Consider the following 70,137-nt stretch of genomic DNA (forward strand, 5'->3'; position numbering starts at 1 on the left):
CTCCTGTTTTAATGCCTGCTGTTTTTCATAAAATGCTTCGGCATCTGCAGCTTTTTTTTCAGTCCTCTGGAGGTACTCTTCGGTTACATGCTCTGTTGTCGCAATCTTTTTTTCAAGGCATTTTATTTGTTGTCTCTCTGCTGCCATGGCCCTGTCCAGCTTCATAATCTTTGAATTGGTCATCTCCACATGTATGTCATGCACTGCTTTCTCTTTTGCCAAGAAGAGCAAGTGCCTTTTTGGAGGATGTTCAATTTTGTCTTGTTCATTCGCAGACATCTTCAGATCAGGACTGATTCTCATTAATACACAGACTACACTAAGAATTTAAGCAACTCCTCTTTAAGTCAAACGTTGGACTTAAAACTGGGCTGTTTTGACGTTTAGTGTTTATGTATAGTGTTTTTATGCTGTGACATCATCACATTCCAGTGCCTTTGATCTTGGCCTATTCCCTATATGACATCACTTCCAGGTGTTTAGCATTTATGTATTCAATGTTTTTATGCTGTGACATCATCACATTCCAGTGCCTCCTGGGCCTATTGCCCGTCTGACATTGGTTGTTTTGTTTTTTTTCACATTAGTTTTCTTCACATTAGTCTGGCTCTCCCAGACGTAGCTCTGGGAGTGGGAGTCTCTGCAGGAGAGACTGTGGGTACCACAGCAGGTGACATGGGAACCCCCTCAGGAGTTGGCCCTCGTGTTTGTTGCTGTGGCGGAGACCTCTGTCTCGTGCAGATGTGTGTAGAGGTATCAGGTGCTGACGGTTGTGTCTCACCACCCCCCGAGGTACATCCACCAAGTAAGACCTCGGAGTGGAGTGGTTTTGGAGAACAGTCCCAGTTATCTTTTCAACCACCACCTATAGCTGTTCTCCTGGTGACAGGGCAGATTTTTGGCACGGTGACACCTGTCATAGTTTGCAGCATCTGACATCCCTTTCTCATTTTCCTTTAAAGTGAAAGCAATGCTGTTTAGCAGGGCAGGAGCCAGCTGAGAGGGAAAAGTTGGCACCGTGGTGCAGAGACGTTGGCCCATATGAAGTTGAGCTGGGCTGTGTCTACACTGGAGAGGTGTGGCTCTGTAGGCGAGTAGAGTCAGGTAGGGGTCTCCTGCCTTGTTCAGGAGGTTTTTCACAGTCTGAACTGCACATTCTGCTTCTCCATTACTTTGTGGAAACCTTGTCCTTGTCACCATACCTTGGTGTCCTTCGTGGAGTTTTGCTAACACGTCTACCGCATCACTGAAGGTATTACGAGCCGTGTGCCTTTCACCAGTAAGCCATCTTTCACTGTGAGAGTAGCTCGCTCTGGCCAGTAGCTTTTTGTCTGCTTCGTCGTCCAAACAGTACATTAAAGTATTCACCTGATTCTCCTCAGAGCTTAAGGTTAAGTTGCTCGGTTGGCAGAATCTGTGTATCCATTATGTCCACTTATGCGGCTTGAAAAAATCAAAGGGTCCTGGTGGCTGAATGCTAAATGTAGCGCTGGGTGTGTTAGACCCCCTGCGCTCATCCTCACTGTTACTTATTTGACTTGCTCACCGATCTCCTTCTTCTTCATCTCGGTAGACGTATCGTCCTGACGTGGGCTCACTGAATTTCTGACACAATGTCATGTTTTAATAAACATAAGTTCAAGAGACTCACAGGTAACTTCCCATGTTCCCCTTTGATGAACCTGAACCGTTCTATGATCGCCTCGTGTTGCCCGTAAATATAGAGCGGGGCCTCCATTTTAATCCAGTGGAGCCAGAAAGATTAATGTGCGACATTAAAGCACATTTATCTAAAAAAAAACAACAAAAAAAACAGCAGCAGTGAAATAGTCTGACTTATGTTTAGCCACACTTAACCATAAAGGCCTGGTTGATGTAGAGCTGCTGAGATGGTCACTCTTCCTTTGTGTCACAATACTTTGTGAGGCCACTGTTATGTGATCTGTAACTTTGCTGCATTTAATACCAGCACTGTGGACTGGACTGGATCATGGACTGCCACTTACCAGCAATATTAATATAAAATGGGACTTTGATTGTTGGCAGTTGAGTAATTTGGCATCTCTGGGTAAGTCTCTCCACAGCACTGACTGTTCTTATCCAAACTTTTTCTGACATCTAGTGGAGACAGAGAGAAGAGCTTTTAGGGATTAGTGTGTGTGTGTGTGTGTGTGTGTGTGTGTGTGTGTGTGTGTGTGTGAGAAATGATTGACAGTGCTCATATATTTCTTTTTTTGCTACACATGATAGTGTATTTCTTGCAATCAAACAGACATCAAACTCATATTACAATAGATAAATTTCAACTTTATTAATTCACAAAAGGCTCATCCAGTGGTTATAAAATAGAGCATAGTCAATATTTTAACATTTTAACTTTTCAACAAAGACCACAAAGGAGACCAAATCAAAGTGTAGAAACAATGAAGTGCACAACGTAAACAATTAACACTGGTAATTGAAGAAGTGTTAATTTACAAATAATAATAAAATAATTATAAATCAGAATATTTGTATTTTGTGCGGTAGCCTGGCTGCGTAATGCAAGGATAAATTGATTAGTTCAAAGAGCAGATGCATGGTAAACAAAGTTTTACATTCACACAGAGCTTCACAGGGGACAATCCTTGGTAAACCACTTTCCCATTCACTTGAATGGGGGAGTGGTCTCTCACTTTTGGACCCCACTGTAGAAAGACGAAGAGGAAGGAGGATCTGTATCTACAAGTACTGACACATCTGTCTCTTGCTCAAACTTCCTCAAACTGCATCTTGTGCCCAAATCAGACAAATGTCAAACAATCAGGTGACCATCATGTCTCCTCTCCTTTCTTGAATCTTGTTATGTGATGTGAAACACAGACTTTCTTTGCAAACCATAAACTTAAAACTAAAAAAAAAAAGTAGTCAACATCAACAATAAATAACATTCTTTCAGTGCAAAACTACACAAAAAATTGGAAAATACTAAATTTGCAAACATTGCCAAAGAAAACCTTAAAATGAATTGTGAATTTCTGACTCCTGAACACGAACACTCACTCAACTTCAAATCGTTTTCACCACAAACCAGTTTAAATGTCTTGTTGTCCAGTTCAATAGCAAGACATAAAATGCATCCACCTGAATTATTTAAAAATATAATTAATCAGTGTTTCCATATAGGGAATGAATTGATGGATCCAATGATTAATAATGTATCACTGCATTATCACATTACTTCATAAGGGAACTAACAAGCTAGTGTTTGTGTGACATTGAGTAAGAACAGACAGAGAGACGTGTGCTGATGCTTTTATGAACAAAACAAAGGAAAAGATTTTCTGTTTTCCAGTTAACACAGATCAAACTGACTTTTCTCACCTGGGTTCCTCAAATGTATCATTATTACCATTCATTTTTATTATTTATTATTATGGTTCATTTTATTTTTATCGATTCAATTCATTTTACCCCATTCATAAAATGTCTTGAATGAGGTCTATGAAAACATATGAAACTCCAATCATTTTTCTAACAGTCCTGTGCTAAACTGTCATTTGATGCCTCAGCACAGCAGCCGCCAAAAAGAAACTGATACTAATAACGGAGGTCTTGGATAAAACCAGCGCTCAGATCCTGTGACTGTAAATCATTTTTACACCAGGAGCAGTTAAGACATTTAAATGTGACTTTTTCTTAATATCCCAGGCTTGTAAATGGGGAGGGGGTTGCCGTGTGTTGTCTTGGTGACCATTTTGGCATCAAAAAATAAAAGTGATCTCTTCGCCCTCAATAGTATCCTTTTGGGCTGCATAGCTGGTGGTCAACAGCTTTATGAGGCATCAGGTGGTCACAGTTCATATGTGTGTGTGTGTGTGTGTGTGTGTGTGTGTGTGTGTGTGTGTGTGTGTGTGTACTATGTCTGGGCCAGCTGAAGTTCCTCCAGTCCATGTTTGCCCAGGTGATATCTGGCCAAGTCTTTCCTGGTCACCAGTCCAACCACCTGCAGAGGGTCACAAACCAAAAGTGTAACGTCAGAACTACCGTTGTCGTCGTCGTTATCGTCTTGTCAAACATAAAGAAGAGGACACACAGGAAAATAAAACAAGACATATAGGGATAGACGGGAACACACTCTTACCCTGTTCTCATCATCCGCTACCACCAGGTGTCTGAGTCCCAGAGCTCTGAATAGCTTAAACACACGAGGAAGAGATGTTTCCTGCAAACAAACAGCCTCATCTAAGTTCAACTTCATTTATACTTTACCACACTTTACTTTTAAACTTTACCACAAACAAGCTTAAGAGGGTTTTCAAAGAGAGAGAAAAAAAACTACAAGGGACAAGGAAACTGAGAAAGAGAAAAACCAAACTAGACTTCATGAGCCCAACAATTACAGTAGTGAAAAAAATAAACAACAACAACAACAACAGAGCAGTGTAGACATTACAAGCCTGAAACTTTGCATTTAACAATTTACACCGAGAAAAAAGATTCTGATTAACAAGAATTACTTGCGGTTGTATGGCTCTGTCAATCAGTCAAGTTGCAGTTTACATCCATGTCTGTCCAGACTCATTTAATATATGTAATGAAGACTTTTGAAGGAATTTAATATGATGTTGTAGTGAAGTTGACCTTTGATTTTTTGGATATAAAATGTCGTCACTCCATTATTTTACCCTATTTGTGTTATATTGTGTCATAATTAGCATATGAATTTGTGAGGGTCCATAAACATGTTTTGTGAGGTCACAGTGACCTTTGACCAGTAATTTCTAATCACTTCATCCTCGAGTCCGAGTAAATGTTTGTTCCAAATTTGAAGAAATTCCTGCAAGGCTTTACAGAGATATTGGGTTCACGAGAATGAAACAGACGGACGACATGAAAACATAATGGAGGCATAACAGTCCACCAGCACAATCTCCACTTTGCACAGTTCTCAAAACAAACACATGGACTTCTGAGAATTTCCAGATTTCCTAGACTACTTTGAAAATAAGCTACAAAACCTTGCTTTCAAAGCAACTCACGATAAGTGAAATCCCACTGAGATATTGCGTTTTCATTAGTGACAGTCATGGCTGCATTGTGTTTTCAGGTTGTTCCCGTTGTAATAAAATTGTGGCCTTCGATAGGGACCATATATTTAAACATTTTATGACTTGGCATCACTGTAACCAGTTTCAAATTATAATCCTCATAGAAAGGAAATCTGCACTATTGGAGTGCACTATGTCTGTGTGTGTGTGTGTGTGTGTGTGTGTGTGTGTATTACCTGTGGTACTGTGTAAGGTGTTGCGTTCATGAACTCAGTGAGGTCCATCATACACTCCCTCTCATCCTGGGAGACGTGGATGCTCTGGATTGGGGGGAAGCGGGGATAGGCGTCCCTGAAGTCTTTCAACTGCAGCTTCCTGTGGGTCAGCCGGGACCGGGCCAACTCCACAAAAACCTGCCAGGACAGAGCAGGAGCAAAAAGTGAGTGATTAAAATGTCACAATGATTTATCTAAGAATATTGTCAACATCTTCCTTCTGTTGATGATGTTACCTTGTGCTTGAGAAGAACAATGAGTTGAGAGCGGAGGATGAGCCCACAGAGTTTTGCTGGCTGAACAGGAGAGAAGAACAAATGAAGGTGTGATTAATGAAAGAAACAGTTTCTGTTTGCACTGAGGCTCATTTATAAAATTAAACTCCTTTGTTAAACAGTATTATTAGTCTAGGATGCCAGGAATTGTCTTTGAGTTATTGTGATTATGTGCTTCATGTTAATTTTCTTATCATCAATTTACTTTGTTGTACTTCCAAATGTATTAATTTCCTACAGAATGGGAACTCAAAAGTGTATTCCTTATGAGGAGGAAGTGAGCAGTAGCCGCGGTCATAACGGTTTCAAACACATCTCTAAATAAATACTGATCATTAGTAAATAAATAAATAAAGGCATCTTAAGAGGGACCAATTATGTCAATATAGAAAGTACTGTGTGGGAGATATTAAATATTTATATTAATGACTATGCGTAATAAACATAACAAAATTTCAATAACAGCACACAAGAGATCATACAGTACCTCATCACTCCCAGAAACCTGCACGACGACAGGAAAGCCGTTGTGATTGGTGGATGTGTTGCTAAGGGTGTCCACAATGGTTCCCACCTTCTCTATCCTGTTTAAACAGGTGACTGGAGAACTCATCACCTCTCTGGATGGGGGATATAGGGGGAGGAGATGCAAAGAGGAAGAGTAACAGCGAGGATGATGATGGTGACATGACAAAGAAATATTAGCAAATCTAATGACAGAATAAGAAAACGCAAACTGGCAAAAAACTCACACCCCCGGATGTTTTAAATATAAGAGTCATCCAATCAAAATGTCTCTCACACAAATCAGACAGGACCTTACCTGGCAGTCAGCCAGTGGGAGGTGGCAGGAGCCTCCCAGTGTAGGAAGGGAACACTCTGCAGCTTAATGTGGATGTCATACAGACCCTAAAGCAGAGGAGACGGGTTACAGACACGGCCTTTATCCCAATTCATACTGCACACTGTCTGTACAGAGTGTGCTCTATATACTGCACCTAACTTTGGAATTAAACCAGACATTATTTTCATTATTGATTTATGTGATGATTATTTCTTTTGATTAATGCAGGAAATTGTCACATTTGAAGCTGTAATCAGAGAATATTTGCCTTTTTTTTCTTGAAAAATGACTGAAACAACTTATCACAGTTACCACAATAGATACCAATTAATTTTCTGTTCAATTGTTGCAGCTGTACTTATTGTTTGTTGTTTTTGCAGATATTATACAAGAAATAAACACACTTGACTGTTTTATACCAACAGGAAAAGTCACCATAAATATGCACTGTTGAACGCCTGGGAATTTAGAATGACAATGGCAACTAAACTTCATGAAGAGGAGGAAAAATATCTTTTGTCAGATTTATTTTTCTATTCCTCTGGAGCCAGTCCACCACCAGCTACAAGTGTAACTGTAAGTAGCTCCTCCACTTCATTCGACAGTGTGTGTGTGTGTGTGTGTGTGTGTGTGTGTGTGTGTGTGTGTGTGTGTGTTCTGTACATGAAAAACTGTGGGACCTTTTGTTGGTTCCTCCTTTCTGTGTTGAATTCTGTGGTGAATAAAATGGGACATACAGGGAGGTGGGAACAAAGTGTGTCTCTGCCTCTTTACTCACTTCTACAAAGTAGTCTCCTACTATCTTGGCAGTGATGAGGACGAGCATGATGGGAAAGCCGTATGTGACATTTCCTGTAGCCTCCACCATGATGACAGTCAGACTGAGAGTCATCCTCACAATGCCACCTGAGGAAAGCATTGCATTATTACTAGTACTAAACTTTTTATCTTAGATTGATATCAAAAGTTTTACAAAGCATTTAACAGAATAGATTCTTTAAAAAATTAGTTATTATGGATTATTTAAAAAAAAAAAGAGTTTGAAGTGGAAAGACAATGTAGTATTCACAGCTCATTGTGATTGGTTTTTTCATTTCTTATTTCCTGCTACACACTCCAAGCTAAACAAGAACTATATATATGTATATATATATAGATAAATAAGGTTTACAGTCACTCACCTAACTGAGCTGCAGCTCCAATCAAGGCATATTTACCAGGGTCAGCCCAAATCTAACAAAACACACACAGCAAGAGTAAAAACAGCATTCCCTATTTGATCATGTATGTTATTAGCTAAATGTATATATTTTTTATTCATTTGTTATTTTTCTTCTTTTGTAAAGGCAACATTCAGCTGTGAAAACCAGTGTGAATGCCAGCTAACAGCTGAAACAGTGAAATGAGCTGAGCACTGCTCTCAAGTTTAAGCAAAAGGTAAAAAAAAAAAAATTAAAATTAAAAAGCAGGATAATTACAATATGGAAAACACTGCACATTTGTACAAAAGTGAGCTTTGGCAGTAAGTAGCACAGAGGTTTTATAGTTACGTAGCCAAATAACACAGATCAGGTTCAATAAGGTTGTTACAGCCTCCCTAAACACACAGGCTCAACTGGAGAGCAGAACAATATAAAGGATGCCAAGAAAAGAGAACCAGTTTTATTTTAAACATAATAAACGAAGACACCAACTTGAACTCGATCCTACAGATCAAAGCATACCACACTAACCGAGAAAGAGGTGATGGAGGCTAGCAGTATACCACACAATCTCCCCCAGGCTGCTCCAATTAGCAAAGACGGGATGAAAACTCCAGCAGACACCGCCAGGCCGTAGGTCCAACACGCCAAGAAGAAATAGGTCAGAGTGAACAAGCCCAGGGTCAGAGGATTGTAGCTTCCTAAAAATAAATAAATAAATCAAGAGGTGACTAAGAGAATGATTCCATATGCTTCCCTGCACATAGATCCATATACAAAGTGAGCAATGTTTATTTCAGCAAGCTTCCTCTACTTTAGCACAGCGTTACCTGGCTGGTTGTGGAAGAGACTGCGGACACTTCTCTCAGGAGTGTTGAAGAAGGCTGTTGCCATGGAGTTATACTCTCCATCTGCACAGAACAACTAGAAAAAGAAAGAAAATGATGAAAGAGACAAAACAAGAGAAAGAAGGAGAGACACTAAGAGTCCATCTCTCACTGTGCTCTTGTGTCTTTGATGAAGTTTTTAAGTGCCATCTACCAGCTGACATGATTCTAAAACACAGGGCTTTAGCACAGATATGGATCAGTGAAAGATTACAAATCATATTTGGTGTTGTCGTGGATCAGTAGTCAAAAGTGCATTAAATGTAAACATGTCCTAGATTTCAATCTTTCCTTTTTCAAGTTATTTCTGTCTCTGCTCAATATTTCATCTGTCCCATAATGTATCTAATAAAATATGAGAAAAACTAATTCACCAAGATGTAATATTTGCTATTTATTTATGTAGCACTGCCTCTAGTATTTGGACAAGGCAAAGAGTCCACAGCCATGCAAGCAGCTCTGTAAAGCTATGATTTAGCATGCTAATATGCTCACAATGATAAAGCTAACACACTAATGTTAAGGACATATAATGTAGGATGTTAGCATGCTAACATTTGCCAATTAGGTCCAAAAACAAGTTGTTAGTTTTGGACAAATGAAAATGTTGCCCTGATGATATTAACACTCATCCTAAAGAGGGACATGAATGTGACCAAATTGCAATCCATCCAGTAGCTCTCAAAACATTTCACTCAGAACCGTAAATGGTGAAAGAAAAGTGTCATACTATCAGCATTGTTCTCATGACATTTACTGCTGGTAAAGCTTATTGAGCTGAAACTGTACCATCTGATTGAAAATAGAAAGCACTTACGCACTGTGAGAGGGATACATCTTATCTGAATCTGCACGCGTATAATTTGCTAAACCATGCACATCGAACACATAGTCCACTTTAAATATGATGCATGACTGGGCTTGTGACACCAGCTAACTAATTATTGCCCAGTTTTAGCTTTATTACACATCATCATCCAAATCAAGAGAAGCTGACAGGAGATTGTTTTCAGACTGCTGAAAAAAGGTGACACATGTCAGAGGTGTGGGTGTGTGCACCTGCAGTGGATACTCCTCAGTGTGCTCTGGCCCCAGAGGCTGACAGTCATTGGAGAAGTAGATCATGGTGAATGACACCGTTGCCGTCACTGCAGCAACCAACATGGCCTCCATGACTTGCAAACAAGGGCGATGGACGTACCTAACACACACACACACACACACACACACACACACACACACACACACACACACACACACACACACTCAGATGTTTTCCCTCCCACTGTTTTTTTTTTCTCCAATTGCTCCCTTTTTATTTTCTTTTTTTATTATATAGTCCTTTGTTGATCTTTGTTGATCTCAACAATTATTAAAATATATACTTTTATATTTTTATTAATACATTTTTTTGTCTGTCTCCTCAGTTGCTGCACCATAATTATAGATTATTGGTCATTTATTGGAAACACCATACATCACGATGTTAATGGTCTATCAGTCTGCAAGCTTTAGTTACACATATTTATTTACAGTTATTAATTACAGTTATTTAGTTATAACTAATGTAGCTTTTAAGATTGTTTCAAAATCACTATTGTAATTTAATGTTACACAAACATAGACATAATCAAGAGCAACCTCAAATTTGCTTAAATTAAATCTAAAATCAGAAAATGACTGAACATCTTCAGAAAAGAGATGGACTATTTCTTGGTGTTTAAATTAAAAATCAAACCTGATAACAAAAATAATATTAAATCTTCCATTTATTCTTTATTGTTCTATCTATTCTAATTAACAATGAACTCATTGACTGTCAAACTTTTGAAAAAGACATGTTATTCTTAATAACTATGGACATATGCACCACCCAGGGAACCACAAGTGTCAAGTCCGTCTCCCAGTGCTCGTATCTGTTATTGCACCTTGACTATTTTTAATTTTTCAATCACAAGATGTTGATATTCTGAGAAACAGTTTTAATTGCTCACTTGAAAACGTCCTCATTTTCACTTCACTCTGTCTTTGAAAGACAACAACAAAGCTTTCATGCTACCATGTGTTGTTTTTGTTGGCACACGGCACCCACAAGACAATTATCTCATATCTCACCTGACACTTTCTTGAAACATTTCCCTCAAGTTGATAACGATGTTTTTTGTACTTATAAGCATTTGATTCCTTTCTAAACCTTACCTGATCCTGAAGATGGTCAGCCAGTAGTTAAGAACATTGAACAGAGCTCCCAGCAATCCACCTGCACAGGAAAGGGATGAAGAGCAAGAAAATAAAGACACAGAGGTTTCCAAAAAAAAAAAAAAAAAAACACAAGTTAGCTGTTAGGGAAAAGTCGAAATTCTCCTTAATTATACAACTATGAAGTAACAGAATCAAATATGCTGTTAGAAATATGTGAAAGTAACATTACTCATGAAAACAAAAAGGTGTTTTTACCTATAGCTCCCATAGCAATGAACAAGGGAATCTCGTAGAGGTTATAGGCCACACTCTGAGAAAGATCAAAAATACATGTCATGTTTTACTTTCACTAGGGGCATAAAGCTGGAAAAATACATGATCTATAATATAAGTTTCTCACATCACTCTGAAAGCGTCCAAAGTTGATGAGACCTGGGTTTGAAAGGTCTCCGGGATTATTGTGATAGATACTGAGGAAGAAGTTCAGGGTGAAAGTGGAGATCATGGAGGCAAAGAACTGCAGATAAGAACAGAAAAGGGAGGAAAAAACAGAAAAGCTAAAAATCAAAAAGGACAGGTGCGGAACAACAACATTCACAATCTTCATCTATCTACCCACCACTTCATTCTTAATCCAATACAAACCACTTGCTTAGATTTACTCAACAACATTATGCAATTATTAATCATGAGTTTATAATATGGGCACGCGCAGGACGACGTCACTTACTATCCTCCACGTCAGCATCTGGTTCCAGAAAGAAGCTCCCTCCTCCAGAGAGAACAGAACGCCACCTATTGACCAAAGAAACAAAATCACAAAATCCAGTCTTTTCACATAATAGTAACAAACAACAGTGTGAAGCATGTCCACACTAATAGTGGTAATATCTACAGGAATAAATCCTCCATATGTACCAAATGTATAATGCAGCTTTTGCCTACAGCTTTTCTGTCACAAAAACCAGCCATCAGATTTCTTTCCAGATTAAATTTAAGACTTTTAAAGACTTTTTTGATACAACATAGAACATACTTTAGCACCTGTGTTACAATCATACCATCCAAAGTATGTTTTTTTCAGTACTTCCCAGCAGCATATATCCCAGCAATCATTTCTAATGATAAAATGAACGTGACCTGGATCAAGATCTGCAGCATAAAATGGATGAATAATAAATTCTTTTAAAGTTGTTGCTAAAATTGACATTGCCCATTATGAGCTTCCTAGCTGCTGTAGCCAGCAGTGTTTGCTACAGGTCTGATGGTGCTAGTTTCTAGATGTACAACAGCTCACAATCAGAAACATGTTAGAACTAACTTTACTGCTACATTTTAAAACCTGCTGATGATGGTGAGTTAGGCCAGACCAATACAACTGTGCACTTTCAACAGTGTGTTTGTTTGTTTGTAGCTGTATCCAATTAGCAACAGAAGTTCAATTTCTTTCTCAAACCTTAGCTTTGATTTATCCCACAGTTCTCACAATTTTCCAACATTATCATTATCAGTCACATCACGATACACAGCCTGCACCAATCACTGTTTTTCCTTGGAGAACAAGAACTTCAGAGGGAGTTTCCTAACAAGTTTCTAGTTCAGGAATGCAGCCACACTGATATACTGTTGGCTTCCTAGCTAAGCTAAACTGCCCACACAACTAAGGCAGATTAATAACAAAGAACATGTTTATACAGTGCTCCAGCAAGGCAGCTGTGTTTTTACCGACTGGCGCTCCAAAAGCAGCTGAAACTCCGGCAGCAGCTCCGGCAGAAACAAAGTCCCTTTTCTCTGTGTCTCTCCGGAAGTATTCAAAGATCTACAAACACACACACACCAACAATTAGCAGTAGTTATAAATCCTTCTGACCATGGACATTTTTAAAACATGACCAATTAACAGTAATATTTCAAATGGAGGAAATCTCAAATGACTGTTTGTAAGAAGGTAACGCCAATTAAAAGTAGAAATATAATTCGAATTATATATTATACTTCCTATGGCTGAGTAGCCTAAGAGACATACACAGAGCACAGAAAATTGCCACGCATACTGACCTTGAAATCTCTCTTTAAAGAGGTACTCCTGCCCTGGGAGACACCTGCAGCTACAACAGCACCAGAGTGAATCATGGGCCCTTCCTGATGGATTGTGGGTAAACAAAGGACAGGTGTGAAAAGAAATTCTTGGCAGGAATTCAAACATCAAAAAACTTGCACTTACATATCGGGTGAAGTATTAAAGTGGGCCTAAAACACAGCTTGTATCATGTCACTTCATCCTTAATCTGAACAATACAGATCTGACATCTAAGTTATGCATGTTGTATTTTCACTGATGATGGTTTTTACCTTTCCGACAGCAAGACCGCCGACCACTGAACAGATAACGCCACACACTTTCACCATTAGTGTCTGTGGAGGACAAACACACAAAATGTAAGGATAACGAAACAGTGGCTCAAGTACATCTATTAATATGTGCATTTTATGTATGTGTGTGTTTGTGTGTGTGTGTGTGTGTGTGTGTGTGTGTGTGTGTGTGTGTACCTTGAGTCGTACCACCCTGGGAACCTTGACACCATTCAGGTAACATTTTATCTGAGGGATACCACTTCCTGCCGCTATGGGCTGGATGAGACATACGAGGTAGAGGAGGATGAGGGGAAGAGGGGGTGAGAGAAAAAGAGGAGAGTTATATCATAGGTGGTAAAGTTAGTGACTTACAATGTATGTGTATAGGAGTTATGTCTGAGCGTGTGAATATGATCATAGAGTGGTTTATATATTGTATAATGAAACATCACATGATTGTATTAAAAGCTGACATAGCAAACTTGTGGAAATAAAAACCACGACTGAACTTCCTCTTTAATGTGGTTGCAGGAGGAAACATAATGTTCCCAAACAAACAAGTGTGGCTTACTGGACTGGCAGGAATAGAGAAGCACGTGGATTTTTACATATTTTCAGTATTACACACTGTTGAAGGCAATCTGTGCAGACATGCTACTCCATGATTAGTTTTCATTTCCACATCAGTTTGAATGGCTTGTAAATGAGACGCATAACTAGCCTAACTTCTTCAAAATTCATTCTGACACTCGAGGAATGTTGTCAATCACACAAAAGAGGAAGACAACTGTAACATGAAAGTAGTTGTGTTTCCAAAGTTGATATAATTACAGAAAGGTCAAACTATTTCTCCTTTCAGTCTTACCTCAAAAAATGCAACTATGATGGCGCCCCCCATGACAATGGCAGAGTTGAGAACAGCCCAAAGGAGGAGAGAGATAGACAGGCCGCCCACCTCTGTAAACTTCTCTATGTCTGTGTGGTCAGAGGTCAAGGAAAGGTCTCGGGATCCTGATAGCACGTGGCTGGGATTAGCCAAAAATGTCCAAGCTGTTTAGTGGCCAATTATAACACCAGTTAAATGACAGTTAACACTGGGAGGATGAATAACCATCCACCTTGGCAGATAAGAACAGATGCTATTCTATTCTATCAAAATATATGATGACTTGGTGAGCCCTGTCATCTGGTCCTAACATGTTGGCCTGACTAGGTGTGTCATGTACAAATCTTCAGGATACTCTCTTTGACCACTTGGTATTTGAACCCGGCCAGCTCCTCCACTGCGATGTCTATGAAACAGGCGATGAGGCCGGTCAGAAAGCCGATTAGACCACAGACCACCCAGCGACTGATCTCCAGACAGCGGAAGCCCTGAGGACACATGAGCGTGGAGAGACGGAATAAACAGCAGAGAAGAGATGATGAAATTAGAGCAGATAAAAAAAGAATAAAAAACCGTAAAATATTAAGGTGGTATATCATGTTTCCAGGTGATTCCCAGCCCACTTACCATGTAACTCATCCTCCTCTCCTCCTCAAGAAACAGCTGATTTTCAATGTTATCATAGTCCAGACTCTGGAATAAGACACATAGAGTGATGTTTACTGACTGCGCATGTATACACTATATTGGGTCAATGTCAGCAAGCTTATTGCAAATCAAAAATATGATAATACAAAGCTGATTTCATTAACTGCTGCCAGTTTCCAACCTGCTTAAGAAGATTATTGCCCTTTGTGTTGCCACATGTGGTTTGGGTTTCATGGTCTGAAGGGTATTTTTTATACTAGTGTTACTGACTGATTTGACTGTTTTCATCGTTTCCATAATTGTGGAACATAAGGACTCACAAAAAGTAGCGACATTTCAAATCCTAAACATGGAGGCTTTAGTTAATTGTTGAATGTGATCCAGGGTTTCCAGAATCATCTAATAATCAGCATTCTGCTCTGCGAGTGGGCAGACTTACCTCATATTTAAGTGACAGTAGCTTCTCATTGTGAGGGATCTCTTTGGGCCGCCCTCTTAGGGAGTCCTGAAGGGGGAAAAAATGCAGAAAAAAAAAACAGAGGTGACTACACCAACACTGACCTTTGACCTCTGACCTGTTGAATCATGTGAGGGATGGCAAGGAGCTGGGAACTAAGTTTTTAGAGGGAATCAGACATTTTTGACGGAACAGGAGTGAGCACAGCAGAATTTCACAAGCATTTGAAACAACATCAGAAAGGTATTTTTACACTAAAAAGACACTTCCAAAGACAAAGAGAGGACACGTTTGACAGACTTAAACTTGACTTAACTTGTGCATGAATAATGAAGCAGATAGGAGATGCAGTGACAAACTGCTCCAGTGTTTCCTCCAGAACTTTTAGATTAGAAATCTCAGATATAGAACTCAGGTCTACAGCTAAGAAAGGAAGAGTTCTTGTTAATGCAGACTGTTTAGTGTTGAAGGAAATACTGGTGCAAATGAGTGTATCCCGACATGCATACAAGCCAGCTACAGGCAATTTAAAAGTACTTCAATTCACATATACATGCAATGTTAAGTGGGCTTCTGCCACACAGCTGTGGCCCATCTCTACAGCCACACAATACGCAGCGACTAAAGAAACTAAACAAAGTAACCGACATTCACAAACACACTGGAAACAAACTTCTGTTTGCAGCAAACAAGAATCAAGCAGATCACATGCACAGCGTGACATTCCCATCAGCCAGTGAAAACAGAATTGAATCTGATGGTTTCTGTCACAGAGGGAAACGGGCGCGACGTATTAAACGACCTATAAACTTGGTGACGCCCAAATAGCCTCAAGCATTACTCATATGGTCCTGTACAGTGTTGTCTTGATGATAGCCTAAAGCAGAACAAATTAATTTAAATAACTTGAAGTCATTCTTTGTCCTTATGAGTTTTTTATATTGCCTGATTGATCTTACTATAACTGTGTTAAGAGCCGTACAAATAAACTTGATTAAATCCGACTCTGTTGTAGGCTCAAGCAAACATATTTATGCGTCTTCGGCTTCACATTTACAGCACAATTTCAGAGTGTTTTGATAAAGTGTTGGCTAAGCTGCCTGTTACTCTGAACAGTATCTGTTTTTTTCATCAGTGACCAGTGTGGGGAATCAGTTTTCTGAAAACAAAATACTAAATACCATAAATTCATCATTTGCAATGTTTCAGTGGAAACCATCAGACAGTTTCCAAACACGTGCCTTTTCTCATGCACGCTGGATGAGTCAAGCGTTGCTGTGTCGATTTGGCCAGTTATGAGACCATTTCTGTGTCAGCTTTCCCACCTTAGGCTTTAGCTGTATTCAGCAAGAAGATGCTGAGCTTAAATTAAATAAATTACGGTGTGATTCCTAAACTTTATCTCAGAGTGTACCTCATAAATCGGGCCTTAAAGCTCCATGAGGATACAAAGTCGGTCAGACTAGATTTCCTGTGCCAGACACACATAACAAAACACACATGATGAGCGTGAGGCTAAATAACACTTTATCAACTGTAAATGCCCCATTCAAGGCACTTGATACCTTATGTGTAATTTCAAGATACAAGCAAATTGCTTCTCATTGATTTGGATGACATGAGGTTTTATTATTACGGTAGATGAACTAACTATGTTTCAGGAGTCTAAGAAGTGCTGCTAAGAGTCTTGATGGAGTGATGATCAACAGGAGTGACAGACACAGAGAGACAAGACTGCGATAACGTTTCAAGCTCAGACTTTACCTCATCTGATGTTATCTCCTCTTCCAAATCCACCGTGCTGAGTCTGCCTATCTGAAATATACTGCCTCCTTCAGATGGCTACAGACATCAAAGACAGCAACAGAAATATATATATATGGCTCTGTATAGCAGTTTCTAAGCTGATGTTCATTTAAAATATAAAGTCTTGGGTGGGATCTTTGTGATTTCTAAAAGTGACAGAGAGAAAAGGGCTAAAAACAAATCGTTTTAAGTTGCAAAGTTGGAAATTATAACCATAAAGTCCACAAATAAAGTAATAAAAATTACTCTTGCTGTTATAAAACAATAGGTTCCACTTTCTGATGCTTACAAAACACAGATAACATCTGTATTCTGTAATAGATGTGATTTCAGGTCCAGAGAGGCAAAATAATTAAGTAAAAACTTAATTACAGTCTCTTAAAAGCACTTCAAGTATGGAAACATATAGTAAAAAGGTATGTGATTACATTAACAAAAGAAATGTAGTGCAGTTAGTTTATTTCCATCTTTGGTCCTGATGGTGCAGGAAGGAACTGACTAGTCATGGTGGCTACATTAGAGGAATAAAGGAAGTTGGATTTTCCCATGTTTTCCTATATTAGCTCAACAGCTGCATTTAGTCTAAAGACAACAGGTCTAATTGTTCATGAAATTATCAAAAGGTAGAAATTTTCCTTTTTTAATACTATTCTGCCCTCAAACATCCTGACAGCAACCTTCCAGGATTTAAAATGTGCCAATAACAGGCACAGATGACCTGTGACAGATATTATTAATGTCACCATCAGATCAAGCGAGCTATGATAAACTAGACTCGTTTTTCCAAACTTTCTAAAATATTATCTTTCTAGATAACTGAAGCTAAGTACATGCATCATGTAAGTAATTTAATTAACACTAACTTAATAACTTTCAGCCAGTTACATTCCGCCCCAAACAAAGCTTCTTGTTGCATCCACTACCCGACTGCAAACATGAAAAAAAACACCCAAAAATGAACGTCGCGTATGCGGCAATGCATTAACTTGTAATTCAAGCTGATGACCCATGCGGTATTTAAAAACATGACCCAACATAACCTTAGAATTGTTAATAAAAAATGACACAGCATCTTCGTACTGCTGCTGGAGTCACAGCTGTTAGCTTATCCGTTAGCCAACATGCTAGCTGTACCTGTCTGGAGAGTCTAGGCTGCTCGGAGCCGTTGAGCAGCGGTGTCCCCTCCCCGGCTGGCCCGGACTCGTCGGCTCGGCTGGACCACGACACTTTCTTGGTGATATTGGCCATGGTGGCGTCCGGTAGCTTGCCTTTCTAACTGTCACTAAATTATTTAATTAACAGCAGTTTTTGCTGGCTAACTATTATTTCCCATCTCCCCATGATCATCTGTGTAACTCGTGACGCTTTGTAAGGATCGCATGCAGGGCCAAAAATAATTGTTTGGCGCGTTGCATGTTGGGATTTGTAGTTTTGCTGTTTACGGGCTAAAACTGAAGCGTGTACAAAGACATCAGTGCCTTTCTTCACCAGTGGTGGAAGAAGTATTCAAATCCTTTATTCATGTAAGAGTATTATTAGAAAAATAATTTGTAGTAGTAAAAACAAAAGGTAGGCCTACTCATATTTAGGAAAAATGCTTCCTATAGTGTTATTTTTCTATACTGTATGATATGATAATGTGTAAGTGCCACTTTTGTGCTCCAGAGTATTTTTTAATTTGTGCAAATAAAAAATAACCTGATTAATTAAAACAACCCAAATCCAAACAATTAAATCATTCATCATTCATTTGGTGGAGTTTTACTGAGTTTAAGTTTATTCATATAAACATGAGCTTTTACTAACAATCCAAAAGACAACAAACAGGCGCTGTATCTCTGTCTGTAGTCATACAGTGACTATCAAAAGTTCAAATTCAAGAACAGGCAAGAAACAAAGTGCAGCATCGTTTTCACATGAAAGTAATGGACTTACACATCACAGTTACAAGCACAATTTTATCTTACTAATAGGTATCATTCTAGGATCCGTTGTAATGTTTATCAGTTGGCCTGTGAATTAAATTAAGCTTATTATTGCACATAAATCAATGTGAACTTAAGCGTTGCCCAGTTGCTCCAATCCCAGTTTTTACCCCATAAAGTATCCCTGAGCAAGACACTGCCCTGTTAATAATTCTTTATTGTGAATTGCTGGTGTTATGAATACAAGCTTATAGCATGCTGGAGTTTTTTGTCCAGGTGAGTAAAGATGTTTTTGCTCTGTCTTTAAGTCCAATGAGAGTGCACTTGTGGTGCATGCTCATCCGAGGACTCAAATATAAAAAATAGAATAAAATCTAAAATAAAAGTTATTTTTATTTTGCCTCTTCATTTGAATCCTCCTCCAAAACTTTATCAGACACAGTGCTCCAAACATTCACATGCCACCTGCTGCACCTCCCCATGAACCTCCTTTATATCCTCCATGTCGAGCACCACCCCTCTGGGCACACCTCTCCCATCTGCCACCCCTTCAACCTCCGGTGGGCTCAGCACCCGGTTCCATACCCTGAACCCTGCTACCTGCCCTGCAAAACCCTCTGAGGCGTCAAACCCTCCACCAACAGAGTCCTGCTCCTGCCCCAGCACCACAGATCCACCTCCTGGAATCTCCCAGCCCTTCCTGAAGTTGGAGCCTGATGAGGTGAGACGACGGTCACTGTAGTGCCAGAAACGACCCTGGATGGAGGACCAGAGGACGCAGAGGTGGTGCCAGCGAGAGTCCAGAAGTAATGATGTGGGGAGACGGCGATATACAGGGTCTCCAATGACAAAGTCCAGAGAGGGCGAAAAAGCAGAACGGTAGGAATCCGGTGCGAATGGAGAAGAGGAGTAGGAGGGGTGGGAAGATGAAGAAGAAGCAGAGAAGGACGTAGATGAGGCAGAGGAGTTACGCCCATACAAAACTAACTGGTTGTCATTGTCATCTGTGGCATAGGAGAGCAGTGTGCCAACATGTGAGGCCTCCACACGGAGCCACAGACACACAGAAAGTTCAGGAAGGTCAGGGAGAGTCAGAGCAAAGGTGACATAGTTCTCCGCTGATGCAGAGGGGAAAAACAGCATGGAGTCCACGTTACAGACTGCAGACAGAGGGAGAGAGAAGATATAACATCAAACCTAGCAAACCAATGAAACTACATAATGCACCCACCCAGACAACACATAATAAAAAGGAATGAAGCGTAAAACAGTTTAGGAAGTATGTGCTCAGACTGTGAAAGCCTCTACTACGTCTAAAAGGGGTTACAGATGTTATTCAGTGTGAATGTAGAAAAAGTAAATGGATTTTTCAGATGAGAGCAGAACTCCACATTCAACTCCCAGCTGACGAACCCTCAGTGAACCACTCAACACCTCTTTCTCTGTGTGTCTCTGTCTGTCTTCAGTGATGTATAAGTGAGTGGGTGTTATAATGTGGGCTATGAGACAACTTGCAAATATATGAAGAGGAGCTTTTGGGTCTGCTGTTGTATGCAAGATAACCCTTGATTCAAGTTATCTGACATGTAGGAACTAGAAACCTGATACAGCTTGTTTCTCACCATTATATAGTAAATGTAATCCTTTTCTGATCAGATTCAATATCTCGCTCTATTTTGGTCGAACACATTAGCGTACTGACTTTTACTTACTGGTTGCATCCTTTTTAGGAACTGGCCTTGCTGGGATCTTGTGCCTCACAGGAAGCTGGAGGAAGTTATGGATCACTGAAGTCTCTACCTTGGTGTCGCTTACGTCCTCATCTTGGCTTTTCAACCTGCTAGCCCTGGGCTGATAAGACTCAGACTGGGGATGAGGGAGAACATCTGAGGCCTGGGGCTCAGGAGCCCCTAGTCTGGTCCTGCTCTGCCTGTCTTTGGTGGGTCCAGGATGAGTTTGAGCCTGGGACGGGGGCTGGGGCCAAGAGGAATAATTGGGGTTGTCTAACTGGGGGTGTCTCTGAGGTTGTAACTGAGGCTTGAGTGGTTGTTGGTCCTGGGGCTGGATCTGGGCATGACGAGAAGACACAGACTGGTGAGACTGGAGCTGTTCCTGCTGGATCGGGTGAGGCCACGTCTGGGCCCGCATCTGGATCTGTGACTGAGAGCGGTACGCATCAGGCTGGGGCAGGTAATCTGTGGACTGGGGTTTAGGGTTTGGATATTGGTCTTGTATCTGTGGAGGAGAGTCCGGCCGAGGTCTTGACCTCTGGGCCTTTGAATGTTTCGGCCGGTTTGTTGCGTGGTATTGATCCAGTCTTGGTTGATCAGTCTTGGCTTGACTGCTTCCTTCTGGTCTGGGTTGTGTATGTCCACCCAGAATCCTTCCAGGCCTCCCTCCTCTGTGGGTCTGGGCTCTCCTGCGTGTTTCATAGTACTCTTGTGGTGTGATGTTGGAGCTGAGAGGTTCTCCCACCCTCACAGAACTCCTGATGTTCCCTGCTCCATTCCACTGCAGGACCTCACCGAGCTGTCCCTCGAGTCGGGTTACACGCAGCACCTGGTTTTTCAGGGATTCCTGCAACCCCTTCAGCCCCATTAACAGCTCATCACGCTGGGCTTGAAGGGCAGCCAGCCTTTCCTCCTGGCTCTGGAGCTCCAGGGTAAGGTTGGAGAAGTCCTGACCAAGATCAAGCTTCTCTCTCTGACGGCGGTTCTCCCTCAGGTTCCTCTCCATCAAAGCCAGACGACCCTCCATCCGCTTACTCTTTTTCTCAAGCTTCCTACTCCACTCCCTGGGATGATGAACAACATAAGAATGTTTTCCTTTAATTCATGTGTTACTCGTAATACTTTTTTTTTGTTTTGCCATGCACATTATGAGTAAAGTTTGTCAGTCGTAATGATGTTTATGGAACTAACATAATGTATATGCCGTATATTGACATATCTGGAAAATATGATGTTGGATGCATCATGTTGGATGGATGCATTTTAAACATATCGCCACAGAGTAGATTTTTTAAATATGGAAAATACTGAATTACTTTAGTTGTATAAGGAGGAATGTTGTCCAAAAGCTGCTCTGTTAATCATTACTCTCATCCCCCAACAAGAACAGATGCTAAAAGGAAGAGCCACCCACTCAACATTTCAGATATCCCAACATAAGATGTTTTTGAAGTAATGTCGCGACCCACGTCACAGCGCAAGTAGCAATTTTGTCAGATTTAACATGCCGAGGATATAATCCCTGTCTTTTTATGAACTGGACTACAGTAAACTGGACAGTACTCAAATTGCCCTCTCTCTGCTCTTAACTCTCTGCTTTCCAGAAAACCTTTACTTGCCAAATAAAACCAGTATGCAGGAGTTCGTCACATCTGTAGTGAGTGATTTTCCTCCAGCTCTAACCTGAGACCCTCTATCTCCTGCGTTGTGCTCTGCTTTAGGTGCTCAAGGTCCTGTGACATGTGGTGGTAATGGTCATTCAGATCTTGAACGCGGCTCTCCAGCCCCGGTGAGGAGTTCCTGTTCTGGTTCAGGGCCAACATGTCCAAACGGGCCTGGGTCAGCGCCTGGAACTGCTGGAACTGATCAAAGAAGAAATGGATTTCTGCAGCTGTTTGGTAACTGATTTGAAGGTCAGGAAAATATTCAAAATCTTCAGAAGAAAAAAAACATACATGTGTGTGATGACTTTATACCTTGAACGATCAGTACTTTTAAATGACTAACTTGTCTGGGAGCAGTACAAAAACAGAGAGGGGCAGGGCAGACATGACTAAATGTTTTGTTAGTTTCATAAATCCAAAATTAAGTCCAATACCTCAGTGTTTTGGAGATTTAATTAATAAGAGTTCCCAATGTGAGGTAATAAAGTCTTTGGATCTGTAGCTCCTATCTATCATTCTATCATTTTATCATAAAATTTCATCTTTCTACATTTATTGTTTTGCTGTTTTTTGTTTTACTAAAATACCATTTTTTAAAATTGAAAGTGTCCTTAGAGTTAAGACATTAATCCCAAGGAGTGCACAGGTTTGGTTTTATTATGAAATTGGAGTGCATTTTAATTTCCACTTCTATTATAATGGGATATAAACACATATAGTAATTCATTGGAAAAACTTGAAATAAACCCAGCAATTGCAGAGAGCCACCTTTTTGCAGAGGGGTCAGATAATCAGCTATGACACACTTAAACTGATGTAGCACCAACTGTTCGGTCAATATCACAACTGCTACTGTAATAACTTGGCATCACTGAAAAAAGTAACAGTATGATAATAGCATAGCATAGTCTTGTTAATCTAATAAAAAATCCCATTACACTGATGAAGGTTAACTATTGTAAACACACACATACACAGTCTGATTCAAGCCGACCTGTTCGTTGAGCCGTCGTAGTTTCTGGGACACAAGATCAATTCCCTGCACCTTTCCGCACTGAAGCTGCGGCAGAAGCATGTGAACCAGGATCAGGGGCCAGTGGCCGGTCTTGAGGCTGCCCATGGTGCAGTAGAGCTGGGATAAAAAACAGCCGGGAGCTTGGGTTCCTGTGTGGAAGTGTGGAGGTGAAGCAACAAATAGAGGAGAGAAAGAAGTACACACACACACTATAAACTCCCACAGACTGGGACAAAAACACACTTTCCATTTTCCACAACATCATTGGGGAGCTGAGAGGACATGCAGATGGATTTAACAGATACTCACCCTCGCCGTCTCATTCTCCTACACAAATTTACACAAAGAAAAGAGAAGTAAACTGTTCAAATCACTCCAGCAATTAATGTTCACCATTTTATTCTAATGCAGAATAATAAAAGCACATTCCTAAATCCTTCTTTAAGGATGTCCATGTTTTCTATGTTATGTTATTTCTCTACTGCATCACCACCTGGATTTGTTTTCCTTGAATTTTTTATTGATACTTATACTTATACTTTTATAAAGTATAAGACTTTCATGACCTTTCATGACCTTCCAAATGATTGCTCCATATTGGTCAGTAAAAGTGGGAAAAGGGAAGTTCTGTCACAGATCATAACTTTAACAAACTAAAATAGCTGACAACATGGTGTCACTAAATACTGTAACATGCTCTCAGTTTCCCTCAACTCAATAAATGCGTAGGCTTTTATTTGTGTGGTGCTGTAAGATTTCGGTACATCTCATGATGAGTGGGCTGAGGGGGGAAGCAGCCTGTACTTTCCTCTCCCCTGACTCCACTGACAGGGGATCTGACTGTCGTCTTCTTCTGCTTTCCCTCTGTATGGCTCAATCCAAGAATCATGTTGTTACCTCTCTTCTGCTTTCTGCTCATGACATTGTACAACACCGTGGCTTCATCTACACTGGACTTTGAAAGTGAACTATTGAGGGCAGAAAGTAACATGTATCTGTAAGCTGTTTCAATGAGAATCTGACCAATCTTTTTTTGCAAAGCCAATGTAGATTCATTTGAACATCCACGAACAGCTGATATTTTGGGTACAGTTTTTATTTTGTGCAATCATTCATCATTTCTCTAGAAAAGCAACTAAAACTCTACCCAAAAATTTACTGAACATACTATACTAAATCATCAGTTTTTCATTGATTTATCATTAATGAAAAGAAAGAAAAGAAAAATGTAAGAGCAATTGTGAGAGCAATGTATTTAAGATGTTCAATAATTCAAACCATGAATGTTTCACTTGTGAAAGTCCAGTGTAAACACAGTTTCCAGTTTCGTTTTCATTATGACAGTTTTTTATCTGTCAGCCTGGAAAATCCACAAGTGCACATTGCCCACAGGAAGATAAAGCTTAATACTTGAGCAGGGTGGATACGACTGCTCTTAAGCAAAAAAGTCTTTGGATTGAAACAGCCTGCTTCCTTTTTTCTTGCCTGCCTGTAAACAAGACTCACCTGTGCTGCAAGCTTCATTATGGTCAAGATTCATTGGAACAGGATGGACATTGATTTCTTTTCATCTCGAAGTGTTTTTTAGCGAATAACATTTTGTTTAATTTTAGAAATATTTCATTTTTCTTGAGGACGAGGAACAAATAGTAAATACGTTAAACAGATTATATAAATCGGACACTTTGATAAAGGCTGCTGTCATCATGTCAGGACACATGAATGAAGAGACTCCACTGCTGAACAGAAGACTAACATCATCTGAATCCCAGGTTGGAAACATTTCACTAATTGTAATTCACCTAAAAGTCCTAACAATAGCTCGTTGATTCAGTTTGTCATTGTTTAATTTAAGACATTATGAACAAAAAAGACAAATTCCTCATCTCTTGTTTATATGTTAGGATTAGAACCTAACATATTGTTTTGTGGTGTGAAGTTTTATGCTCAGTAGCCATGTTTCTTTTTTTTTTGTTTTGTTTGAATTGATGGCAAATTAGTTCTAAGATAGTCAAGCCAGCTTTGTGCAACAGATGAATTTAGACATCTGTGTGAGGACTGCCAGTTAGATTTAAGCCATAATTAAAATCTGTCTTTATGAAATTGGCCCTTGATTGTCAAAAACCCAAATAGTTGATTTATTTACACAGTGCAACACACATGTAATCCAAAAGTGAAAAGAAAACAACAGACTTGCAAACTTGGCTTGACTGAGGAACAACTGCATGAACTAAAGGCATGATCATGTGCACACAGCTGCGCAGACTTCCTTCCCTCCCCCATGACAAACAATAGTTCTCTTAATCAAGCCCTAAAATCTTCAGCACACGTCCCGACACCTAAAGCAGGTAAATGACAAATGTTTCTTGCATTAGTTTAAATCATTTGTACAAAAAGACTTTCAACGTTATTCACCATTTGGCAGGAAAAGCTCTATAATCAGTAGAAAACAAATTCTAATTAACATGACATTAAAACAAGACTGCACAATTCAACATGACTTTTGTTTAGAATAGTGTAATTTATAGTTCTCCCCTTTTCTTTATCTCACTTAAGTGCTGCACAGAGTAATACTTGCTGTGAAGTTTTTCATTTCCCTGAGACCTCTTGTCACTCATGCAGACAATACTGTGTGTAAACCCAAAACACACATCACCTCCTCTCTCTACAGGATGAGCTCACTGGACAACACTTCCAAAAGCCAAGTGCACATATTTATGAATTTATTTCATTTATTTCTGTGAAAAGAACTTCAGTATTTACTCTTATCTTAAAGAAAGGATTTTTGCCCTATGCTCAATATTTGTGCAGGTTATCTTCTTATTTCTAAATCATCCATATCCGTTTTTCCCAGATCAAAAACTCCAAACTGTTCCTGGCCGTTTTCTCGGCCGTCCTGGGGAACTTCAGCTTCGGTTACTCCCTGGTCTTCTCGTCCCCCGTGCTGCCACAGCTCAAGAGTCCTGATGCTGACCCTCGGCTCAGGATGGACACAGAGAAGGCCGCGTGGTTCGGCTCAATCTATTCACTGGGTGCAGCGGCCGGAGGGCTGGGGGCAATGCTGCTCAACGACATGGTTGGGCGCAAGCTGAGCATCATGATGTCAGCAGTGCCGTCGACTATTGGGTGGGTCAAAGAAACAGCATACAGGCATCATTATCTGCTATACTTCTACTGCATTACATTTCATGTTATACTTTTTATTCCACTACATTTGTTTGACAGCTGTAGCTACCAGTTACTTTCCAAATTGTTTTCAATTACCACATATAGATCTCTAGTGAGGTGAATGTTTTGTGTGGCTATTCTGGGAATAACATGTCACCAAACTCTATTAAGTAATAAAAATGATAACACAGTAAGTAGTCCCGCCCTAACAGGTACAATTAGAATGGCACTCAGAGGAGCATATACCTCCGCCAAGGCCAAGCAATCCTACACATGCCTGTGAGATTATTATTCAGATCTACACTAAACTGAACCAATTTGCACAGAACATGTTGGTGCAGATGTGGTTACTGCACTACATGATTAAAGCAAAGAGTTTTGCAGAGGGAGGCATTCATTAATGGTATCTATTTAACTGTACCCTGCGGTGCAAAAACCACAGAATGCTATAATTTATTCAAAAGTGCACACACAGCAGTAAAAACATCATGCCTTTGAAATCATTGAGCCTGCATGTACTATTTTTTTCTTGTCATCTGTATATGTGTCTTAGATACATGCTGATGGGAGGGGCTGTGGACTTGTGGATGCTCCTTGTTGGTCGCTTCCTTACAGGTGTCGCCGGTGGGATGACAGCGGCATCCATTCCTGTAGGTCACCATGGTTACAGATACAAAATTGCACACGTATACGTGATTTACGCTTGTGTTCATGTTACTGTTTGTGTGTCTTTTGTGTGTTTATGTCATAGGTTTACATCTCAGAGATCTCCCACAAAGGAGTGAGAGGAGCTCTGGGCTCCTGCCCTCAGGTCACTGCTGTGTTTGGGACCCTGGCGCTCTACGCCCTGAGTAAGAATATACCAACACGGCTGCATTAATACCATTACTAAAAGTAACATTAATTTTTTACACATTTAGCGGCTCAGTGTTTTCCTTAGACACAGGTTTGATGGCTGTAAGTTGACACAGTGGCAAAGATGTGAGAATCAACAATTAAGTTGAAGTTAATAGACACAAATAGACTAATAATAGACTAATGGATAATATTGAGTCATTACACATGCTGTGATATTTTTAGTGGCAACAGCCACTGCTTTTCTGCTTTGTTGCTCATGCTATCATAATCTCAACATGACGATGTGATGTGATGTACAGGTCTAGTGGTTCCGTGGCGGTGGCTGGCAATAGCCGGGGAGGTGCCAGCTCTGTTGATGGTTGTGCTGCTTGTGTTCATGCCCTCCTCTCCCAGGAGGCTCCTCTCCTTGGGGCGAGAGCAGCAGGCTGAGAGAGCCCTCCGCTGGCTGAGGGGGAGTCACTACGACACACAAATCGAGCTCAGTGCCATACAAGTAAGAGACAGGCAGCTGCTGGAATGTTTTTAACAACTTAAAGGGGACAATTCTATCGACTTGAGGAGATCAGCTAAAGATGCACTGAGGTTTTACGGGGAACACACATGTGGTTTACATACTAGAGGAGTTTTAAAGTAAATATAAACTAGTACATGTATGTGAGTTTTATATTTCTACCAATGCAGCACAGCATCAACACACAGAGTAGAGTCACATGGTCCCAGCTTGCCACACCCGTCTACTACCGGCCAATCATTATCTCAGTGGTGATGCGTTTCCTGCAGCAAATGACGGGCGTCACACCCATTCTGGTCTACATGGAGCCCATCTTTGCCAAGAGCAAAGTTTCCCTGGCGCCTAAGTATGAGATATAACCTATTTAACTGTATTTATCTATTATCTAATTATATTATCTATCGAATACAGACCTATACTCATTTTGTATCTGTCAGGTATGATGCTGCCATTGTAGGTGCCGTCCGCCTCTTTTCTGTTGCCGTGGCAGCCAGTCTGATGGACAAGGCTGGACGCAAAGCCCTACTGTACACGTCAAGCATGCTGATGTTCCTGTCCACTCTGACTCTGACCATGATCTCCCACACCACGCCCTGCCCTCCAGGCCCCTCTCCTCCAAACCTCACAATGAGTTTGAACTACAGCCCCCATAATGACATCGGAAACTCTTTAGAGGCCAGTTCAGCAGGCCTCATTCCTCTCATCAGCACCATGGTGTTTATATTTGGTGAGTGCTGAGAGCATCTTTGAACTCTTGTTGAAAATCAATGTTTTCCCAAATCACACTGTTGTCTTCAGGGATGAAAATGCCGGTCAGTCCGTCTACCGCTTTGTTTCAGACTGAAATATCTACTGGTATAAATAGCTACTGGATGGATTGGCATGAAATCTTGTACAGATATTTGTGTTCTCCCGAGGACTAATTGTATTGACACTGATCCCTTGGCTTTTCCTCTATAGCACCACCAACATCTTGACAACTACTGGCTATATTGCCATGAAATTTGGTACAGATTTTGAAATCCCAGAGAAGATGGATTATAATAACTCTGGTAATCCCCTGATTTTTCATCTAGTGCCACTAACAAGTCAAAATTTAATTTGTTTAAAACCTCATAGCCAAATACCTGCAACACTAATGACATTTCCATCAGCTGTACTTCATTTTTATTGCTAATCACCAAATGTTAGCATGTTAGCGCACTAAACTTACCTCGGTTAACCTAAACATCAGCATGTTAGCATTATCATTGGGGGCATGTTGGCATTCGGATGTTAGCACTTAGCTCAAAGCACCAGTGAGCCTAAGCACACCTTCAAAGAACTGCTAGCCTGGCTGTAGACTCTTGTTTTTGGTTCAGTTCAGTTCACACCACACAGATACAAGTAAAATAGCACTTAAAAATAAATATAGATACACAGTTAGCTTGTTCATTGGGTGGAGATTTGATATCCTGCCAGGCATGTGTCCCTGTATTTAATGAAGCATGTGCTTTTTGCAGTAATTGACCTTTTGTCTCGTTCCAACAAGTTAAGACCTGTTATGTCCTTAGGACATTTTGTTATACTTAGCTCTCGAAGCGTGATTAACCACTGTATATTTCACATCAACATCTGCTCGTACTCATGAAACCCTGTGTTTTCAGTTGTTAAATTGGTTTCATTTATGGTCTCATGCCTTACTTCATTTGGAAAACTTTTCAAACATCACAGTATTGTTATGTAGTGCAACTTAGATTCAAGTGTCATCTCTCCAAAATCAGAGCTAACGGAGTAGCTTCCTTTTTTTGGTGCCATTATTGTGCTATCATATCATCTTCTTTTATATGAGCTGTTTGCTTTGTCATCATAATGTTGGATGTCTCCTAGGATACGCCATGGGATGGGGCCCAATCACATGGCTGCTGATGTCAGAGGTGTTGCCGCTGGTTGCCAGGGGCGTGGCTTCAGGTCTGTGTGTTACTGTCAGCTGGTTGACAGCCTTCATGCTCACCCATGCCTTCACACACCTTGTGGACAATTACGGCCTGTACGTGCCGTACCTGTGTTTCACAGTGGTGTGTGTCGTCTGCCTGCTGTTCAATGCCGTGTGCATCCCAGAGACTCGCGGCCGCTCACTGGAGGAAATAGAGAACTATTTCAGGACAGGCCGTACATTCACCATCAGACGGAGTCAATCCACTGCACAGTCCCGCTGAAGCTCATAGATCCCTTTGGTCAAAAATGAGTCGTTCACATGATGTGGCTCGAAAGACAGGCTATTGTAAAGAGATATGTTCAAATTAACATGTAACTACTACAATAATAGCTGAGCACAGACTGACCACTGTAGGTCAAAGATCACCAAGGCTGAGTTCAACAGACTAAAATCAATCACCATTATGTCAAGACACAGGTCACTGTTTTTACATCTAAATAATAAACATGTTACAACAATAAGATTGTTATTTGTAAATGTACAAGTTTCCTTTCATACATTCCAACACAATAATAATAACATTTAATCAGTATAATATTAAATAATACTTATCCAGCCTATGGTGAGATCATTTACCTTTGCTGCTTTAACACACACAAACATGGCAGCAACAACTGTGCTTCAGAGTATGTTACAGGTGACACACTAGTGAAACTAATGTAACAGTGTTTTAAAGTATTAACAAGATCAAGTTTAAACACAGCCTTAGTTCACTGGTAAGTGGGTATGGTGAAAACACATGAACTCTGATATGTCTGTTTATAAAAAAATGGTGGACTCATTGCTCCACTTTGCATCACTTTGCCATTATTTTCACAGTAATACATCAGAACACCATGTGTGGTCTCACTTACATACTCTTTTGTCATGTCTACATGCTCTTTATGGTATTTTGGTCCATCTTGTATTCCCACTGCGACATTTAACAGACTGAATTTGAATGCTAACTTTGTAGCCACAGACGGTCTCCGTGTAAAATATGATCCAGTTCACACAAAGTCGCATGTTCTGTGTTTTCAGCAGCAGCAGCAATTAATTTTTATTTATGAGCATGACAGAGTATCACCTGCACGAACCATCTTCAACAGAATATGTGGTAAAGAAGAAGACATAGCGCTGCTGCGCCGTTGACTGACGGGTGATCTCTGAGAGGTGTGGCGCACACATGGCACAGTAGTGAGCAGTAACACCAGCTTTGTAGGTGGTGCTGATTTTGTTGCAGGTTGGACCATTATTTTGTTATGTTACAGTCGTCAGTTATGGAGGGTAGGCATTTCTTCATTTATACAATATATGTTACATTGGTTAACATGTAAAGACTTCAGCTACAAAATCTAAATATACATAAAGTTTAGAATGCAAATAAACTTGTACATAGATTTTAGAAAAGTTTAACCATGTGAACAGGTTGTCAACTCTCTAAAAAAAAAACAGGTCCATCATCCTCTGTGCAGCTAAAACAAGACAACGGAAAGTATTGTTTGGCTCAGCAGGCCTGGTCACATGCCACAGTGTCCTCTGTGTCATAGGTTTGAGTCTGACTCACCCAATGATGTACATCACTGCCCAGTACCTCCCCAATCTCCAAGTTGTCTATAGTAACCCAATGGAACTAGGAATGTCTTCCTGTTATTCTGGCCGTCCACTGTCAGTAGATATTATAATACATTAGAGAGTTTGAAGGGACATACCTATCATATTACAGAGATAATTATCTGCATGTTTGTAGTCATATGTAAATCTGTGTAGTCTGGGTCTGTACAGTGTTTGATTGACATGGACGGAAGAAGGGACGACACGCTGCAGGTTTCGGTGTGTTTGTGTGTGTGTGTGTGTGTGTGTGTGTGTGTGGTTGTGTGTGTGTGTGTGTGTGTGTGTGGTTGTGTGTGTGTGCGTTGTTAGCCACACCTTAATAAAGCAGTTCAGTGGGACAAAAGCTTTAATACAGCATTAGTGCAGGAATCTTTAGGTTGTGCTTATGAACAAGTACAGAAAACCTTTTTAAAAATATGAAACAATTGCTAAAGTGATGTGACTGTACATTTCTGACCCCATTGTGTTGTTTGTTGGTATATTTCTCAGTGGTCTATTGGTTGAGTTGTAAATACCGCTTCACTAAGCTGATACCTAAACAGTAAATGTCAGATATTTTGCCATGATATTCAGGGTCAACTCAAAGCCTTGTGGTTGTGATTGATTGGTCTCTTATGTTTAATTAAATGATAATGTGTATAGATTTTATACTACTGCCAAATACAGCAGTAGATACCATTTACCTTAAAAACCACAGTATCAAGTTTCAGCTTTTTATAAACACCAATGAAAGAAATCATATATATCATATATCCTATCATATAATACTGTATGATGTTGGACCAAAGCTAATGCAAAGATTTGGGCACTCTGTTGAAGCTGTGCTTAATGTCAGGAAGCCATTAATCACACACACACATACACACACACACATACACACACACACATACACACACACACATACACACACACACATACACACACACACATACACACACACACATACACACACACACATACACACACACACACACACTTGTTAATAAGCACAACCTAAAGATTCCTGCACTAATGCTGTATTAAAGCCTTTGTCCCACCCTGTCACCAATGAACTGCTTTATTAAGGTGTGGCCAACGCACACACACACACACACACACACACACACACACACACACACACACACACACACACACACACACACTGCTAAAAGATACATGTTGCTATGGCAGATATGCATCTGCAGATGATTGGTCTGTGTGCGCTTCTGTTTAATGCTTAGTGTAGTTGAGTCATTTGTGTCACCTGAAATATTGATCGATTATATACCAGAATATTGTTGTACTGTATATTGTTGGAAGTTGTTGTTACCTGTTTTAGGAAAATTCATAAACACAAGTGAGACAGTACTGTTTGTTCTTTTTGTTTTTTGTTTTTTTAATTCTTTTAATTCCGTGTCAGTATCTTTTGTGTCTTATGAAACACCTCATCAGAAACATCAACTCCTCTCCACTTAAAAAATGAAAACATATTTAACTCTGAAATGTGTGTCTGATTCACTTAAAACTCCTAAAAATAAATAATTCCTTAAAAAGAACATTGAATTAAAACAAGATACATGTGGTTATTAATAAATACATTGTAGACATATTGTCATATATTGCTTATATATAAACAGATGATCAGATGGATAAGAAGAAAGACAGACACAATAGTGATAGAAAGAGAGGCGTCAGTGGATGAACACACAGACAGCGTCTCACAGCTTTTATCCAATCTATTTTTGTTTCTGATTGTACCCACCTCCTTCCTGCTTCACTCTTCCTTCACCCCTCCCACCTTTCTCACCATCTGCTGCTGCGTTCACTGGGTGTTTTTTTTCTCTCTAGTACCAAAGTGTTTTGTCACTGTCAAGACAGACAGCATGAAATTTTAATATTGATATCTGTTATACTGATGAGTGTGTCTTCACACATTCACTTCACACTTGATATACACTGATGGCAAGAATATGTTTGACTGCTCTGGGATTCAGCCTCAATTGATCATTTTAATTAATTAATTGATCCTTCTTCTGGTTTAAGGAGGAAGGGGTGGAGGGTTGTTGTTGTCGGATGAAATAAATAAAAATACTTGTGTATCTAATTTCATCTATTTTCCAGTTTTTGACTTCTGGAGTTCGCCCTTTTTCATGACATTATGTTTGTGATATACTAATAAAAAAAACATATACTTGTGTTTTCTCTACGTCTTAAATAACAAGGTGTACCACAAGGCTCAATCCTAGGACCAAGTCAACACTCAGTGCACAGATGTTGTATTGATCTATAATGTTATGCAGATGATGCTCAACTATGCCTTTTAAGTAAGACAAATTACATCATTGTTTCAAATAGGATGTCTTAGAAATGTCTGCAGTTTAACTGATGCTCTTGGCATAGGACATCTTTGATTTTATATCGACAGTAGTTCAGCATCAATATCAAGGCAGTATATAAAACTTTAGGCAACAGCGAGAACTACAAAAAATACAAACTCTTATTTAGTCATGTTCATGAGTCGAAGCAGAAAGTTGAAGTAATGCACCAAAAAGTTGTTTGCCAACCACCAAAAATCATCAGAAGAAGGAGAAGAACTGTGTTTTACAGGGGCACCTTGCATGTGAACTGACATCATAGTACATCTTTTACCTAACAACTGTAATGAAGCCAGTGGAAGAGTTATATTTGTAGACCAATCTGTTTATAGTGGTCCTGCTTTATGACACATTGCTAAATTGTTTTTTTCTTGGCTTTTAAAAGTAGTCTCTGTCTGTGGTTCTGTAGTAGTGTACAGTAATAAGTGATTGGGGATGGATGGGTAGGAGGAGGTTCTACTAAAAAAGAATAGCTCAGCGGTTCTTTTGAAAAAATAAAGAGGTGAATGTCAAGTAATTCACGTTAATCTGTCTGAACTGAACTGTTCTTTCTGCTTACAACAAAAGACAAAATAAATAGATAATGATAATGACAAATAAACCTGTTTCTTATTTTTTATTTATTTTAGTTATTCATTTTTTACCAATAGGGATTTTTTGGAAGATTTTTCTATTTTGTCCATACAGAACTTTACTACTTTATAATTATTCCATTACTTGTTCCTCTGGTTTCCAAAGTGTCTGTACACTGATTAAAGCTCAATATCATTATAAATTGTGTACTCTGTAAGTGGGTATGAAAATTGGATTAATAAGAATTTCCGTTAGTATCAACAACAGGATTATCCCCTGCCTTGCAATCCCAATTTATACCATACATAACTCAAACATGCCCAGATGAAAACTGGATTGGTTTATCCTCTGGAATGTTGTTCATCCGGCCCATCGAAACACACACACACACACACACACACACACACACACACACACACTACCACCTCACCCAACTCAGCTGACATAATGTTCAGAGGCAACACCCCACCATCTCGAACACACCCTTACTGTAGATCCTTCATAATGATGAGATACCCTGAGGTGAAACTGTAATCTTTTACATTCACCACCAAGATACATTGAGAGAGACTCATTCATTCCCATTTTAAAGGGATCAGGAATCAAAATGTCTCATCTCCTTCTACATTATGAGATTGTTGTTCATTGTTGTTCTCTTGGATGCACACTTCCAACATTTGGAAACGTTGGTATCTTTTTTACAGAAAACTTTATGGTTTTTAATGTTTTCTTGTGCAACATTAGTCTGTAATGTTAAAAAGTCTGCAGTGTTGGCATGAATGGCCTTTTAGAAATGCGCTTCAGGTTGGAAGGTCATTGATTCAAATCCCTACACATTTTTTTCAAGCTTCCCTCAACAAATGTATAAGGCGTGGTTAGGCAAAGCAATCAACCCCCAGTGACCAGCAGTAGAAAAATGTGGTTGAACTGGCCTGCTCCCAGCTGAGTGAAAGAAAATGCAGACCTTCACAGACATCTTTTAGATGAAATTTGATGCTAACATGATAAAAAGGGTTGTAAATAAAATTAAATGTGCCATGTTTATGTGGGCAAAATAGAGCCAAGAGACATAAAAGCATCAAATTTGGCATCAGTCACTGCATTGTCTGCAGTTTGGATAGCCAGGCTTCTCAACGTTGCATCTATCACCAACTCCTAGTAGCCTAATGTTTATTACTGGCAAAAAATCAAATGTTGCTTTGATTTTCTTTGGGTGAATGTATCCAGGTTTTAATGTCTGTTTGCAGCACCACCCTTCCAGGAATAGTTTGACATTTTTAGCATCACACTTATTTTCTTTCTGGTGGACAGTTGACCTTGATCAGGATTGATACCACTCTGTCTGTAAATAGGGCCGTCAATCAGATATCATACCAAATTGGTCATTCTACACCTTGGTGTTATTAAACCAACTTAATTTACTTGTGAGCTTCACAAGTGTTAATAGGCAGATTTTGTTTTCTTTGGACGGAGCTGTTAGCTGTTTGCTAGCTAGCTGGTTACCGTAGACTTCACTCTTTACAAACGTACAGCATTCATAGTGACATAATCCCACACAAAATCATGCAGAACAGCTCAAAAATCTTCCTTTAACACAGCCTCTCAGGGCAGAGCCTTATATGTGTTTGTGAGTTGCTTCATTTGACAAATGTCATTGGTTTGAGTGGGCGAGTTTTTAATGCTTTGTTCTTTGGCGGCTCCTCTGTGCAGATATGAAAAACATCCATGAGAAATGCCCTGAATTCTTGTCATATTTTGGGAATGTGTGTTAATGTGTGTAAACTGATGTTGCCCAGACTTCGTTCATGGCCTTCCAGTCCCATCTGAGGACAAAAAAAAACTATGCTTCAAGTCACACATACACACACTCCCTCGATTATTTTCAAGAAACAATAGACAAATGAAAAAGAAGAGCATAACAGTATTTGGAAGTTACACCTAAACCACAGAGTGACTCACCCTTGCTGTATATTTACGTGATTGACGGTGAGGGTGGGGATGTGGGTGTGTCCAGGGAAAGGCTTGTAGAGGTACAGGTGTGACAGGTGGATATCTCAGCTACAACCTATCTGGACTCTACATCAGCAGGATCAAACACACATCTCAGCATAGTGACAGCAACACCTGGCCAAGGTAAGAAATGAATATGTGTACGGAGAGAGGACTGGATTTTATACTGCAGTAGTGAATATAGGGTTTATAGTGTTTAGTGTTTCTCAGGTTTGTAAGAAATGATTGAAAGGTGAAGATATAACAGCTTTGTCATTTGTGCCCATACGATGGCAGAGATGATTTAACTTGTAACTATCTTACACAAAAAATGGGTTTGATGACAGAAAAAGAAAAATGACAGAGTACGTTTTGGCCAATTTTAATGTTAGTTTGTTAAAGTTATTCAGCACAAAGGAAATCAAAAGAAAGTTAAATGCTCAGGCTGCAAAGGTGATTGGATAATTATACAAAAGTAGATATAATAAAAGAAAAACGCAGCCCAAGTGCAATGTACAGTATTTTGTTTCTCAAAGAGAGAATCCTGTTAATGAATTTATTGTGACCTAAATCTGTTATCTCTTTACTGCTGGATCATGATGACAGACACAACAGGTTTTATAGGCTCCAGCTCAGCCTGGAGGAACATTTCAGACAGGAAGAAATTGTTCATGTTCACCCCCTATTTCATAATCTTTCTATTTGTCTTTTTTTGTGTATTTGGTATTTGAAGTTTTGAACAATATGTACAGCCATGGGTGTTGCCCAGGGTGCATGCAGCTGTGATAATAGCCCAGCTCTTGTTGTGTGACGTTGAGTTTTTCTGTTTGGAGAGAAATTGTCATTCACCTGAACTGACTGCTCCTAACTGTGTGGGGATTGAGCTCCTGGTACATGTATGTGTGTATGTGTGAACACATCTGATTTCTATAGATTAACAGGCAGTCAAAAAACTGAAGAAATGATAAAGAAAGTTTAGTCAGAGAGTATTTAGTCAGAGAGTATTTCGGAATGGGTCGGTCAGTTGTAAACTCATTTCAAAAGCCACTTTGCTCTAACCACAAATTAGTAAAAGAGAGATATTTTGGATGTTAATGGACTTGATCTAATGTTTCTCTGGATATGTATGGTTGTTGTTCTAATGCAATTTTACTTTCACATGTCCCTTTGCTGGTCTCTCTCTTGATGGCAGTCACAGATAGTAGCAGCAGTATTGTTAGCAAATTTAGTGCTAAGAGTAGTTGTTCCAGCAGAGGACAAAATTATTTGTTTTTTTGTCCTTTTTTCCATTTTTGTGTCTGACTTTTTAAAGCTTCTGGCAGAAGTCTTTTAATTTCCTCTAAAATACATGTTTGGATCAAATTTCTTTTTATGTGAAACAAATATACAGCCTGTGGGGTGAGCCTGTGTTTTGGCTGATTGAGAATTGAGGTGAGACTAACGATCATGAAGCGATAAGCGGTTAATTGGGTAATTTCCACATCTAAACTACCCCTTTCTTTGTCATTAAAATACATTCTTCCTTCCCACTCTCTCTCACATAGACTCAGAGAGTCAGGTTTGCACAGATGTTTATATAGACTACAATAAGGTGACACACATGACTCAGATGTGTCTCATGGTGTTAAATCAGCCTGCTCTGCATCAGAAAGAGCAAGTTTGTGGCCGATCTACTCTTCAATTACAGCTGAAGCATTTCCCTTGGAAACTGACCAAAAGTGGCTGCCAGTGTCCAGATTTTTTCAATCAGTCTCATTCATTTCTTCCTCCATGAAGCCACACCCAGGCACCTGCTTCACTAATAACGCCTCAGAGACAGCTAGTGCTGACTGAGCTGAGGTCACTAGCCTCAGTCTTCCCTTATAGAGGGCGTTATGTTTGATCTGTAGCCTCTAACTTTTCCCCATTGGCCTTTTAAAGTATTTCTGTAATGTGGCAGTCGAATTTTCCGGAAGCTGCACCCAGTTGCAGCCTCCATCAGCAGCATTACGTCCTGTCTGATGACAGACACGTCAGCATAGGAACAATTGGGTATTGGACTTATTGATCTGTCTTTGCCTCCATCTTTCAAAATCAATTCCTCTTTTATCAAGATCTCTTGAACGCACCATGGCTTCTATAGCGACATTGCAGTGCTTCTCCAAGCACCATTTTCTCACTGATTGAAATTTACTAAAACTGAACTGAATCTTTCCAACAGCAGCAGTTTCTGGTGCAGTGGGAGTAAGAGAGTGTAAGAGTGACCAGTTGCTCTTCTACCCTGTCAGTCGGCTTTTACTGTAGCTCTTTGTCAAATCAGGCAAACTGGTTGCTGCCAAGAATCAGTCTGGAAGAAATGAACTGTAAAATGTTGACGCTGTGGAGAAACACAGAAACCATTTCTTCATTTACCAGACAGCAAAACTGACACATTTTGGGAAAACATTTAAATGTACATGAATGCCCTTTTGGGATTTTTTGGACAGTTTTTGGAGTGAAGTATTTTACCAATTTTTTGACACTATTTTTTATATGAAAACTGTCAATTACACCACATGATGTCAGGGTTTTTTTTCCCTTAAATAACCAAACTTGACAGATTTCAGTGGTTTGTGTGAGGCAGCAGTTTAGCCTGCAGTGTGTGAGTTCATCATCAGCAGGTTTGGTGACACACCCTCAGTTTCTGTCACACTGAGAAGCATGCAGCTCGGTCGCATTCCTGCACCAACATATGGGTGTATACAAGCCCTCTGTGCGTGTGTGTGTGTGTGTGTGTGTGTGTGTGTGTGTGTGTGTGTGTGTGTGTATCTGTGTGTGAGATAATGACAAAGTAGTCTGTCATCTACTGCCAATCCAAACTGCGAAGACAAATGACAAACTATGGCTACACCTCAGTGCATGTAACGAATGGTCCGGAGAAAGTGTGTGTGTGTGTGTGTGTGTGTGTGTGTGTGTGTGTGTGTGTGTGTGTGTGTGTGTGTGTGTGTGTGTGTGTGTGCGTGTGTGTGTGTGTGTGTGGGTGTGGGTGTGTGTCTGCGTGTGAAAAGAAAAGCAAAAGAAGTCAGATTGAGAAACTGCGATGCAGAGAGGATGTTACATGATAGTCAAGTTAGTGTGTGTACTGTGTGTCATTTCATGTGTGTGTGTACATGTGGGGACAGAAATCTGTTCACATACATTGAGGGGACTTCCCATTTTAGGACAAAAAGCAAGTCCCCATAACATTAATCATTATATTCTGGGCTGAAGACTTGGTTTAAGGTCATAAGTCTCGAGGGAATTAGTGTAAGTCAAAGTAATGTCCCCTGAAGTGATGGAAACACGACTGTGTGTGTGCATGAGTGTGCGTGAGAGAGAGAAAACGAATGCTTACTCGTGCTAATGTGTGTTGTTGTGTTTGGTTGTATGAAAAGGGAGACAAAAATAGAAGAGAGAACAGGAGAGAGGTAGAGTCATGTGTCTCTTTAAGCTGCGGTTTTTCCAGTATGGGATCATCCGTTTATCTGGTCGAATGATTTCAGTTTTCCAGTCGGCCTGAAAACCAGGCGGACAACAGTGAGAGTTCAGCAGAGCAGCTGTTTGGTCATGACAAAGGCTGAACTAAACCTGTTCTGTCAGAGGAACTGCCAACGTTACAGTGTGAAGTTACTGATCTGTTAATATGTGAGCAGTTTACACACTAGTTACTGCATGCAATGAATTACATTTTCCTTATTCGACACAGACATCAGAAAACTGTATGAATCCATCCAAAGAAATGGATGGAACATTTGAAAGTCGTAATGAGACAGTGTTTGGTCATTTGTAGCTCAGACTGGTGTCACATGAAAAGAGTACTAATTATGTTTTAATGAGGCCACGTCCCATTTTGAGAGATTTTTAGAGCAATCGCAGTGCCACAGACATTCAATCCTTCATTTACAGACCGAGGGGTTAACATTATTGTGAAGCCATTTTGTAAGAGTCAGTGTTAAAGTTTTAAACCTTAAGACTTCCATGAAATGAAACCCCTGTTTTTAAGATAAGATTACCCCCCCACATAGAGGAAATTCAAATTGACACAGCAGCACAAAAGAAAAGCAGCACACGGGGGGAAAATGTAATAAAGAAATTGAAAGTGAATAGAAGCAGAATCTAGAATAAATAAGATAAATTAGAAATACTATACACAATAACATACACAAATGCAAAGTAGACTTTTCTGTGCACATGCAAATATAAGAATAAATGTAAATAAAAATATACATTTTTGATAGTATTTTTGTTTTTTGTTTTTTTTCCAGCAATAGCTTTCTATATGTTTTCATCATTATTGGCGGAGTCTGCCATTCAAACGCTCAGAAGACTGACAGGAAACAATATGTAATCCAGCACACAGTACATATTTTTTAACTGTCATCTCATTGATATCAACCTCACTGTTTACTGTCTCCTAATGTCGTACCAGAGCTGTATTAAGTTACCACTAATACAAACCCAACATTTCCTACTACTGCTGCTTGAAATATACACAGTATATGTGTTTTCTTTTACAGTCAGCTGTAAATATAAGCAGTTTTATGAGTAACATTGCAGCCATATTGACCAGAGGAGTTAAATATTGTGGTGGGTGATTACTGATGAAGAATGACCAAAATAGATAAATGACAAGTAGAAGTCTAGAGGGGTCGAGTTGTATATTGAAGTATGATGACTTCTCTGGTAAACCTCCAATTTAAATATCACAAATAAAACAAATAAATCCTTGCGTCCTTTCAGCAAGTGTTAAGTCTCGCAAGTATTTCGGTGTGAACAAAGAGGCTAACGACCACACCTGAAACATGCCAGCCATCACACTCCAGACGGAGTCACACACCCACACCTTTCCCCCAAGGGTGTGGATGACAAGAAACATCCACACAAAGCAGTATACTGTATATACCCTTGGCTGACAACTAATCCATCACTTTGGGCTAAGTATGCGTCAGGAAGGAATGACAGGCGTTTCCATCAGAGCCTGGCGGAACGTTGTTAGCTCCATCTAGTGTCAATAAGTATCATCAAATGTGTTGGAGGTGGAGAGGGGATGGGAAACTGTTGTTAAAGTGCCAAGAAAGATATTAGACACGTCCCATAGGGTATTCATGTTTTTTTGTCTTTACTGCTAATGAATAACACCAATCATAACAATCCTTTTCTGTCTCTGCAGCACAATGAGTGCAGATGGAAGAAGAGAACCCCCTCCCTACATTGTACCAGGTGAGCCCAAACTCACACACATGCACACACACGTCATCTTCATCGTTGGCATCCAATTGGTTTGTGTCTTTACTTGTTTCTGTCTCTCCTCCCTTACTCTTTTTTCTCCTTCGTGTCTCTTCTTCTGGCCCAGTAGAAGGTCAGGGCGATGGAGTGAAGGTTTACCACGTGCACACGCCTTTCAACCCGGGCACACAGGAGACCCCAGGTAAATGATGATATTAAAAAACCTTAAATACAATGTATTCTAGCACATTGTTCACATTGTTGATTCACTTTCCTCTCTCCCCTGCTCTCTCCCTCCATCAGTGTACACAAGTGGAGGAGGCGGCCTCAGCGCTGGCCTCGGCGCTGGCGTCGGTGCCGGCCTCGGTTCAGGTGACTCCGGAGATGGCAGAAGAAAGTTTGTGAGCTATGACACGTCGCTGGGGCGAAATCCAGGCATGACGACCTGCACCTCCTGCCAGCAGCAGGTCATGACCAATGTCGACTACAAAGCAGGGACATACGCCTGGCTGATGTGTTTACTCTTTATCTGCTGTGGGTGAGTGTGTGGTTCGCATGTAATAGTTTGTCCTATTGGCATCGCCACACTGACTTACTTGAGGCCCCCGAGAAACAGAAACAGTCAGATTATGCTGGCATCAGGCCCCAACATCATCTGCTCTCATTCATATTTATTATTTGGCATCCAGGATCAGGTGAAACTATTGCAGCTCTCAGGTTTATCTAGCAGACGCAAAGCTGCTGCCTGGGGCACAACAGTTCGCTCATTCAGGGGCTGTAATGACCTTTAGCAACAAACCTTTTCAAAACAGTGAGCAGCTGATTTTTTTTTTTACATAAATATTTTTATGTAAAAAAAAATGTATCTAAAGAAAATGATCAAAACTACAAATGCAGGATAAAAAAAAAACCTAAAGCTAATTAAGGCATATAGCTGCATGACACTAACACTAACTGTGTGTGTGTGTGTGTGTGTGTGTGTGTGTTGCAGGTTAGTCCTGTGCTGCTGCCTGATTCCATTTTTCCTGAAAAACTTCAAGGACGCGTACCACACATGCCCACGCTGCCACAGAGTGCTGCACGTTGAGAAGAAAAAATGCTGTAAATGACAACCATGAGGGCAGAAATGGACCCAAAGAAATAAGAAATAACATCCTGTTACCTTTATCTGTGTTTGGGTTACCTGGTAAAAAACAAGCAGTGGCAGACAAAGGTCACAGTTCAAACGTAGCTTATTTCTAGGGATGAGCTTTTAGCATTAGCCGAGGTAAAATAAAACATGAATGACTTCCACATTATATCATATTTTTAGCAAATAGACGAGGAGTGATTGTGTTGTCACAGTTTAAATCTCTGGTGAGAGTAAATCAAACACACCCCATGCACTTTTTTGTTAGCCGTTTTATATTTTTCACATTTCCTACTTCATTCGAAATGAAGGTATTATCACAACTTTTGAATAATTAACAGCAACATAAAACAAGCCAATGCAATACATTAGACCAGAGCAGAGAGCAAATATTAGCATATTTTCTCATCTGCAGTTATTGCACAATAAATTTGTGTTGATATTGTTTTGTTACAAGTTTTTAATCAAAAATTTCACTCTGTAAAAACACACTCTGTAGTTCATTTGTGTTATATTTATATGTTGTCAGCCATAATAAACTCTTATAATTCTTATATGAAGGGATGAAGGGCAATCTTAGTAAGCATGAAGTTCAAAGAAAAGCTTATATCATGTACAACAGCAGCTGTAAATATGATTTTGACTTTTGCTTGGATCATTTGAATCTTTACCTCCCAACGAGGATTTGTCCATGTGTTTTGGTTACAGTGGCAAGGACAATGCAAAATTGAAGCATTACTGTTCTTTGATATGATGTGTTCACCGAGTCACTGATCAAGACATTTTGAATAATAGTAATAATGTTAATAAATAATATATTATATAACGAATAAAATATGGTCATTCTATTCATAGTTTGAATATTTAAAATCCCTTTTTGGTCATCCCAGAGAAATATGTTTTTGTCTTGTTTGCTCTTTCTTTTACAACTTCTTGAAAAAAACATCTTTCTGCTTCAAGATACAAAATAGATGTGTAATAGAAAGCAGGCGAAATATTGTTGTGAGCTTTGAATCCTCTTCATCTCTGCTCACATTGTCCCCTGGATGAAACTGAGTATGCTTGGACTTCTGTTATGTACTATTAACTATTTTATAATATTATTATTCTTATAAAAGTAGACTATGTAGACCATACATGGTACTCTGCTGTGCTTGTTTTTTTCTTCTTTTTTCTTGCCCTCCTTTAGAGAGGTCAGAGTTCAGGGCCAACCAGCCCAGCTGTTGGTCACACAATCTTCCTCTTTTTAAACATGCTTGCAAAAAAATTTAACTTTGAACATCAGCTTTTACTCGACACCTGAGCAAACCGTATCGCCTAGGGTCCAGAACAGCTACTAAATGGACTTTGTGTGAGATTGTTTTGTCAGCAGCTGTTTCCATTGGGCATGAATTTTCAGTCTCAGATGTTTCTGCAAATGCTTTGCATACATAGCAAAGTAGCCAACAATGCCAGTGATGTAAATGTGCTGCATTAAGTTATTAGCCATGCTAGTAGCTGTAGTGTTGGTAGGTCTGACTGGTCATGTGTGAAACAGCATGTACAGCATATAGCATATAGCATATAGCATATAGCTGGCCAATACTTGGGCCACATAGTGTTTCCTCTGGCTCAAAACATGCCTGGTTCCTTGGCCCAAGTTCGGCCCTCATACAGCATGACTGTCATTTGCCATTTCCATATCCAAGCCAGTTCTGGTGCACACACAGAAAATCCCCAAGCTTTCAGCCAACACTGAAGAGTAACATCTGGAATCAGCCCAGGTGTGTAAGTACATGGGCCAGAATCGGGCCAAGTTCTCAGGCATATGTTGGGCCAGACATTTTATCTTGTTTCCTTTAACAGACAGGCAACAACAATGTGCACTCTTCCGCGAACGATCACTGAGTGAAACATCACTGTCAGCTTGTATCTGGACCTGAGCCTGTGAATGTGTCTTAGGATCCTCCAACGTACTGTATGGCTCTGTAGTTTATGAAAACATTAACGGGCTGTAGGCGAGTTTTAGATGTCTCTGAAAATTCTCAGTCATCTCCAAGTCAAAGGCAACTTTAAACGTTAAATAATTCCACATTTTGGGAATGATGCTTATTAGCTATTTTGTTGAGTTAGACAATAAGATCGATGTCACAATCTTGTTTGCCAGTTAAATACATGGTTACTGCTAGCAACTGCTTAGCTTAGCACAGCACACACAACTGGTCCATATCTTGGCTCTGAGCAGTTGTCAGGCAACCAGATGAGACTCCCCATAACCCTGAGCTTCAGAGGTGCTCATGAGCTGAATTTGTTACCTTTGGACAGTGTCAGGCTAGCAGTTTACCCTTTTCCAGTGTTTATGCTAAGCTAAGCGGTTGCTAGCTGTAACCTTGAATATGCAGTACACACGAGAGTGGTATCAATCTTATCATCCAAATCTCCACCAAAAAACTTCAGTGTTTCCCAAAATGTCAAATTATTCCTTTAACAGTGTTTCGTCCCAGTCCAACACTGATATGGACAAGCAGCAGAGTAATGTTTTTGTTTTTATAGAAAATTTTATTCAACATACATTTTCCAGCAAAAAGGCAATATACAGGAATAGTTGTCGTACACTGCTGCTACACTGAGGATTTTAAACTGGAAAAGATCAAATTAAGGTGTGATTCTGCAGGTCATCTTTGTACTGCACTTTTTAACAAGACAAAACCAATGCAGTTAGTTTTGAAAAGAAAAAAAAAAATCCAAATGTAACAGAAAAAAATCGTCAATGGTACATCAGGAACGCAAAATAAAGAAAAAAAAAACCTACACACAAGAAATATGAACACCTGGCTCCTTCTGTACCCAACAACAAAGGCGTGTGTTTCTCTTAAATTTTACACGTTCATATTTTTAAATATACAATTCTTAAATGTTGTCTTTACAGAGCCAGCTATACGCTATTAGGGGAGCATTCCATCTGTGCTTTAAAAAGAAACAAACAAAAAAAAAAAGAAAGAAAGAAAAATAAATTCATAGGGCTTTAAGTGTTTCTTACAATGCTGGTTTTGTCTCTACACAATCCTCAAACCTGTGGGCTCTAAGTGTCTGCAGCTCCCTACCAAGCACAGCGCAGTTACTGCTCCCAACCACATGGAGGCGACAGTTTCAACCAAGAGAGAAGATGGGAGGGAGACGACGAAGCTCGCGTGTGTGTTTATGTTTAGAGGAGGAATGACTGAGAAAGACATTATGACCCCCCAAAAACAATTTAAAAGAAAAGAGAAGGTCAAGGGGGTAATGTCTGTGCGTGTGTGTTCATTTTAAAGTCACTGAACAAGTCAAAACCACAACCAAAATGTACATTTGCCAGTCCTGAGAAACCTCTGACATTTAAGTGCCAACGTGCAAGATGAAATACAGACAAATTTCCTCCTTATTTTTCCCCGTTTATTTTTAAACAGATGCTGTGGATTTTTATTTTATTATACAAGATCTGCAGAAAGAGACAAAAAAAAAATTAATTCATTTTTCCTCCAACCAAACTAAGTGAGAAAGAACTGTGTGTAAACTTGGAAATACTTCTTTTTGTAGCACTAAAAGATGGGAGCAAGAAATGTAAAGAACCACATCAGGGCAACTAGTGAGCCGCAGGATGGACACCACATCGCAGCCATTATTTCAAAAGATTCTTCTGCAAAACGACCATCTGCCCCCTCCCTCTTTTTTTCCTGTCAGTTAGTCCTCGCAAACAACCTTCCATCAAACTCTCCACACAGCAGCATGATGTCTCTTCAAACAACTCTTTATTTAAAAACAACCCCCAAAATAATCTGAAGGAAAAAGAAGCTGGTGAGGTGGGAGACGAAAAAAAAAAAAAAAAAAAAAAAAATAAGTCTAGAAGTTCATATATATATATATATATATATATATATGTATAAATATATACACACACACACACACATATGTATATATGTATATATACACATACATATATATACACACTTATATTTATACTGTGTCCCATGTCCTCTCCTCTCCGCTTGTTTTATATTAAAATCCAATTTAATTTCTCCCACTTCCAGACAGGCAACAAAAAACAGGCAGTCAACAGGTAGAGAAGCCAGAAGAAAAACAACCGAACAGCCTCAAACGTAGAGGGAGACAATTAAAAAAATAAAATAAAATAAACAACAAAATAAACAGTCAGGAGGTGGTTGGTGCAGTTTATTTTGTGGTTGAAGAATAATCCGTCAGCTGCAGCAAGATCCGTATCGCTGAAGACATAGTGCCGGTGTAGAGCTGTAGAGGTGTCCAGGCAGGGTGTTAAAAGTGATGAACACACACACACACACACACACACACACACACACACACACACACACACACATACAAGCACGCACGCACGCCCCCACAGTCTCTCACACACACAAACACACACACACGGTTGGTTACAGTCTGTGGTTATGGTGTGTTAAAGTAGGTAGGGAGGAAGGCGGAGCAGGAGGAGGAAGAGGAGGAGGAAGAGGAGGAGGACAAAGAGGAAGGGCGGGCTGCTTTAGTTGTGGATCTTGATTGCTTTCTCCAGGTAGGTGTAGCGACCTCTCTTTGGAGCTTTGTTGAAATGATCCAACCCTAGCCAGGGGCGCGGGTGGGACATGTTACCTGCGAGGAAGGGGATACGTCAGAGTGGCATATGTAATTTTCAGGTGTCACAATCCTAAGGAATATTTAAGCATTTTTATCGCAAGTGATGCCAATATGTCACATGACCTTTGAGTAGTTACAGAAAAAACAAAGCTTTCTCATAATGGCCACGTTAAGAACGACATTAAAACTGTGGAGAAAAGCAGCCACTCATTAGAAGCAGGCCTCTTCATAGAAGCAGCGACATCTGGCAAGACACTGTGGTGGTGAGTCAAATAAGCACAAGCACACGTTCCTGGTACACTTTGTATATCTGTGATGTGAACACCTTATTTCTCCTGTTAACCTCCTTAATATTTTGAGAAAAATTAAAGCAGTTATTTCCACAATTGTAAAATCCAGTCTTACAGCATTATAAACTACGGTGCAACATTTTTATTTTTTCAAATCATTATTCTGTTACTCAAACGGGTCTTCCTGAGCAGGACTTTGACTTTGCATCAATATCTTAATCAGCACCAATGCAGCGCCATGTTTGTTAAAGCAGGGCTGTTTTTGGTCTGAAAGGTGCGTTCACACAATCGGATACAAGCAGTTGTCAGTATCTGGCCTCTCAGGAATCTGTAGGTGTGTTGTGTTGAGTGTGTAATTTACATACTCTACTCCGACTGGACAGTTATTTTCTGAAGTATCCACAGACAGTGTCTGTGATTTGTTTCCACACATCATTGTTCTTTATGGATCATGAAACTCTTTAAACACACATCGTAGAGAACTGGGCAGCTGGAGACTGTGACAATCTACTTTAACTCTATTTTCTCGTAGTGGAAAAGTGAATAACAATTGGCTCTTGCCTGGCTGTGGCTTGCACTGCTTTGGAGGATATTTGCATAAAGTTGAGCCTTTCACAACTTTCGCCTGTAGCGTACCCATGCGCTTTTTGACTCTGTTGAACTCAGTGGGGGGTGCAGGGCTGCAAAGCCAGGTCTCATTCACAATGAACAGCAGCTGTCTCTGTCCAAGCTTTTTGAATTCGTACGTGTGTTAGTTGTTAACTAGTTTTTGTAAAACTGAGGGCTACAGACTGATTTAAATGACTAAAGGAACAGGGGTAGCGTGTCGCACAGTGCTTAAGAATTCTAAATTATGCTTCTACGGGAATCATCATGACTGGAGCACCTATGGCTGGTGTAATCACAGATAATTCCTTGATAAGGAATCACATCTTCCAGGAATGAAAGCAACCTCATTTAAAGCACCTTCAGTAACACTTTACTTTATTTTCCCCAGTTAGCATTCATTAGTATTATATAAACATTTAATCAGTGGTTTATGTCACAACATAATGTAGCTCTAAGCAGATGCAAGTGTTGAATGCATGTAGATGTCCTGTGCGTCAACCTGTATCCTGCAATAAGTATCCATTTCTATAAAAATATCAACAGCATCTGCCAGGAATGTGCTCTTGCATATATTTCATTGGCCACTGCAGTGCCGTGCTGTGTTGCATGACGATAAACTGTATTGTGGTAAAAGCCGAGAGTAAACTTTTTGGGTCTGAGGAGCCAACATTTATTTCCCTAGGAGCCTTCTGCTGTGCCAACGCAGCGGCCTCGTTTAAATGAGCAATCCCCTGGGACTGTCCTTGTGATGTATTTGCAAGCTTTTGTTACATTTGTGGAGTTCAGTTATAGCCTGTTGCACTCGCAAAGCTACTACTATTAGTGCAGTAACAGTAAGAATAGTAGCGGTTGTATTAGCAGCGCTCCCTGGTGCAGTAAAAGCAGGGAATACCTGGCTGTGGTTCAAAGTCCTTCAGGTTGACCTCGTACTCATCTTCAGTGATGTACTGATGTCGCCCCATCATCACAATCGCAAACTTGAACTGAGAACAAAAACACACACAAACACACATTACCTGACAGCATAAAACTAAAAATATTTTTGATTGATTGGTAATACTGAGCTCTTAATAAAAAAACGACAACAAACAACATAAAACAGTTAAATAAAATATAAAATGTTAAATATTCATCGGGAAACATTTAAAATGCACAGCATGATGCTGTACCTTCTCAAATTCCTTCTCCTGGATGTCCAGCATGGTCTGGATCCTCCTCATCACCTCCCGAAATGACTCGCCCTGTGGGTGAGGGATGGAAATCAAACACATAGCATGAAGTATGTTAATTGAGTAAAACATTATGTTAAGTAGTAAAGTAACCTAAATAGCAAATTATCTTTCACACAAGTGAACAAACACACACACACACACACACACACACACCTGTCTAATCTTGAGCAAGAAGGGGATCCCAAAGGTCCCAAAGACTTCCTTGTGGAAGTGAGCAACAGGGATTAGCATTTCACTGTCCTTGTCCAAGTCCACCTGGTCCAAAGGAATCTCCTGAGTGAGGGAAGGAAATAGGAAAAGCAAGAGAGGAGGGATTTAGTGAGGTCACTAAAGAAAGGTCACTGGGAAAAGTAAAAGTTTACATGCAACCTTAAAGAGCAATTTAACCAAACTATGTTTTTGTTGACCCCACTCAAGGTGTGGTCAACACAACTAGACATCACTGTTAGGTGTAGTTAAAGATAAACAGACTTGAAACAACACATGTACGGATTAGACGACTGAACGATTAAACCTTGCTACCCTCATCTCGGCAACAGAAATACTAGTCAGTTAAACTAATTATTAACATTTTATTAATGTACAACGCTGGTTAAATGTTGTGCCTGAGTTGTTCCGCAGCTTCCCGCCACTAGCTGGGGCTGCAGGCCCAGTCGACAGCAGCCCCCCTTCTCCCCACGCTAATGCCTGAATGTTGTAAACAGGCAAGGTGGAAAGTAGGACAGATGACATCTCATAAAACCAGTGCAGTTTGACAGTATTTTCACCTAGAAAATGAAAATAAGGTTTTATGTTGGCTGTTTCAGAATAAACTGGCACACTTGACTGGAGCAATGCACAACCACAGGCATGTGGACGTTAACCTGCAAAGACACAGGCTGCTGGTGTTAGCACTGCTAATGTTAGCTACACTCCTGATTAACTCTGACTGTTCTGTGCCAATTGTTTTCTTACTTCTAGACTAGTCGAGTAGTCTAAATCTAAATTTCTGTTTAATCGACAGGGAAATTGGTCTTTAGGAACATCCCTACATGAAACATTCAGTGCTTCAGCTTGGTGTTTAGTATATCTTTAATAATTGAACCATATTATTTTGAAGTAAGTAAACTCAAGCAAATGATGGCTGCAAAAGTGGCTGGTTGCAAAGATAAATTTATCAAACTGTGTCAATATATATATCAGTGTCAGGCTGATGGCTTGCTAAGTGGAGGAGTGACTAAAGTAGGAAAACCGACTAAAAATAAAACTAAGACAGAAGAGAAACAAAAGAGGGTCACACAGGGAATGCTTCACATACACACTTACCTCTATTCTGAAGGTGCGGCTGGCAGCCGGAGATAAACATTCTAGCAGCTCATCCTCCTGGTGAACCCCAATGATTTTATAGCTTACTATCTCTAACAGCCTGCAGGGGGGGGAGAGGAGGAGAACGACAGTGAGAGGAAGGATTAATACTCCAGAGTAGCTTTACAAAGACAAACTGATTTGCAGAGCATAAAATCACATTAAACATAGGATAACATACAAATTAGTGAACAAAAATAATAACTGGAGGCAGACCTGAACATCCCAGTGTTGCTAAAGATAGCACGTTTATAAAAATGAGATGATGCGTTACACTTCCGAGGGCCTGAGGGAGGAACATGGCTGCTATTGTCGGGCCATGTTTAAACTGCTCTGTAAAATCTTAAAATAAAAAATCCTTCTCAATCTTACATATTATGCTCTGAATGTCATGAATCATTATTTGCACATGATTAAGATTAGATTAGACTTTGACCAACAAAAGGTTGAAAACAGTTCAACAAAATTGAAAATGGTGAAATTGATCAGACTACATTCTCTAAACTTGTCCTGACCCAAGGTAAACTGGGGAAATAATGATCAGAATATGACATGGTTCAAAACTTACAAGTCAAACTGTGAGCTGAACCTTGGACTGATGTGAGTTTCAGGGTGGAGGCTGGTAATTAAAAACTACATGGAGAAAGTGAGTTACACTCTTCGCCTTGCTCCCCAGCAGCCTACCACTGCTATGATGCCATCCAAAATGTCTGGTGCTAATGCTAAGACTGTTTTCTTTGGGGATGAACTACTACTTTTTCGCCTACTTTTTTGTCCTAAACTCACTTTCATAACATGCACCATCATTATGTGAGTTTGCATAATGTAGGATAGCTGCAGCAGAGCTCAACAATGGTTGGTCAGTGAAAGGTTTTCATTGCGAGCAGTGACAAGTTTTCATTAACAAAAACTGCAGCGCAGAGTGGAGCAGATGAGAACGTTAAGTTTTCCGTATGTTGGAGAGCAGTGGTCATGACTGGAGAAAAAATGGTTGATATTGTGAGGCTCAATCCCTTGGCAAGCATTATATTACTGCAGTAACCTTCCCAGCCATATTTCAGTCACAAAATGATGACACACACACACACACACACACTCCTGCAGGGTGGATACCTGAGCTTCTCAGAGCCTTTTTCAGAGAGCTCCACTGCCTTTTTACATTCTTCCAACAGGTCCCGCACACAGCCATGTTTGTCAGGGTAGAGGGTGATCTCCTGCAACAAAGCACATTTCATGTCTCTGCTGGAATCACACAAAACATTTGACTTAGAGGAAACATGAGAAAAAAAAAACGGGAGAGACTGTAACGTTTTGTGTGTGTTACCTCCTCTCTGAACTGGCTGTTGAGCCATATGGATTTAAAACTCCTCCTGTTCTCAAAGTCTGTTATCTTCATCTTTAACTGTGGACAAATGAAAGGGAGAGAAAAGAGAAAAATGCTCATGTTTGTACTGCACATATAGATAAGACTGTGATGGAAGATGATGAACGCAATGCTCATCTTTCCTGGAAGTTTGTCTTTTTCCCTGGTAGCTTTATCTTTAGCTAGCTCAGCAATGACCATCTACTATAAACTAAGCCACATCATGATGAGCAGCTGGCCTGGCAGGAGAACACACCTCCCTGCAGGAGTATCTACAGATTCAGTGTTTGACATAAACTGTTTCTCCATCTTGAGTAAGGTTTACTTCATCGAAAGAATGGAACTGTTTGTGTGCTAAAATACATATATAAGTATAGAAAGCTTTTAGCTATAGAAAAATTGTTATACATCAGCTTTCAGCTCATTTTATCATATGATCGAAAGACATTTTAGGAAAAAAATGCTCAAGAGAAAATATTAATGAAAGATTCAAGGGTGAGACAAAAATAACAAAGATGAAGAAAGAAAAGAATGAACACATCCAAAGACAGAACTAAGGAGTGTTAAGATAAACAAAGACAGGATGAAACAGAGATCATGAGCAACAAGAGAAAGAGCAAAAAACAACACATTGAGAAATAAAAACTACAGGTGCTACTTGGAACTCTAAAGCCAACTTTCTTAGGCCAACAGCAGTGGCTGTTTTTTCAAAAATTTAGGCATAAAAAAACCTAAAGACAAAAAACCCAGAAGGACCAGAGCTGGCAAACTTGTCCTACCTGCTGGTAGTAGAGTTTCTTGGGCTGCCGAGGCTTGAAGAATTGCAGCAGGTCCCGCAGCGTTCCCTCATAGTTGTGTCTGAGAGGATTCCCTGGACCGTCCCTGTACCTGGCCACCACACCACCAAGCAGGGGGGGAGGATGACGAAGGGGAGGAAAAAAAGACAACAGGAAAAGAGAAAGAAAAGATCGAAAAAAGAAGAGAACAAGCAAAAAAAAAAGGGAAGAGGACAAAGAGGAAAGAGGGAGAGGGAGATAAAAAGAGGGAAAGAGAAAGGATATTCAGAGAGGTGCAGAGGGAGAATAGAGTAGAGGAGATGGAGAGAAAGAATAGAGCAAAGGAGAGGGAGAGAGGTGCAAAAGGGAGAATAAAGAAGGGAGCCCAAGTGGGAGGAATAAGAGGAAACAAACAAAGAAAGGTGGGGGGGACAGGTTACGCAACATTTCTACCGACAACTGCAAGTAATCAAATCAAAGGCAAACATAATCAAGCTGGGAGAATGAAAACTGTTTGTAATTGAATACACATTTTTTATTTTAAAACAAAATGAAAGTTAAAACTTGAAATAATGTTTATTAAACCAAGAATTATTCCCAAATACCTTGAGTCAGCCAGAGAAAACCTAAACACTGTAAACTTATCTCTTATGCTTTTTAAATGGGGATAAATGCTTCACAGCAAAAGCATAATTAGTCATTTAGATGCAAAACAAGTACTAAAGCTCTCTCCCTCTTTTTCTTCATTTTCAGCATTGTTGCAAAGACCTGTCTGCTGTTTTATATTCAAAATTCTGAATTAATTCAAAATTTTCATTTTTCCAGACTGGAAATACAGTAAACAGAACAGCTGATGAAAGTTGACCAGTACTGCGTTATTGGTGTTATTACATTTCACACTGTATGCATAGCATGTCTTTGGACTTTGTTTTCAAGTTGTTCTGGAGGGTAAATTGTTGAAAAAATGCTCTGCTTTCTGCTGTTTGAGCAAATATCTGCCAAGCTAACTATCAATATTATCACAAATGGATAATCATCTATTATCAGTGCGTGTGGATGAGACAAGCCTCCTACCCCTGTGACTTGAAGAACTGCAGCAGCATGGGATCTGTGTTCAACCTCTGCGCTACTGTCTTGGCCACCTGACAAATAGATAACACAAACATCACAAACATTACAAACATTACAAACATTACAAACATTACAAACAGGGGAATCACCACAGGCCTGTCAGATTTCATCTGTGTCAGTTAACTGAAAAGCCAAAATACTGAAACACAAACACATTGAAATTACCAAGGTATTCTCTTCCCCTATACTTCAAACATCCACTGAATGTACCTGGAAATAGTTCATGCGGTTAGAGAGTGTGACCACAAAACCAGGGTCATTGTGGATGGTCTTGTCACAGAAAATGACGTCCACTCGGTGGTAGAGATCCCGGAAGTAGTCCTTGGCCGTAGGCAGCTCGCTGCTGTCGTTCTCTGGGTCGTCCCTGCATTGGAGAAAGGTAGGAAATGGATTAATTGAGATACAGAATATGGAGTGATGACAGGAGGGGACAGAAAAGACAATGGGACAGAAGAGTATAGACATATATTACAGAGGAGGAGGAGGGATGGAGGGAGGGAGATGTGAGGACAGAAAGCACAAGACAGGAAGAAGGTTGAGGCAGGTTGGGCAAGAGAGAATTCAGAAGAGGTTATAAAGCAATAGAGGGATAGAGGAACAGAGGAAAGCACTGAAGTGTCATAGACACTCCTTCTGATAAAAGATTTTCCTCTAAATGCAAACACATGTCACTTAATTCCCCCTCCTCTCTTTATGTTGTTTCTCTCAGAAATACCAAAAGGTCCAGTGACATGTAACTGCTCTGTCTTTCTGCTGTGTTATTAGGACAAAGTATAACAGATAGCATGCAAAACTGAAAACTGACCTGCTGTGAAACATGTTAATCTAAGCAGCAGTTAAAGATGGAAATGTTACTGAAAGGCCATTAAAAACTTTATGTATACGCTTCCCATTTACTCACAAAAAAAACAACAACAAAAAAAACATGCTAGTTTAACAGCACTTCTAGTTAGAGACAAGCTATCTTGTAGCTTAAGTGCTCTTGAGCATCTCCTATATTGATTATACTTATTTAAATATACTGTGATAGAAATTAGCTCACACTGCCCAGACTTTAACGCATACACAAACAGTCTTACTTCTGGAAGACAATGATGTCCCCGTCCATGAGCTCATCCAGGGCCTTGTCCAGAGAGACATCATAGTCCTGTATCCGCTCTGTTAGATTGGGCTTTACTTCCTATAACACAAAAGGATCATGGGAAATGTAATCAAAGTGAAAATGTCTTTAAGTCCACAAGAGTGTTGGGTTAAGGAAGCGTAAACACACCAAACTATAAAACAGGGAAGTGTGAGAAAAAGAGAGATGCTGCATATGACAACGTGAAAGTGTGTACAAGAGAGTTAGAGAGAGAAAGCTTGTGTGTCAGACAGAAGAGCCTGGAAATGCAAGAGTGTGAAGGAGCGAGTGAGGAGTTAGAACAAGTGAGAAAAAGACAAGAGGAATGTGCCAGCAAGTGAGCGCTACATAAATAGATCACCTCATAGAGGATAAGGCTAGTTTCCTGCTGAAACCCCGCTCTCTCACACATGACTGGCAGCAGGTCTCCTGGTTACATGGAGAAAAGAGCAACAGAATCATGATTTAATCCTTAAGTTCAAAGCTTTTTCCTGCAGACAGAGAACTCATTAGGTTTATATTGTTCAAACATATGTTATCTAGTGACAGTGTGTTGAGCTTAAAATAGACTTGGATGTTGCTACTACTTACTTATTTTGCAGGATATAGGTGTGTAGATATGTCCACAATAATTTAAGCTTCTGGTTTTGGGGTCATACATCTTCAAGAACAACATGACATCATCTAGAAACAAGGAGACACAGTCACTAAAGATACAACAGGTCCCCTAAAGAATTGACTGCTTAACAAGGAATATTCAGAAACAAAACAAAGACATTCTTGCTACAGAGGTTGATAGCATAACATGGGTGAATCCTTAATGAGCACAACTGCCGTTAGAAATAAAATACCAAACACACAAAAAGATGTTGTTAATGTTGTAAGGCTACTTAAATTACACAAAACCTGCAACTACTCCTATTGTATTACATTCTACAGTGTTTCCCAAAATGTTAACAGTGATCATGACCTATGAAGCAGCATTTCTAGTATTTCAAGTTGCAATGAGCTTGTGCCAACACAAACGCAATGGATGTAAGTCAGTTTGACACAGAAAAACATGAGAATTAAAGGAGGACTGATTTAGAGGTCATTTTGCCTTGTATTTAGCTTGAACTAAATATAGTCTTTTACATCTACTGAGCTCTGTAAATCACATGATATTAACATAGTAAAGTAACACAATGTGTGAAATGATACTGGAAAAGACACTGAGTAGGATGAGGGTGAAATGTGGGACTTACGGTCTTTGTCAAACTTGGGTAACGTGGCCCCGCTGGCCGCCATCTCTGGATCCACTGTCTCCAGAAATATTGTCCAGGGGTTCTCATTGTCACTCAGGTCGATCATCTGAAACACAGATGTGCAAAAACATTAAAAACTATTTCATTTTCTAATGTCACTGACTAATTTCAGTAAGGGTGGAAGGGAATAATTAGTTTATGCATCCATGCACACAAATGCCCATGTTGCAAAGCACAAATACACTAAGGGGGGCCTCCAAAAATCAAGCGAATCTGAACTGACAGATTATATATGGACTCACAGCTGATGCATTATAAAAGACATACATGCATGAGTACTTCAGAATACAGCTCATCTTTGCACAGTTTTAAACATTCTAACAGTTGAAGGATTATTTCCTATTTTAATGTAAGCCACTTTTATTTCTGTTTTCACTAACAAAATTCTCTATTCAGAGTTGTACTCTGAATAAACTCTCACTACTACAAGGGACATCTGAACACATTTCTAAAGCTTCATGTTGCATTTTAATTCCCTTACAGGAGATGTGAAACTACTGACTGCCACAGTTTAACACCTGAAGCTCTCCCATTTCAGCTGACTAGCCTGCATATTAGTCGTTTTCTTTTTCCCTTTATTCACAACGAGAGTGTGAAAACGGGTGACAACACACACAACAAACCAGTCTTCCAGAAAGAAACACTTACCGACTTGTTGCAGTCAGCCTCGTAGTCGAGCATGGCAGGTCGCTTGGTTCCATTGCTCCGGGCCTGCATGGGCCACAGCCTCATCTGGTCCTGTGGGAAACCCTGAAGCACATCAATGTGTGAGTTCATATCCAACAGTTTTCATTCTCATGTTTATTTTGCACTTATAAGACACTGAACACAAAAGCCAAAAACTTAATTGCACAATAAAGTGGGAAGCAGCATTAGGATGGAAAAAAACAAACCAAGCAGATAATAAAAGGGTGTGAAAGGAGTTTGCAAGAGAGGAGGTAACACAGTCAACAAGTGTCATTGCAGAGCTCCTGACTACAACCATTTTCTTACACTTTGTGACCATTTAACACTAAAATTTCTAACCATTGTTTATTTTTTCCTGAGTCATCATAGTATACTTTTATCAACTGTTGATGATGGAAAGGAGAAAGAAATGTGAATGTGTGCACGTGTTTTTGTCCTCTACAATGCTAAGTGGCTGTTTAGCTAGCAAATGGCACGCAAAAAGGAAAATCAAAAAGCCCCAGCTTCAGATAGAGGCATGTGTTGAGGCTTAGTATACAGTGTATGTGCAAACAGAGTTTCCTTTGGGATGAATAAAGTTCAGTCATACATTAGTTGCTTCAAAGACTGGCAACACATTAAGTTTAATGAGCTTTGAATGGGCACAACATAAATACAAGAGCAGAGAGTAAGGTTGGGGTTTCCATTACATCGAAACGGGATTCAGATTTGTCACAATTAGAATGTTTCTAAAAAGGTATCCTTGTCAACAATTGAAAGAACCAAACGTCAGACTTTATGTTACCTGTAGTTCAACTTACTTTTTTAGGCCTCTATGCAAACCCCAGACAAACATTCTCTACTATTTCCCCCCCTCACACAAGGTGGAGTCCCTCACCATTGTCTGGGAGAGGTTCTGAACAAACTCTTGCAGCGTGGAGCTCTTCAGGACCTTGAAGACTGTGTACTTCACTTTTTCTTCGTCATACATGTCATTGCCCTGATGACCACAGAACTGGTCCTCTGTCACCATCTGCCATGAGGGGGAACAGGACAGAAAGAACACAGCCTTAGTGACTGACAGTAAAACTGGACAAAGACTTAAAACAAAAAGAAAGAATGATAAGCTTGGAGGGAAAAAATAGAATAAGCAAACATTTGCCCCAACTGAGCATCTGCTCTTCTCATCTAACCATATAACAGTTGCTGTGTTTATTTCAGCATCAAACATTTAAAATGGCAAGAACTAGAATTACCACCTCATGGTTGTAAGCTTATGCCAACCAGTGAAGATGCATTTTACATCCACGTCTGTACAGACTGAAATATGTAGTGAAGACTTTGAAGGAATTCAATAAAATCAAATGTATTTCTTGTATGTGTTTAGATGTTTGGCAAATAAAGCTGATTCTGGTAGAACACAAAGTTGTAGCCATGACAGTAGACAAAGCTTCAAATATGGCTGTTGCTACAAATTGTAAAAAGTGGATGCCACACACATACAAACACGATCTGTCAAGGTGGTGTCACCAAGTCAGTATCAGACCAAATATGGTCACAATCTTCCTTTCTGTTCCTGGGTTATGGCTTTGAATAGTGGCCAAAAAAGTGTTTTTGCAGAACATTATGATGTCTCAGTGAAGTTGACTTTTAGATATATATAGTGTCATCACTTTATTGTATCGTATTAGACATTTGTGTTAGTAAGTTTGTCATAATTAGCATACAAATTCTTGAGGTTTGGACAAAAATATGTCCTTGCCACTCTGTTTCGCGGATACCCCGAGTGACGAGGCAGGATGTAGGATGACAAATACATTTTATGGCCATGTTGAAAATAAATTCACATCACCAACAAAACATTATTTACATTTAATAATCACAGCATTCACAATATTCAGTCAAAATCAGCAGGGGGAAGCATGTAGAAACAGCTGTTTGTTTATGTTTCTCCCTTCATTTCCCTGTTTGAAATGAAAGTTCTGTTTAAAACCATACGAAGCAGTAGCTACGAAACCAAACTGAGTAAGTGTTCTTTCTGTCTGTCTGTTTATTGATCTCTTCCGCTCTGCTTAATCACAGCATGGCACCTACACACAACAGAGCCTCAATGACAGTCAACTGGTCGGAGAGTGTGTGTTGCATGCATCGCTTATATGTGGGGGATGTCGACATGAAACTATAGCAGGGCAAATCAAATTTAATACAACATAATAAGTTAATATATTAATTGGAAAACAAGTCAAATGTCGTCTTGACATGGCATGAACGTGGCATGAAGGCATGAACTATTGGCGATTGCTCTGATGATCGTTAATCACAGAGATCATCGTACATCGGCACAACCCTACTTAGTGACACATTTTGTCAAACACAAAACTACAGGGTGTATTTTGTCTAGAACTGAGAGTCTCTGCTAAGACCACAAATGAGAGTCAAATCCACAGAATTAAAGGATAAATGCATACTGACAGTTATCACACATCCTCCTGACATTTCTCTCTTCCTCCTAATGGTAGAAAATAGCATTATGTGTTGGCCAAATAATAAAGTCAGAGCAGCTCACATCTTTGTGCAGGATAAACCTCTTATCTTTTAATAAACCGTTTCCTCATTATGACTCGTTGCTCTTCTCGCCATCTAAACCACACTGTGACTTCCACAGCTCAGCTAGAGAGACAACATTCTTTCCTCCAGCTTATAGGTTGCTCTCATCGTCTGTGCCAATATAAAAGTGTGTCACAATAACCACAGGTTTACCAGTGTTTAAATGGAATAAACTTATTTGAAGATTTGTTTTTTTTCTTAAAAAAGGTAAAACTGTGCTGAATTACCATTTGACACAAGACTTGTATGTTACAATTTGTTGCTCAAATAAATGGTAGTTTTCATCCAACTATAAAACATACCTGCCTAGATGCAAGTATTTCCACATTAAAAAGATAAGTAAAGCTGCATATTTTGCACAGTTTCATCTTGCATTAACTGCTAATGCAGCATCTTGGTTGTACCCAAGGCAACACCTAACATATAAAGTCCCATCACAATTCAAAATATTCACTATCTTGCACCTTTGCATACTTCAAGCAATGAGCACCACTTCATTCATATCACAGTATGTCACCAGCCAGGGCCCCCTCTGCTGGGTTTTGTGTGTTGACACCCTGAATCACTGCTATTTAACTTTCCTAGCTATAAATCACAGTACCATAACAACAGGGAAGCTTTACTTTCCTACTGTACTTTCCCATCCGTAAAACTTAAATGAAGCTAAAATGGTAGATAGGTTTCTCATATACATTCTCACACTGACTAATTTGCAGTAGAGAGCTCACAACAGCACATTTCTAAAATTAAACAGTCTCCTGATTCCCTACCTGGACCTGCATGTAGAGGTGAGCCTCTTGGCGCTCCTTCCTCTTCTGCGCCTCCACCCTTTTCTCCTCTTGCAGACGCTCCACCAGCTGCTGGGGGATGTCCACGTCAGTCATCGGTTGGAGCACCTCGCCTATGATACAGGAAGAATTATAGGTTGGACAGGGTGCAATACAGTAACATTTGTGTTTACTACAGGCACTATGACGGTAAACTAAAGCAGTCATTGTGGAGAATTCAGTCACTAAATGACAAAGTGGAAGAAGACATTACATTTTCCTTCATCCCTTGTACATGCCTTGTATATATGTAGTGTTGTACTTACGGAAACATTAGCTGGGGCAGTTGAGGGGAAGGTTTTATGTCTTTATGAGTCTCTCTGACACCATTAATATTAGAAAGGCAGAAAGAGGGAAGTTGTTACTTACTGAGCTTGGACTCACGGATGTAGACCAACATGTATGCATTGGTGCAGTGGCGCACTGAGAGGTCATCATCATGTCCACCATAGTTGTGTTCTATGGCCTCCTCTTTAGTGCACCGTGACACCACGTCATCGTCAAACTTACACCACTGCAGAGAGAGAAAGAATGGTAGAAAAGAGGGGGATGGTGGTTGTGAAAGGAGGATGGGTGAGGTCAAAGGGAGAGACAAGGAAGCCAAGGGAGGGTAAGGAAAAGAGGGGACAATGGAGGAAAGAATGGGGCGAAAAGGGAGGTCTCGCCGAGGAAGTTGATGAGAGAAAAAGAGAAAACCAGAGTGCACTTAAGACAACCATTTATGTCAAGTCATCTTGACATTCTTATAATTAACCCCAACATGCACACTCATAAGGCTAAATAACTAAGATCAATTTCCCCAATGAACTCAGGTTATAATATCCATAAACTTTCCATCTTCCTCCTCTTTAAAGGAATGATAAGTACAGGGTGCTCAACCAGTTGACCTTGTCTATAAACAACACTACAATGCACTAATTTGTGCATGTGAGTCAGGAGTTTAGAAGGTGAGAGGGAGTGGCTGCGGGTGTTGGGTGTGTAAGTAGGTTTTAAACATGCTACACCTCCAGATTTGTGTGTGAAAATACAGACAATACAGGGACAGGGCTCTGCAGCTGAAATTGTGCCATGTGCATTGTCATCAACAAACAGCCAGACTCTTGTCAGTTATATTCAAATCCTGACAAGCACATTTTTTTCTACTATGTAGCTGATTCAACATTGGTTTTGTGAAGCATTTGTTCTGTGAATCTGAGTGAAAAGCTCAGCAAATACTTCACCTGGTTTTTAACATTTCTGTATATTTTTTTAATAATGGTTCACAAAAGAACTGGCAGGTACTTATTTTCTATCTTTGCTCAAGCATCTCTCTCATTTCTCTGCCTTCAGCCTTTTAATACAATGTTCTACGAGCAAATTACATGCAAATAATTGTAATATTTATAGGTATAGTTAGATATTATTCTTTGACATTGATTGTTTTTGCATATTCACATTTCTACCTTGAAGACCATCATAATAACAACTACATAATTCTGTTATTTCATTTTCTACATTTTATAAGTGGTCCTGATTGATGATGATGTTTAATGTCATTTTTTTTTCTTGAATGATTACCTTCAGTAGCTTTTTGTGTTAAATGTCAGCTCTATAGTAGACCACTGTAGGTGTCGACTATATCAAATGACTGCACTCACGATGCAGTAGATCTCACATCTAAAAAAGCCGAGCACCCGTGACTTAGTTGATCCCAAGTAAAGATAAAAACTGGTACTATACTTTGGGCATCACTAGCTATAATTTTGAGAAGCCTCAAACCTCAATTTGTATAAATCCCCCCAATCCCACCATGACCCACAGAATTTTTGGTGAAAGGTGTATAAAAAAAATTGTTCTCACTATTGGTTCCTTGACACTCACTTTGCCGTCTCCTTTGGGGTTAAGATAGACGACGTAGTGACCGCCATGGTTGTCCCCGCTGTGCACAAGCACTGCGTGCAGGATGTAGTTAGCTGGGTCCTTAGAGTCAGGCTTCTGAAGGAACTCATCCAGAGGTAACTGATCTGGAAACTCAAACCTATTGAGGAGAGGAGGAAGGAGAAGCAGAGGGGACAGATAGATGAATGAGGGGGGTGGGGTATGAGGATTGATTGAGGGGAAGTGTGAGAGGATGGAGAAAAAGTAGATGGAAAACAAGGATGAGAGAGGCAGGGAGGGGGAGATGGAGAGGAAAGAATATGACAGGCAGGAGAAAATGGGAGAGGCAAGAGGAATGGAGGGAAAAATAAAAAGAGGATTGAAAACAGAAGGATCAAATACTAACACAATAAGCAATATATATATATCTATATCTCCTTTGTCCTTTGACACTCCATATCCAGTGTGTGTGTGTGTGTGTGTGTGTGTGTGTGTGTGTGTGTGTGTGTTGTGTGGTGTGGTGTGTGTGTATGTATGTGCGCACAAATACAAAGGCCTCAGGGGGCCAGGTGCCTGTGGCAGCGTCACAAGGATGACTCAGGGGTTGTAAGAGACGCCACAGAGAAAAATTAGCTATTCTGGATGGCTGCGTGTGTTCTGTAAGTGTCATATTATCCTGGTAGACTGTTAAAACACCATTAGCTCCTACAAAGCATGATACAGCCTACAGGAAACTCTCAGTGACTCACTTTCTCAGTGTCCTGGTGCAGAAGGTCAGGGCATGCTGCTCAGAGAGTGAAGGCTCAAGTACCGTTTCCAAAAATAGACTGCTCCTTTAACCTATGTTAATATGGACCAGACCTTCTCTAAAATTATGTCTGAGCACCAGCCATTGACGCATTGTGTGACTAGGACTGATCTACTTCAAGCAGGTATATGTGTTTGTGAAGTGATACACAAGTAAGCCTAATAAAAAGAATGAACATGTGATGACAATGTGAGAGTGAAGCCCAGAACATTACCTGTCATTAATCTTGATGTTTTGGTCAGTCTGTGGGTCATACATGAACCTCATCAGCTGCAGATGAAGGATTGGGGGGAAAGTAAGGAACTTCACTCCTTTTTCTGCTTCCTGCAGGGCAAACATAAACACATCAGGCATCTGGTCAAGACATCTGATTGATATTCATTCTCCAACCATGAATGCTTCCATGTTTAAGTAATTTATTTCAACTGATCTTGGATGGAATTTTGGAGTCTTATGATCAACTCTATACAGGTATTTCTCTCTTGTTATTGCTCCTACTTGTCCTCCATTTTAACATGCCTCAGAATCTGATGTTAGACCACATATCTATTTAGCTTAGAGAAAATAAAAACTGGTGTGCACATTGTCAAAAGGGACCTACTTTACTGGATAATAACAGAATTGATTGACAATTATGGGTTGATATTTGTTTATATCCCAATTCAGCCATAGCAATATAAAATAGTTAAACCTAAATGTAAGCAAACTAAAATAAACTGGAACAAATAAGATAAATAATTTAGTTCTAGTCAGTGTGAAGCCTCACCTGCAGGCCATGCTCTCCTGCATCGTATTTGTTGTCTCCATCTAACTGCTCGGTTGCAACATAATCTTTGAATGACTCGAAGACTGGAAATAAGCAAAGAGCATGGATGAGATCAAGGAATCAACAGTAGTTCTAATGATAGAGAAGCACCACTGTTCCATTGTTTGAGTTGTTTGTTTGACATTGTGTCGATGTTGCAACTCACTGTTCTTCTTTCCTTTTATGCTAAGCTGGATGTCATAGTAGTCCTCTATCCGCTCTGATCGGTAGTCCACATGCTTACACTGGATATATGACTGCAAAGTGAGAACATGCACAGACACACATGGGTTACACAATGATTCAACTAGTGAGTCACAAATATTATTTCTAAGAGGGTCATTTCTTGATTTAACCTCCTTCTATTCTTAAACTGACCTTGTTCTCGGCTACATCCTGTGTTAAGTTAGACTACTTCGGTTCATCACTGTGTGAATATATGGTAGCCTGACATTACTGTGCAAAATAAAAGTCTGGAAAACGTCTAACTTGAACAAATAAACATGCCTATTTGAACAGTAACTCAATGATTATGTTTTTGTTTTGTTTTTTATAACAACTTTACAAAATGTGACTGTAACCATGAAGGGGAAGAGGAGAAAACATACCACCATCTTTCCTCTGAAGAGCTTGGGGATGGTTCCCTCAACACAAGTGCCTTTCATTTTGTTCTCCACATTGTCCAGGAGCTGGAAGACACACATGCATATAGTATGTCAATTATTCAGCATGTACAGACATACACATGATTCAAGTTATTATGAGAGAACTCACCACTCTGCACAGCTCCTGTACGTCATGTTGCATGAAGCTATCTAGTGTTTCCCACCTATAAGAAAGAAACACAGCAAACTGTCATATGATAACTACAGATCAGGAAAATTTTATAACTGCAACCATATTAAATACAAATAAAAATAATATGACACATAGTGGCATCAGCAATGACAGCTGACATCAAAGCAGCAAACCAACCATCAGTACAGTATCATATATTTCATTATTTCCCTTCTTTTATACCAATTCCAGGTAACATCCTAAGAACTCATTGAGACAACACCACCACAGAAAATCCTTCAGTTTTGTCCTAAATAGCTAATATGACATCAAACAATATGCACAGATCTTTCTGACGTTATTCAAACTGAGCAGGTATCTCACTTTCTCAATCCCATATTTGATGTTTTGAGCATTTAAATGCCAACAGGAAAATACAGGGAAAAAAATGACAAGTACGTCCATGATATAAAAACAGTAATTATTGGTTTAACCTCTCATTCTAGACTTGATTTTTGTCATGTTAAAACAAATAAGAGGTGAGTTGTCAATACAAAGAAGTCTATCTTACCCAAAGGACTTGGTGAGTTTCTTGGTGCCAACGGGTTTGTCGCTGTGTTGCAGCTCGTAGAAAACCCTCTGCAGTGCCAGGGGGACGCTCTTGGACGAGTCATCACCCTCTGTGGGCATCATGTACACCGCCTGCAAAGAGAGGAGTCGAGAGTGAGTGATATTCATAGATTGAATATGTAAATGTCTTCATAAGACAGTGAAAATAATAACTTCAAACTTTCTTATTTTTATGACAAATAAAATCAACATTTTCAGAGCTGCTGTTGGAAAATGCTATTAAACAGGATTAACAGGAGTATGGTGAATTAAAGAGCCTCAGAGATGCCAGATGATAGTGGTAACAGTGCTACAAGAATCAGCAGCATCTGTAAAAAAAAAAAAAACATTACTAAACACAATACATACTCATACTTATAGGGAAAAACATGCAGCATGCAGAGTAGACTACACACTACACATGCAGGATGTGAATTTCAGTATGAATTTCAATAGTTTGTCTGCATTTGATGCGTACACTTTCCTGTTCAGCCCAAACTAATGTATCCAGCCAACAGGGAAAAATACACACCTCATACGAACAAATTCTCAACTCCAACACACATAAACACAAAGATGAAAGCATACCCGCCGTAGCTGGTTGGTGAAGAAGAGTGTCTGTAGCAGGCTATTCATGTAGCAGGTCGCTCCCTGGTTCTTTAGACCAACATAGCCTGTGTGTTTCTTAGAGTCCCAGCTGTTTATTGACATAAAGCTGATGTTAGGGTTATAATTCATAAAACTTAAATAGAGAAAATGCACCAGTGAAGAAAACCCAGCCCACAAAGAAAAGACCCCGGAGAAAATTAAAAGCTACATACGCCACTCCGTGTGGGGCATCTGCCTGGACGTAGACTTCAAAGGTGACTTTGTCATCATCAATGAAGCCTCTCTCTGGATCAGTCACATCCTAAAACACACCAGCACCAAAACAGTTAATATTAATAGGTGTGTATATTTTTGACTTCATCTATGACAAAGAACCAACACACAGAGGTCCAAATAGACAATGAGCAAATAGCATTATGTTGCACAAAAATAAAACAGCCCTGTCGGCACAGTCTTTTATCTACCCAATCAACAAATGAGAATTACATTTTCGACAGCATCTCCTATGTGTGTCTACTCTACCAGCCTGTACAAAAAAAAAAAAAACTCAAACTTGCACTTTTCATGTACATATCGTGTGTATTGTGTATATTGTATTTATTAGTGTATATTTGGTGTATTTTTGATGTATATTTCCATAGATGTTTATTCTATAGATGTTTATTTTTCCTGCTGTGGTAAATGAATTTCCCAGATGTGGGATTAATAAAGTTAATCTAATCTAATCTAATCTAATCTAATCTAAAAATGAATTTGCCATCAAGTTCTGTCAGTTCCTGCACTTACACTCCAGGACATGAAGTTGGAGAAACCCCAGTCATTCTCTTTGTGGAAGAACAGATGACTGATCCTGCGGCTGAATGACTTCTCATCATCTTTGTAGTTAATGATCTTCAGCATGGCCTGTGCGTGGCAAGACCATGACCTGAAACACCAAGCACAGGATACCAGAATTTCTTAGTATTGTGAGACAGGACAGTTCAATGATTGCATTATTTTGTCATTAACAACTGTCAACTTATCAACAAAAAGCATAAAAGAATGCAAGGAATGACAAGATGACCAGGCTTTAATTGCTAATTTTACTTCCTTTCATCAAGAATATTTTTTGACAAAAAAGCCTCTGAGGTATTAAAAAGCACCTTTACACGAGTAAAAAAATCAGTTCATCAAAGTGAGGACTCAAAAAACATCCATCCAGAACACAGCATCTCTACAAACTTATGTAAATGAAAAATAAACTCCAAGCACAAAACAACTGACTGACACAAGTATTCAACCCATTTACTAAACTTAACCATGATTAGTCCAGCCAGGCATTTACATTATACAATTAACTGAGATCACCTGGGACAAGCTGTAACTACTGGTGTGTTTATCTAAAATGTCTAACAAGTTTCAGTTTCGGGGCCAAAACTACATCATGAAGGCAACAGGCCGCTCCAAATAAATAAGTTTCAGAAATGTACCAATCAGGAGACGGATGAAGAAAGGGTTTACTTTGTATACCTGAGATTACAATAATGCCAAGCACCAAAAACTAAAGATGCTGTCACAGCCATGGAGCTCTGAAGAGCAGGCCACCCTGCCTATCCAGTGTCCATGTGTTTAAGTGATAGTTTTGACGTGGGGTTGTATGTGGTACTTATCCATAGTCAGTGTATTATCTGAAGCAGTTTGGATCAGTGCACTCCCAGTTTGGAAAAGCAGCCAGGAGCACCTGCACAGCAGCTGAGCAATGTACACAACGGAAAAAAATGTTTAAGCCACTTAAAGAAATTGCTATCGGCCATCAGTTGAAGTGTACGCTATATTTTGAACATTCTCACAGCCCTTTCGTTCGGCACATTTTTTGAACCACTGAACTACCGTATTCCTACGAACAAGTGCACCTTCGGCACACACTGTATTACACCGCATGTCAGCTGTTTGAGTCAGACAGAGCTAAACTTCCCTTTCCTATAGATTTCAAAGATGGTGCATGTTTGTATTCAGTATTCATTCAGTATTCAGTCAAGCAGGGAACTCTGGATGGCTGGTGATGCAGACTGGGTGTGAGGCACTGGCATCCTCTGATTCAGAAAGAAGTGTCACTCATGGTAGCAGTGGCTGTCTGGGTCCATAGACATGGGCTTACAGTTCACACATCTGCACCACTTGGTGGCTTCGGCTCCTTTTTGGACTCCAGCTTCCACAGAATTTTTTCTTTCTCTGCCTCAGCCTTGCAGCCACACTTCAACCGATATTGGCTTTTTCCTGTGGGCATTTTTATAAGTGGGTAAAAGACGTTTTTGCGGCCGGCCCCATCCACAGCAGCACATCGTTCAGTTCTTTGCTGGTGCTCCTGGCTGCCTCTCTAAATTGCAAGGGCACCAATCTGAAACTACTCGAGGTACTACACTGACACCGTATAAGTACCTCACACAACCCTGTGTAAAAATAATCCAAACTGTCCCTTTAAGGACACCAGTAAGGGAAGACACCAAGAGGCTTATGGCAACTTTGAAGGAGCTGCAAGGTTTCATGGCTATGACAACTGATGTACTGGTGCTTTACTAGTTGCATCTTTATGAAAAGAAAGACATTGCTGAGAAAACCTTAATGTGACATTTGGGCTAGTCTTTGCCAAAACTGGAAGATTGTTTTTTATGGTCTAATGAGACCAAAGTTGAGCTTTCTGCCAATCGTACTATATGCTATGTTTGACATAATCCAAACATCGTACAGTAACACATCATTCCCACAATAAAGCATGATGGCACAGCATCATGCCGTGGGATGCTTAACCAGGCCTGTGGGCTGATGCAGCTGCAAACTTAGCACAAAAATAGAGAAATCCTGAGGAAATACTTATGCAATAATTGGTTATGTCTGTATTTATTAATTGTAAATAATTCATTTAATGTATCAATTTGTAGAGATTGTTTCACATTGACATGAAAGAGTCTTTCAGTGTCAAGAATGCAGAACTATTAACTGTGACACAAAATTATAGAAGAGAAGTGTGCATGTGAGGAGGCAGCACCTTATATGGACACCATTATGTTTTTGTTTCGCTGGAGCCATTGTCCTGAACTCATTGTAAAGACTAACTTTCAAACCCAAGGCATGTCTGCCCTGGTTTGAACATCAGTTTTGTGAAATCACAATGGAAACTGTTTATATACCAGGAAACACTATTTGAGTGTATGTGTACCCGGGCCATCAAAATTTTTCTGTGTTTGTGGAAATCTATATAATGCCCACCGCATCCCCCACCCAACCAAAACACCTACGTGGAGTCTGACTCTGCGTTACACTGTAAGAAGAAGCCCACGCTCTTCTGGTGTGGTCGGTCAGGATAGAAGCGTGGCATCACCATAATCTTCCATGGAAGGTTCCGGACAAAGCAGGACGGGCTGAGCACCGACTCGCTCAGGCGGCTGAAGCGTTCTACCACAAACCGGAAGGTCGCCTCTGACCGCCAACTGGTGTCTGTAGAGAGATCAGGCAAGAGGGGAAAAATGGGCTGATTAGATGGTGAATAGAAAGATAGTAAACAAGTAACTCGATCACTAGATATCACTAGATATCAGTATTTTTACAACCTAATGTGGGACAAATAAATAACTCCACAGCCAATTAAATTGAGCCATTCACAGGATTATGTTAAACCTGGACCATTGCTTAGGACAATTACATTTACAGCACAGACTCCTGAACAAGCAAAGGTGAATCTTGTTTGTTTATGCACATCCTACTCACCATCCTCCATGTCCTCCTCTGTGTTGTTGTGTCCATCAGCCATGGCCACGTTACCATTGATCACTGGGTTGGCTGGGATTCTTGGAGGATCGTCTGTGTCCCCAGCTATACAAAGAGACAAACTATATGACAAGACTGTACGGATCGCACGGTTCTAGCATAGATAGAAGGGGTATAGACCTTTCTTCAATTGGAGGAAACCCTTAAAACTGCTCCTAATTCCTCCTAACTGCCTGACTTCAGTGGGCCAGAAATGTCAAAAAAATATCCCAAGATCGATAAAATATGGCATCAAATAAGGCACACACAAGATTTACGCTCACTGAGCAACATTGACAATTTAAAAATATAAGTGGTGCCTACAACAGAAAATCTGCTAGATTTACTGTCTTACCAGTGTGGATCCATTTTAATTCTACAAAGTGTGAATATGCAAACCATTTCAACTCAAACTAACATTTTTAGAATACT

At 39.9% G+C, this 70,137-nt stretch overlaps 5 protein-coding genes across 10 annotated transcripts in view; 2 read left to right on the forward strand and 3 right to left on the reverse strand.

The window, feature by feature from the left end:
* Positions 1–2,286: 2,286 nt before the first annotated feature.
* clcn7 (chloride voltage-gated channel 7) lies at positions 2,287–18,221 on the reverse strand. 2 transcript variants are annotated; one of them, XM_022756983.1, is made up of 25 exons: positions 18,002–18,221; positions 16,826–16,903; positions 15,044–15,109; positions 14,584–14,649; positions 14,312–14,444; positions 13,936–14,045; positions 13,266–13,346; positions 13,068–13,130; positions 12,774–12,857; positions 12,441–12,534; positions 11,446–11,510; positions 11,116–11,232; positions 10,971–11,025; positions 10,713–10,773; positions 9,573–9,714; positions 8,457–8,550; positions 8,158–8,327; positions 7,606–7,657; positions 7,203–7,330; positions 6,404–6,489; positions 6,068–6,200; positions 5,542–5,601; positions 5,267–5,443; positions 4,124–4,204; positions 2,287–3,985 (listed from the first exon to the last, which is right to left on the reverse strand). In XM_022756983.1, the coding sequence occupies exons 1-25, from the start codon at positions 18,113–18,115 to the stop codon at positions 3,899–3,901; spliced, it is 2,397 nt and encodes a 798-aa protein (XP_022612704.1). In that variant the 5' UTR covers positions 18,116–18,221; the 3' UTR covers positions 2,287–3,898. The 2 variants fall into 2 exon arrangements, with proteins under 2 accessions (XP_022612704.1, XP_022612705.1); XM_022756984.1 differs by lacking the exon at positions 16,826–16,903.
* A 416-nt stretch (positions 18,222–18,637) lies between these two features.
* On the reverse strand, positions 18,638–23,340 carry ptx4 (pentraxin 4). Its single transcript, XM_022756934.1, has 4 exons — positions 23,181–23,340; positions 22,206–22,384; positions 20,505–21,586; positions 18,638–19,952 (listed from the first exon to the last, which is right to left on the reverse strand). Exons 1-4 carry the CDS (start codon positions 23,304–23,306, stop codon positions 19,225–19,227), a joined length of 2,115 nt encoding a protein of 704 aa, XP_022612655.1. The 5' UTR covers positions 23,307–23,340; the 3' UTR covers positions 18,638–19,224.
* A 1,256-nt stretch (positions 23,341–24,596) lies between these two features.
* LOC111230231 (solute carrier family 2, facilitated glucose transporter member 6-like) lies at positions 24,597–30,456 on the forward strand. Its single transcript, XM_022756890.1, has 8 exons — positions 24,597–24,973; positions 26,056–26,327; positions 26,923–27,019; positions 27,121–27,220; positions 27,527–27,720; positions 27,909–28,084; positions 28,176–28,465; positions 29,608–30,456. The coding sequence occupies exons 1-8, from the start codon at positions 24,908–24,910 to the stop codon at positions 29,934–29,936; spliced, it is 1,524 nt and encodes a 507-aa protein (XP_022612611.1). The 5' UTR covers positions 24,597–24,907; the 3' UTR covers positions 29,937–30,456.
* A 5,844-nt stretch (positions 30,457–36,300) lies between these two features.
* LOC111230267 (cell death-inducing p53-target protein 1-like) lies at positions 36,301–43,699 on the forward strand. Of its 2 annotated transcripts, none has more exons than XM_022756937.1 (5): positions 36,301–36,369; positions 41,393–41,442; positions 41,576–41,650; positions 41,752–41,986; positions 42,440–43,699. In XM_022756937.1, exons 2-5 carry the CDS (start codon positions 41,397–41,399, stop codon positions 42,555–42,557), a joined length of 474 nt encoding a protein of 157 aa, XP_022612658.1. In that variant the 5' UTR covers positions 36,301–36,369; positions 41,393–41,396; the 3' UTR covers positions 42,558–43,699. The 2 variants fall into 2 exon arrangements, with proteins under 2 accessions (XP_022612658.1, XP_022612659.1); XM_022756938.1 differs by having other exon boundaries at positions 41,579–41,650; positions 42,440–43,697.
* Positions 43,700–46,750: 3,051 nt separating this feature from the next.
* usp7 (ubiquitin specific peptidase 7) overlaps positions 46,751–70,137 on the reverse strand; it is a 31,882-nt gene continuing 8,495 nt past the window's right edge. For 2 of the 4 annotated variants that reach the window (XM_022756886.1, XM_022756889.1), the window contains exons 2-31: positions 69,667–69,771; positions 69,198–69,396; positions 66,709–66,847; positions 66,135–66,223; positions 65,902–66,010; positions 65,276–65,406; positions 64,702–64,756; positions 64,536–64,616; positions 64,094–64,184; positions 63,889–63,971; positions 63,337–63,446; positions 62,297–62,474; positions 60,827–60,971; positions 60,401–60,531; positions 57,922–58,056; positions 57,006–57,107; positions 56,298–56,403; positions 55,645–55,737; positions 55,415–55,482; positions 55,013–55,113; positions 54,144–54,297; positions 53,877–53,944; positions 52,806–52,914; positions 51,988–52,065; positions 51,777–51,877; positions 50,625–50,724; positions 49,473–49,592; positions 49,257–49,328; positions 48,980–49,070; positions 46,751–47,203 (exon numbers count right to left, since the gene is read on the reverse strand). In XM_022756886.1, the coding sequence (XP_022612607.1) occupies positions 47,097–47,203; positions 48,980–49,070; positions 49,257–49,328; positions 49,473–49,592; positions 50,625–50,724; positions 51,777–51,877; positions 51,988–52,065; positions 52,806–52,914; positions 53,877–53,944; positions 54,144–54,297; positions 55,013–55,113; positions 55,415–55,482; positions 55,645–55,737; positions 56,298–56,403; positions 57,006–57,107; positions 57,922–58,056; positions 60,401–60,531; positions 60,827–60,971; positions 62,297–62,474; positions 63,337–63,446; positions 63,889–63,971; positions 64,094–64,184; positions 64,536–64,616; positions 64,702–64,756; positions 65,276–65,406; positions 65,902–66,010; positions 66,135–66,223; positions 66,709–66,847; positions 69,198–69,396; positions 69,667–69,771 (3,251 nt within the window). In that variant the 3' untranslated portion in view covers positions 46,751–47,096. The remainder of the gene's footprint in view (positions 47,204–48,979; positions 49,071–49,256; positions 49,329–49,472; positions 49,593–50,624; positions 50,725–51,776; positions 51,878–51,987; positions 52,066–52,805; positions 52,915–53,876; positions 53,945–54,143; positions 54,298–55,012; positions 55,114–55,414; positions 55,483–55,644; positions 55,738–56,297; positions 56,404–57,005; positions 57,108–57,921; positions 58,057–60,400; positions 60,532–60,826; positions 60,972–62,296; positions 62,475–63,336; positions 63,447–63,888; positions 63,972–64,093; positions 64,185–64,535; positions 64,617–64,701; positions 64,757–65,275; positions 65,407–65,901; positions 66,011–66,134; positions 66,224–66,708; positions 66,848–69,197; positions 69,397–69,666; positions 69,772–70,137) is intronic. The other 2 variants (XM_022756888.1, XM_022756887.1) reach the window with 2 other exon arrangements.

Source organism: Seriola dumerili, unplaced genomic scaffold, assembly GCF_002260705.1.
Source record: "Seriola dumerili isolate Sdu_G_001 unplaced genomic scaffold, Sdu_1.0 BDQW01000260.1, whole genome shotgun sequence".
Lineage (NCBI taxonomy): Eukaryota > Metazoa > Chordata > Actinopteri > Carangiformes > Carangidae > Seriola > Seriola dumerili.

What these genes read in the sequence shown, in the direction of transcription:
- clcn7 (XM_022756983.1), bottom strand. Translation starts at nt 18,115, where the DNA reads ATGGCCAATATCACCAAGAAAGTGTCGTGGTCCAGCCGAGCCGACGAG. An exon ending in AGCCTAGACTCTCCAGACAG is followed by an intron (nt 16,904 to 18,001) that starts GTACAGCTAGCA and finishes TGATGTCTGTAG; the next exon opens with CCATCTGAAGGAGGCAGTAT. An exon ending in CTGAGGAGTATCCACTGCAG is followed by an intron (nt 8,551 to 9,572) that starts GTGCACACACCC and finishes TTCTTTTTCTAG; the next exon opens with TTGTTCTGTGCAGATGGAGA.
- ptx4 (XM_022756934.1), bottom strand. Translation starts at nt 23,306, where the DNA reads ATGGGCAGCCTCAAGACCGGCCACTGGCCCCTGATCCTGGTTCACATG. An exon ending in TACGACGGCTCAACGAACAG is followed by an intron (nt 22,385 to 23,180) that starts GTCGGCTTGAAT and finishes TTCTTTGATCAG; the next exon opens with TTCCAGCAGTTCCAGGCGCT. An exon ending in TCCTAAAAAGGATGCAACCA is followed by an intron (nt 19,953 to 20,504) that starts GTAAGTAAAAGT and finishes CTCTGTCTGCAG; the next exon opens with TCTGTAACGTGGACTCCATG.
- LOC111230231 (XM_022756890.1), top strand. Translation starts at nt 24,908, where the DNA reads ATGTCAGGACACATGAATGAAGAGACTCCACTGCTGAACAGAAGACTA. An exon ending in TAACATCATCTGAATCCCAG is followed by an intron (nt 24,974 to 26,055) that starts GTTGGAAACATT and finishes CGTTTTTCCCAG; the next exon opens with ATCAAAAACTCCAAACTGTT. An exon ending in CCTGGCGCTCTACGCCCTGA is followed by an intron (nt 27,221 to 27,526) that starts GTAAGAATATAC and finishes TGTGATGTACAG; the next exon opens with GTCTAGTGGTTCCGTGGCGG.
- LOC111230267 (XM_022756937.1), top strand. Translation starts at nt 41,397, where the DNA reads ATGAGTGCAGATGGAAGAAGAGAACCCCCTCCCTACATTGTACCAG. An exon ending in CCCTCCCTACATTGTACCAG is followed by an intron (nt 41,443 to 41,575) that starts GTGAGCCCAAAC and finishes CTTCTGGCCCAG; the next exon opens with TAGAAGGTCAGGGCGATGGA. An exon ending in TTACTCTTTATCTGCTGTGG is followed by an intron (nt 41,987 to 42,439) that starts GTGAGTGTGTGG and finishes TGTGTGTTGCAG; the next exon opens with GTTAGTCCTGTGCTGCTGCC.